This window comes from Eumetopias jubatus, unplaced genomic scaffold (genome assembly GCF_037043125.1).
Source record: "Eumetopias jubatus isolate StellerSeaLion01/CBP00866 unplaced genomic scaffold, mEumJub1_p1.0 scaffold_7, whole genome shotgun sequence".
Taxonomy (NCBI): Eukaryota; Metazoa; Chordata; class Mammalia; order Carnivora; family Otariidae; genus Eumetopias; species Eumetopias jubatus.
This window is the reverse complement of record NW_028274813.1, coordinates 6,866,598-6,938,686: the sequence shown is the minus strand read 5'-3', so window position 1 is coordinate 6,938,686 and position 72,089 is coordinate 6,866,598. Positions and strand designations below refer to the sequence as shown.

The 72,089-nt window shown below is 45.1% G+C and overlaps 2 long non-coding RNA genes across 7 annotated transcripts in view; one reads left to right on the top strand and one right to left on the bottom strand.

The window, feature by feature from the left end:
* Positions 1-1,465, bottom strand: part of LOC114207271 (uncharacterized) — a 4,032-nt gene extending 2,567 nt beyond the window's left edge. The window contains exons 1-2 of the long non-coding RNA XR_003608820.1: positions 1,363-1,465; positions 1,008-1,130 (exon numbers count right to left, since the gene is read on the bottom strand). This is a non-coding gene — a long non-coding RNA (uncharacterized LOC114207271). The remainder of the gene's footprint in view (positions 1-1,007; positions 1,131-1,362) is intronic.
* A 41,307-nt stretch (positions 1,466-42,772) lies between these two features.
* LOC114204680 (uncharacterized) lies at positions 42,773-54,542 on the top strand. Of its 6 annotated transcripts, none has more exons than XR_015768458.1 (5): positions 42,773-42,917; positions 48,545-49,909; positions 50,360-53,681; positions 53,792-53,996; positions 54,293-54,542. It is a non-coding gene; the product is annotated as an uncharacterized LOC114204680 (long non-coding RNA). The 6 variants fall into 6 exon arrangements; XR_003608224.2 differs by lacking the exon at positions 42,773-42,917 and having other exon boundaries at positions 47,837-49,909; positions 50,360-51,064; positions 51,727-53,681; XR_003608229.2 differs by lacking the exon at positions 42,773-42,917 and having other exon boundaries at positions 47,837-49,909; positions 50,360-51,865; positions 53,604-53,681.
* Positions 54,543-72,089: the final 17,547 nt, after the last annotated feature.

The window sequence follows — 72,089 nt, the reverse complement described above, 5'->3', positions numbered from 1 at the left end:
TAGGAGAATGGCTGTGAGCATGGAGGGACAGTTGGTGGTGGCTCAAGGCACCCATGCAGGCAAGGCATCTGGAGCAGCCCTGGGGGACCCACCGCCCTACCTCTAGGCTCGAGTCCAACGCCTGGCACACAGTAGGCCCTCAGTGACCAGTGCATCAGAAAGCAGGCCTAATCCAAGATACTCTAAGTGTCAACGGGATCAGCACTAAGCAGGGCCAGGACCTTGTCAGGCCACCGTCCCCAGGGCTGGAGGCCAGGGTGGGCACCACTACGGAGGCCGGGTCATGCTGGGTGGCTGTTTATCTCTGGGCCCAGGGCTGCCCGCTGGGCGTATTAGAGGCCATGAAATAATGATGAGGCCTAGGAGGGGTAATTAAAAGCCACGGTGACATTGATCTGTTGAGATTTCCAAGAGAGCCCAGGGCACACGGGGCGACTCTCCGTCTTACCTCATGCAGGCCCAGCCTGATTGGCCCCCTGGGCATTGCTGGGGCCGTGGAACCTCACCTGTGGCCAAGAGACTCCCAGGGCAGCAACCAGCCTGGCTTCAGAGGCTGTGCAAAACAGGCTGCCTGGGCCTGAGGGGGCAGCCCTGGAAAGGCAGGAGCCAGCGACTCTGTTAAAGACACAGGTGCCCATTCTGCAAGGTCTCAGAGGTCAGCCTTCTCCCCTCCAGGCCCCAGGGATACACCGGATGGAGAATCGGAGATGCTGTGGGGCTATGCTGCCTGTCTTGGCTCAGGGCATGTCTGTTTTTGCACTTCAGGCCTCCACTGCCCACCAGAAAGGTTTCGATCCGGATGCACACCAAGCCGACAATTATTTCTTGATTGTCTACCTTGGGCTGGAAACTATGCCTGCTTTAAATAAATATGAACATCTAATATTTACCTATACCACTCTTTGCAAAGCTGAACATTTCGATCTGAAGAATAGCTATTTTCTTGATGCTCTTACTAGGTATCAGTGATTGGCTTATTTGTCGTTGCTTTAGTTTTTAAAACTCACCGGTGAAGGGAATTAATGTGAGTGTAGAGTCAGACAGCCCTGAGACTTGGCCTTACTTCCACCACTTGCTACTCCTATGATCTTGGGCAAACCACTTCTTCAAGACGCCGTGTCCCAGTCTCCCTGTTGGTACAAGAAGGTAAAAGTAATCGATGCCACAGTGGGAAAGGGTTGTAACATCGTGAGCACTCAGGAACTGTCCGTTCATTAGTCCCATTGTTATAAGTTAGATTCCTTCCATGCCTGAGTTCCTGACATCGTCAAGGCTCTGTGATGTAGCCCACTTTACAGATGAGCAAACTAAGACAGCAAATCCTTTCTGAGCAGGGATTCTACAGGGAGACTCCACACTCACCCCATCTCAGAAAGGGCTACTGGGTTCTCACTCTGCAGGAAGTTTGGCTTCCAGCAGCTGGACTCAGACTCACAGAAGGCAGAGCCCTGCTTCGATGCTCTGGGATGGCCTTCGTTCCCACCCGCCTGCGAGCAGGAACCGGTGTGCAGCGCGCCTGGTTACGTAATCACAGCCTTGGTATTCCTCTGCGAAAACCCAGCCTATTTCTTTGCTCTTCACCTTGGCCACATGGCCGGGGGGGATGGGAGCCACACCTCTGCTCTTCACACTGTAAAGGAAGTAGCAACTGTATCAGAGAGGAGGAAGAAGTTTTCTTGGGGCTTTGACAAAATAGCCTGTCTCCCACGCGAGCGCAGACCTGCGGTAAGATCGCTGGTCTAAATATGGGGAGGCGCTTACTCCTTTCTTGTAAGCTGCCTTGCGTCGGGTAACAGATTCTTCCGGAATTTGGAGAGGATGCTCTGAATTAAAGACTCAGAAAAAGCACCATGTCCTTGTGATCTCTGCCTCACTCCACCCTCCATGTTTGTAACAAGGGTGGTACATAAGTCTTGATGATAGACAGCCATGCACATCTGCAAACCGCTCCAAATTAAATGCACCGTGTGGCCAAGACCCTGATTGGAGAAAGGCTTGGAGAAATGGATGACCATTCACTGAATGCCCAGGGTACAGGCAGCTACTCATTTAATAGAGATTTGGTTTGAGTGTCCCTAGGCTCTTCCAGGTTATGACAGTCAGAGGCACCATGTGCAGAACATTTACTGAGCCTCAGACCCTGTGCTTGGACCCTTGTTGGGTCCAAGCTGTGTCTCTGGGAGGAGGTCAAGGTGAATCCCCATGCACCTTAAGGTTGGGTGATGTGCCCACGAGAGTATCACCCGAACCCGGCCAGGCTGATGGCAGCCTGACTTCCACTGCTCTGTTAGAGAAACTTCTCTGCTCTGCACGTGTGTTCTACTTCCAAATGACATTTCGTTGATAGACTGAAACTGTGTATGGTCTTCAGGTTGCCATGCGTGCCATCTGTCATGTAGGGAAAAAAAAAGAAATACTTTCTCCTGCCTCCTAGACTGTACCAGCCCATAATGTTATAGTCACAATTCCAAAAAAGCCTTATAAACCAGAAATCATTTTCATTATTTATCAGGTGGCAAAAACCTGACCTGACCTGACAGAATGAATATAAGGCTGCTTATAGTCTTTCTTTTTCCCAGGTAGTGTGACTAGTCATACATTTTGCTGCAGAAACATTAATGTGTTCTATCACGAGGTGCTGCCCCGGAATCCTAAGGGGTACGTTACATGGTATACAAATATATATGTTAATATGTTAACATATATAGTTAATATGAATATATATGAGACATATTAACTTCCTAAAATATACCAAATTCTGATTTCTGAAATACATCTGGCCTCATGAGTTTCAGTAAAGGGATGGTTGGGCCTGTAGATCAAATGCAGCATCCCGCTTCAGAGTTCTGTCCTGAGGACAGTGTTGGGTAGTGGCAGGTGTGGGCATTTGAGATCAGATCAACCTCAACCCCGATTCTGGTTTTTGCAGCTGCCTGTGGCATCCTCTGAACGTGTTGCTCGTGGGAGCCTCGGTTTCCCCAGTTTCAAGAGGAGTTCGAAGAAGCACCTCCCTTGCAGGACAGCTGTGAGGTTGATATGGGCTTATGCGTGTAGGGATTCCATGCTCAAGGGCTATTTGGGCACCAGAGGGAAGTCCCTATTCTTGCCTGCTCTTTGTCATGACTTCCAGACCTGATGCAAAGATGTGGTGAACCTTTCACTTTGGTGTTCACTGACCTCCGCTTGGAGGAGGATGTGGCCCCTGGGAGCTCGGGCTGGGGAGAGGTGACAGCACACTAAGACCTTCAGAGGCCATGGCAATTAGCAGAAGCCACTAAGACCTTTCCAATATTAATTAGCTTGTCCCTAGCCTGATACTGCCAGGACTCCCAGCCTCTGGGGGAGCACTCAAGGATGCTGTGCTCACAAAGGAGCTCAGACCTGACCAGGAGAGTTGAGTAAATAGGACAGAGTTTGGCTCCCCAAGCACCAAGGGTGATGATGCAAAGCTCTCCCTGCACTCAGGTGCAAGACAGGCTCTGGATGGATGGACGAGGGATGGTGAGAGGGAGAGCCCTCCCAGCTCAGTCTCCTGCTGCTCCCACGTGTGATTTCCCCTCCCTTCCTCTGCTCCCTCTTCATCTCTGCTCCGTCGCTCTGGTTTTTCTCTTGCTTGGGGTCTCCCTAGCTCTATCTCCCTCTCTGTGACTCTCTCTGCCCCATGATTCCATCCCCTTGCTCTCTCTCTCTGGGCATCTCCTTGTCTCTCGGGGTGCCGTCTCTTCAAACATGCACACCCCATGGCACTTAGCTGCTCTCCAAGAACAGGCTCAGTGGACTTGATGGCGAAGGGCCCATTCTCTTCTGCTTCTCTCCAAAAAGAAGATTCATAGAATGCAAGATGGCTTGCATTTTCTGGGTGAATTGTCTACTTTATTTCACACAGAGGTATTCATTCACCAGATATTTACTGAGCACCTACTACTCGCTAGGCACTTTTTTGTCTCACATCCTGGGGATACAGTAGCGAAGTAAGGAGAAAGTCCTTGCTCTCATGGTGGGCTGAGGGGAAGCGAATAGAGAAATAAGGAAGTAAAACCTGGTATTTCAGAGAGTAAGTACTATGAAGAAAAATAAAAGTGGATACTGGGATAGAAAATGCTGGTGGCAGGAGAGAATGATCAGGGACTCTCTGACAAAGGACTGAGGTCATCTGAGCCAAGTGACAAAGAAAAGCATGTGGCTAACTGAGGGAAGGGCATCCGAGGTAGACGGAACAGAAAGTATAATGGCCCTGAGGCAGAAGCCTGCCTGGAATATTTAAGGACTATCAAGGAGTGGGCAAGACAGGCAATGATAGAATATAGGGTCAGAGAAGCCAAGTATCTTCTCGCTGAATCTTTGCAAACTTTTTTCTACACAGAGGGCATTAACCTCAATTTGCATGTGAGGAAATCTTGGATCAGAAAATTTTAAAGATTTTCCCAATATCACAGAAACTAAGTTACAAAGCCAGATTCTAACTCAAGCCCAGGAAGCACAAATAGTTCTCCATGGTGCCTTTCCAGAGCTGGAGATTTTAGAATGATGTTCCAAGTCCCAGACACCCAGTAGTACCTTATCTATTACGAGCTTGTAGGGACTCAGCAAATGTCCCAAGGAGCAAGTGATGATCACGAAAATTCAGGCTCCTTCTCCTAGGAGAAGGCAGAGAGCCTGCGGAAAGGCTGAAATCTGACACCAAAAATAATCAGTCACTCACAATGAGGGAAACTGAGGCTCAGGGAGGTCAGGCACCTTGTCTGGGGCCCGTTCCTTTCCATTAGCTGTGTTGTCTGGTACTAGTGTACAGTTAAAGTAAGAAGTAAAAGCCAGAGCGGACCAGAAGAAAGTGTAGTATTGTCATCATCATCTTTGAAACATACCTGGTCTTGGATTGATTGGATTTCTGAGAAATCAACAACAGCGTTTAACTGATAAAGACCATTTTCCAACAAGAAAAAAAAAGTTATTTTAAACTCCCACCTGATTCTTTTTTTTTTTTAAGAGTAAAACGTGATTTTGAAAGAGTAATTGCATATATTTATATCACAAGAGTGGGAGGCAAGACCCGTCAGTGAATCACCTGCTTCCTACAACTCTGAAATCAATCTAGACACACATGTGAGATGCACCTAGGATGGAGGTCCATGCGGTGGGATCCTTGCTCTGACTGGATAGTCACTTCAGGTAGGTGGGGCTGGAGACAGAGGAGAGCGTCCTGCCTGCCTCTTCATCCTGATTCACAATGAACCTTCTCTATAAACTCAGCAGTGGAAACATTCATTCGCTGATCAATTCATTCTTTCTCTCCCTCCCTGTCTTCTTCATTGCACAAATATTTACTGGGTACCTCCTGGGTTTTGAGCCTCATGTTAGTCTGAAAACCCGAAAACCAAAAAGACACAGCCTCTCATTCTTTTTTCAAATAAGTTTATTTATGAGCGACAAGCCTGCATTCCTTCCCTGCAGACACATTCCAGCTCTGCATCTACAGCTAATGACACCTGAGTTCAGTCTGCAGCACGGGTCCAGCCGAAGGTAGGGTGGAAGGAGCCAAGGGTCTCTGTACTGTGAAGGTGCGCGTGGCAAAGAGGTTCTGCTTGTCCTGGGGCAGAAGGCTACAGCCTCAGACTGAGGTTTCACGTAGGTCAGAGCAGGACAGAAGGGCCTGAGGACATCCCTGGGAGCGGCAGTGTTTGTCAGAGTGGATGCACGGAAGGATACACATGGTTATCTTTACATGGAAATATTGATTATTTGAGACTCTGAAACCCAGACTGAGTCACATCCTCTGGTAGGAAACCCCCCACCCCAGTCCTTTTCTGGGGTACAGCCAAATCACTGGAAACAGACGAGGGCCCCAGCACAGTAATAGCACCACCAGGATTTACGTGTGGACCAGTGTGCCCCAAATGGGCCTTTGCAATTATATTCTGACTCGGGGCTCTCTGAGGCCTTGAAAACCAAATTTTCCCAGAGGCGAGGCTGCCACCCCGCCGGAGTGGACAGCAGCTGTGGGCATACCGGGAGAATGGGCAGATTCTAGTCCCCAGTGACCTGTTAGATACGAGGCTTTGGGAAAATCGTACAACCTCTGTGAACCCATCTCATCCATGAATCAAGGACTATTACCCACTTCATCTGAGTATTATGAAAAATGAGTCCATGTAACACACAAACTCTGTCCTACATATTACAAATATGAAAAATTAGCATTGTCTTAAGAAGGTTTGGTATAATCATACCTAATATATGTGCATGAGTATAAATAATAAACGGATCTATCTAAGCAATATTCTATGTACCAATATATGCAATTTGATTTAAAGTGGGTCTTGAAGTACTATTTTAACTCCAACGGCCCCGGAATCAAATTAGTCAATGGCTATGATTGCCATGGGGAAAGATAATTCCAGGAATGATAAGAATTGCAATATCAGTTAGTACCAGCTTGTTAATGAAACTTCAAAGTTGAAACCAAAGTAGGAGTCTGTAGATGGCTCCAGAGAAAAAGTCCCGTGTTTCCACAAATCTTCTTTCTGTCTTTAATGAATGCTTAACCTCCCTGCACTTGAACTTGGGCATCATGGCCAGTAGTCAATTTTCACTTTAGTTCATGTATTTTTTTTCCCTTTTAATCCTGAAAATCTGTAGCCATGTCATCAGCTCCTTCTTAATTATACCATATTCTTTACATCTGTCCTGCTAAATAACTCTAATTGAAATAGCACCGGCGTGAATTTTTGTAATGTTCCCCCCAAGACATCCCGAAAGTGACTCACGAGAAAACAGACTGAAGTCACAGCTGGAAGCACGTCAAGGATCATTTCCATTTTTACATGATTAATTTGAATTTAATATCTTAAATCAAAACCTGATTAATTTAAATAAAATTTTGATGGTGCCCTGCTTCTAATATACATTGCAGTAATTAGATTCGGCTTAATGTGATTTTTTTTTTACATAATTAAAAAAAAGGGGGGAAGTCAAGTGTAACAATGCAATGTTGATACAAATCTGTCTAAATATATATAGGGTACTGAGGTTTTGGACATTACTCAGGTGGTGCAAGGATGGTTAATGAAAGGGACATTAGTGTGCCGAGCACAGATACGAATATTCCTTGTTCATCCTGTATCTATAGCAAAACCACTAAATCTAATACTGAAAATGGAGAAAGTTGCTATTGTTAATAAGTTAAAATCTCAGCGGGCCACATCACCAAGAAGCCATTCATGGACCGTATGAATCTCACAAATGTCAGATTCATTTCTTCACTTTTAGACATTGAGGAGACACCTCCTATATCCCAAAGGCAGGGCAGTCTCCCATGCTACAGACAGATGTGCTCAAGGCCCCAGGCAAGCAGGAGCCGCGGGGGCTGGTTCCAGCCCGTCTTTGGAAACGTGGCCTCTGGGCTATCCTCTGAGGACCTTGCTTTGCATGACCTTCCCCTCTTGGGAAAAGGGAAAGAGTCTGGAGGTTGTTACAAGCTTTTCATGAGATCCAGACTTCCATTCCCCACAATTCCAATTGGCCTAGATTCATACACCATGAAGGCCCCTAGAAATAAAGAAACGTCCATATCTGGACATTGAGACAAAAACGATCATGTTCTAGAGAGATCTAGTTCATACCCAAAAGGAAGCAATCTCATTAAAAAAAAAAAAAAAGCAATCTCATAAAAAAAAAAAAAACCCTCCTATGCAAGGCTTCTGAAAAATGTGTTTTCTATCCTCCCTCTTTCTCCTGATTGGGTAAGTGATTCTAGGCTGGTCACTTGTCTTCTCGGACTTGTCTTGTGAAGACAAGCCTCTGAGACCCTCTGTGAGCCAGAGGGCTGAGATGGTTGCTCTGTGTCCCATGCCAGGGTTCCTGGTTGGGCTCATTTGAGGTCAAACACCACTGTTTTAGTGAATTCCGTTCCCCTCGCCCCATAGATGTTTATGGACCATGGGATACTCAGATCCGGGGATGGTGAAGGAGGCACAGGCTGAGGAGGGCAGAGGAGAAGGCAGGCTCAGAGTCCATGGGTTAGCTCTACCTGTTCTTTACGAAATTTTAACTAGGGAATCTTTGGGAAATGCCTGAGGAAAAGATTAGATAACCCTGCATATATGTTAGACAGAATAAAAGCTGCTTGTAGTTATAAAAACTATTATTGTTACCCAAACTGAAATTTAAAGTACCCTAATCGATGATACGTATTAGGGACCTGCTATGTGCACAGCGCTATTGTGCGTGGAGTCGTGAGAGCCCTGTTCTCTATGATTTAGAAACTGCAAAACAAAGCTGTATGCTTATAAAATGCCTCATACTCTAAAGACTTACTGCACCACCTCCCGGCCCACTTTTCTCCTCCTTCATTCCTTTCTTCCTCCCTCGCATTCATTGCTACTTCTTGTAGCAATGCAATTCTGTGAGTGATCCACCCTAAAGTTTTGTCCAGACACCATATTCTCCACATGGCTCAGAGAAGAGAGAAATTATCACGGGGGTGTGCCTGCGTCAGAGACGGGGAGGGAACACGGCATGCAGAGACTCATGAGAAAGCGTCTGCCCAATAATCAGTGGCCAAGGCTAACACGTAGTGTAATTGCAAGCATTTAATCATTCCTCGAAGGTCTTGATTTCACTCTTTCTTTGTGACTTTGAGCTGTGACGATGACGTTTGAGAATTATTTAGAGCGCAGCTGTGCCTCATATCACCGAAGTGAGCGAAACCTGCAGCTTGGACAGCATCATGTATGGAAAGAGAAGTCCATCCAGGCATTGACTTTGATCCAAACCAGACAGAACATGCTTGAACGTCATTGTCAGACTTCTGAAGCTTCCCTGTGGGTTGGGTAATACCGAGTTACTGTAGCTCTCTACACTAGCACCGGTGATGATTATAATTATGGTAGCTGCTTCCACGTCCTGGACACCCATGTATGCAGCACAGCGTGCTCACAATTGTTGGACATTATCCCTAATCCTCTGGCATCTCCGTAGAATGTCTTATTCTAACCATTTTACAGACTTGAAAACTGAGGCTCAAAGAAACAAACACAAACAAACAAACAAAAACTTATTCCGACCAAACAATCAGGATTCATTCACATCAGCCCTGTTGGCCCATGCTACTCTATATGCATACCCAGCATGCAGACAACTGGCCAGTCCTTCCCAGGTCCCAGGCTGTACAGAGCAGACCCCCTGCAAATCAGTAGCCATACCTCTCTAAAAGCTTCTAGTGCCTGAGTAACCAGCACATCTTCTGATGGTTCCAGTTGACAGGAAAGAACTCAAATAAGAATTTCAAGGAAATCGCTGATTTATTATTCATCACAAAGGGTCTAACACGATGACTTTTTAATCTGACAGCCAGGACTTTTGATGACAATCAACAATTTAATTTCTTTCTAAATTTGGATTTTTTTTCCTTTTCTGCATCAAACACCGAAGCCAGCTAAAAATAGCTGAACATTGAATGTTAGAGGGGAGAACTATACTGATTACAGCTTTTTTTTTTAATGTCAAAGTTAAAGTCAAAACAAAATTAATCAGGAGGGGTTATCTATAATGAATCACTATTCAGCTCAGAAGGAAGGAATGGGGTAGATATCTCTGCCAGCAGCTGAAAGAATGTTCTTTCAAAGAGCTACATTAGACTATGGACTCCAAGAGAAAGATTGTGGATCTTCCATATTCAGCAGCATAAATCAAAATTCTCCCACTCTGGTCTAACTTTCTTTATTATTACAAGGCAGCAGGGATTAGGGTTTGTATGGGCTGTGATTTAAATAGTTAATTGAAAGGAAGCCATGGTGAGCTGTTTCTGGCTACAATATTACTGGGACAATCTTATCTGAGTTTACAGAGTTATTTCCAATTTGTAAATGCTATATTTATGTCTACTAGATAAAACACTCAAAACCTCAGACCTGAGTAAAGCGACCTTGCTGATCTAGAGCCTTCTACACCTGCCCCCTTCTGCTTCTTCACCTCCCTCCGGTCCCTGCTCTCTCTAATGCCCTCCCCTCCTCCTGTTTCCTGTCTCTGCTAGGAAGTCATGCCACTACCCAAAGCCTCAACCTTAGGCAAATAAATTTAGTCATAGAGTCGTGGGATGAAATGAAGTCTTGCTTCTAAACCCCAAATGACAGAGGAAAAAACAGAGGGTCAGAGAGGGCCAGTGATTCATCAACGTCTTGCAGTGATAATAACATTGCTGGGACTAGCATCCAACCTCTGCTCTTCCTAAGTTCAGTGTGCTCTGGGTGGCTAGGAGGCCATTATGGGATCCAATATGAAGTGGTGACAGGAGATTAGCTGTGTGACAACTAAAATCATCCGTCCTATGCAGTTCTACTGACTACTTTAACGTGACTACTTTTCCAGGAGATCCCTGCCCAGAGAGAAAAAAGTCATAAATATATTCATTATGTATTCCAGGAACTTTCTGGAAAAGCCACATAAAAGAACATCAAATGATTCTACTCTTTAAAGAAAGCATCCAGCCACAGCTTACTCCACAAGACTCCAAGATCCTCATTATGCTGTATCCACCAATTCTAAACTACATCTGGACCCTTTCCTTCTCCAGTCCTAATCAAGGCAGTACACTGTAAGATCTGCCTGACACCAGACTCCAAAATCCCATAAATATCTTGACATCTCCCCTCTCTCCCTCCACCTACCCTAGTCACCACTGAGAGTATGTCAAGGAAGTGATCTCAGTAAGAATGAACTCAGCATCATCAGATCAACAGGTCATGCTTGGAGAGCCAGCATCCAGCACTGGTAGGACACAGCATGGTGTGTGTGTGCTGCTGATATGGCAAGGGGTCTGGATAATGGGCTAAGGGAGTAATACTCTGATAACAGAGGGTAGAGGGGGAGCTGCACTCACACCAGAATCTCGACCAACAGCAGGCTTGGAACCCCTGATAGAAAGAGGTGATCTTTGCCTTCTAGGGACTCCCAGCTCGGTTGGTAGTGAGATTGGCCAACACTGTGCCACGTGCCATAAGGGGGTCTGGTGAAGGGTGAAATGGCAGACCCAGATGTGGGAGGGATAGATTCTCCCTGTTGGCTGGAAAGACTCTGAGACAAGGGGGCGTGACCTTGACATGGAGCATCCAGCCTGAGAAACTGGAAAAGGTCTTTCAGGGAAGTGGGCATGAACATGGCACAGGGGCCCCAGAGAGCCTGCTTCTGGGCTAAAGTGGCTGAGGTACCTCTAGGTGCCTGGTTCCGACTGTGTGACTTTGGGCAAATGCCTTAACCTCATGCAAGCCTATTTCTTCGTTAGTGAAATGTAGAAAATAATAATAGGACCCACCCCAGTGGGTAGTGACTTGCACATGGTAAGCACATGGTAAGCAAAAAGGCTAGATATATTAGCCTCTCTGACCCTCTGTCTTCTCTGCTCAATAGGGCTTAAGGATGAGTCTCCATTTTGTAAACAAACTGTTATTTTAGGCGTTGTAACATGATCCTGCCAAGCTTCTGATTAAAAAAACAAATCCAGTGGCCACCATCTTGTTAGACAGTCAAGTGTGGATTTAGGAAAGACCACATTCTTTCTGTTCCTATCCTGCTGGGGAGAAATGGCCCTGTCTCTCTCCTTTCCAAACTAGTCTCCTGGTCCATCAGGTGAGCAGGGGGATGGTTTCCACAGGGCAGGTGGGCTCAGTGCTGCCCCTCCGCCCCCACCTCTGCAGCCCATCACCCTCTCATCTTCTGGGAACTTCACCTTTGCAAACTCATCTCTTGCCTGAGATGCGAGGGAAGAATATCTCCAGCTTTGTTTCTCTATTATAATAGATGTAAATTAATGTTTTGCCTTTGTTTGCCACGGTAATCATAGAGGCAAGTATATATTCCTAACAGCTATCTTATTTTCAATTTGCAAAGCGTACTGTGCTTAATCCCATGAGGCAGCCCATGGCTCCAGATATGAATTTTAAAAGATAATTAGCCCAGTGCAGGAGGTGATCTCCGCGACATGGAGCACACACTGAAGCCTGGTCAGAGGGGTCCTCTGGGGGACCCGTCAGGTCACAGTTCCCCACCACCCCCCGTGGTTTATTACTTTCGTTCATCGCCACTGCCTTTGTGCGAACCAGCTGATTTGTTCATGAAAATTTAAATCATGTCCATACTAGAACTGGAATTTCTTTTTGGGGCTGTTATTTGAGGATTCCCACCCCTGCACCCCACCAGCATTTCTTATGATGATATTCATGGCAGGTGACAATTTATTTATTTTTTCTTTTTTCTCTTTCTTTGTACTCTAACTGAAAGAAAGCTCTGGGCCCGGGCTGGTTATTTGTAATGTCTGATGCCCATGGCAGGTTAAGTGACCATCTATTAGCAAGAGCCTCAGAAGGTCCCAGGTCAAAAAGATGAATGTCGCACCCAGCTTCAGTCATAGATTGTTCCTGTGCGAACTTTACCACCAGCGGGAAATCAGTTATGAACACAAGGGCACAGTTGGACAGGCTGAAGAATCATGCCGGTTTGCCTGCATGGGATTTTAGTCTACAATGCATCACACCCAGGCAGGGCTTTGCCTTTACTTACCCATGTGCTTGACACATGGGAGTGTAGCTGGCCCTGAGCAGGGCAAAAGAGGGCTGAGCAGATTCCTTTTCTCTGAGATAGTCTGGGGTGCCTGCCTGGAGGAAGTGCCACTTTGAGCAGGAGACATATTTTAATCAAATCAGGTAATTTACCTTTTGTTATGATTTTCCCAGGCAAATGAAAACCGGAGAATGGCAATAGCACACATACATGGAATGTCAACCGTGTACCGGGCACTTTCTTCATTGTAATTCCTATGTGTCACCTCACTTAATCTCCATGACCTGGGAGTGGTTCTTATTTACAGATGAGAACACTGAGGCACAGAGACACACCCAAGGATTCTCAAGGTCAGGATTTGAACCCTGGCAGTTTTGCTGCAGAAACTTTGCTCTGCTAGGTAACTAGGGGGTTCTGGCCGCGTGTTGGCACTCCAACCCTGACAGGTGGTGGTTGGAGAAATACAGTCCAAAGCTTCACCTAACCTCAGGAGCTGATTGCATCCCACCCTACCCCCCCGCGGACTCTGCTGAGAAAGAGCATCTTTCACAACAGTTCACAGTCAACCTTGGTTTGCCTCATACAATCAAAGAGCGGAGCACAAGTTTAATTATTTCCTTTAATTTAAATCAGGTTAGTAAAAAAAAAAAGGAAAGACAAAAAAACTCTTAATGTAGTTTAAGGGCTTTTTTCCCCCTTTATCACATAAGCTAGGGGACTTCCCTTCTAATGAGGGAAATGTCATTTCATTTTTAATCCTTAAAGTTCCCGGAACCCTGTGCTGCTGGAAAAGTGTGTAATTGTGTGTGTGTTTATGTATGTATGTGTGTGAATATGTGTTGTGCATGTAAGTGTGTGTACACACACACACTCTTCCAGCAGCACAAGGAGAGTGTGTGTGTATGTGTGTGTGTGTGTGTATGTGTGTGTGTGTGTGTGTGTATGTGTTTGACAGAGAGAAAGAGAGAGAAAGAGAGAACCAGACTGAGGTTTCGGAACGACTTCAGAAGGATTGAGCAGGTTTTGAAATTTGTTCTGACTTGTCCCTGGCATTTGCCATATTGTCACGTGCTTGGAGATTTCCTCCTGGGCATTTCTGATTTTCTATCTAATGTGGTTGCACAGGGTGCTTTGTATTCAATAGCTGTATGAACATATTTAATATGAACCACTTCCTGAAGCTCTCTGGAAGGGAGAGAAAAGAGAGTTCTAGAGTGCTCCTGGGTTCCAGCTAGATCCAGAAAGGCCAGTAGCCTTGGTGGACACATTTCCTCAGAATAAAAATGATGGCTTCAAGTTAGGACCATTTCATACACAAAATTTGAACTATTCATCAGAAGTCTCATGCAGAATCTTGTGCTCTTATATGTAAACGCACCTTATGATTTCAGGGAAAAACAACACAGAGATCTTATGAGAGGGTAACACAGAATCCCACAGAAAAACCAGCTCACAAAATAAAGAACCAGTCTCCAACTGGTGAAATCCTGTCTTGGCGTGACAAAAAAAAAAAAAAAAAAAAAAACAAAAACACATGCCTCCAGTTAATGGAGTTTTGTGGTGAGTAACAAAGTAACCCAGTAAGACAAGGTGGAGGTTTCATCAGTCATAACCTTGTAGCAGAGAGCTTGGTTATCAAGTTCATTTCTTGTACTAAGGGTTAATTTTTCAAACAATGTTGGCTCCCTTGTATATCCTGGTGCTTAAACAGAGCAGCAGTTTATGTAGACATGAGCTCTTTGAAAAGGAGCTCTGTGTGCGGGACATGTGGGGCCAAGGGATGGAGCAGGGACCATGAAATAATGTTCAACAATCTCTCCTGGAAAAAAAGACTGAACAACCAGCTCTGATACATGTGGATACTTAATAAATTCTCACAACAATGCCTCCTTTCTGCCTCTCTAACCTGGCCTGGGAAGCATGGCCAAGAAAAAGTTCATTCAAAATATTTCCTTTGCTCATTTGTTTTGTTTCTTAAATTCCACATAGGAGTCAGATAATACGGAATCTGTCTTTCTCTGACTGGCTGATCGTGCTGAGTGTGATGCTGTCTAGCTCCATCCGTGTTGCAAATGGCAAGCTTTCATTCTTTTTTATGGCTGAGTAATATTCCATTGCATATATACCACATCTTCTTTATCCATTCATTTATCAATGGGCGCTGGGGCTGCTTCCATAATCTGGCTCTTGTAGATAATGCTGCTAAACACATAGGGGTGCATGTATCCCTGTGTTTGTTTGTTTGTTTGTTTTGGGGGGGTAAGTACGCAGTTGTGCCCATACTGAATTGCAGGGTCGTTCTACTTTTAATTTTTTGAGGTTACAAGAGGGGGGGGAGGTGAGTGTGAGGACAGGTGAAACAGGATGTGGGAATTAAGGAGGGCCCTTGTCATGCGGAGCACTGGGTGTTGTGTGAAAATGTTCAATCACTATATTGTGCACCTGAAACTAATACAACACTGTATGTTAACTGTCCTGGAATTAAAAGGAAAAAAATACTTTCAAAAGATCTACCCTCACAATAAAACACTGTGGTCTGTGACAAAGAGCAGGGGTCCCACCCGTCTTCAGGAAAGGATGCTGTCCAGTTCCTGGGAAGATTTCTTTTAGGACGGTCTCCTACAAACTCACAACATATTAGAGCATGTTGTGCGTGTCTGTGACTTTCCCCACCCATTTCATAGGAAGGTGAGTGAAGCTTAAAGCCAGGTGTGGTCACAAAACCAGACCTGTTTCCTGCCACTGTTCCTCCCCTCCGCCACCTCGGATGGATTTGCACCCAACTTTGATGAAAATAACGAGGAAGACCTAAAGCTCTCACTGGAATACCCTCCTTAGAAGTTCCAAAATTTCCTGTCCAGCTAAGGATCCCAGAATTCTTGGGGGGAACACCTACCCACAAGTCACTGCAGAGGAAATGCTATGGGAGTCCTGGGTGTGTCGTGAGGATGAATGCACTAAGACACCGAGGTGCTCTCAGAAAGGTCTGAGTACAGCGAAAAACGTGCACCGAGCGTCACCGTCGTTATTATTTGAAAGGATTCAAAGATCAGTTGTCATTCTGCATTAGCATGCACCTTTCTTTTATATCTCCGTTACCACAAAAAGTGTTCTCTTCCTTCGAAAATATATATATATATATATTTGTTAACATGCCTTGAAGTCAAATCATAGCAAACCAAAGCAGTTGTTACTCACTGCTACACAAACACTAGATAACAGATTAACTCCCCTGACCCCTTTTCTTCCAGAAGGAGACTGGCTACTGACATCTAGACCCTGATTTTTTCTTTTCTTTTTTTTCTTTTTCTTTTTTAACCTATACGTGTTCAGTGAGCAAAGGGAGAATAAAAGAGTCTATGAAACCAAGCTTGTCTCTTCTTGGGTTTTCAGCCTTTTGCTCTGGTTTTTCAACCAATAAAACAAAATAACTTACTGAATATTTTAAAGGGTTTCTTTCTTTCCTTCTTTCTTTTATTTTGTTTCTATTTTTTAGGATGGAAACAGTGTCACACCAGTGAAAAAGTCTGCTTTTGTCCATAATAATGTTGGGAAGTCCAACACAGCAGTCTGGAAGTTCTTTGTACTAGTCCTCAAGCACCGTGAAAGCAGGGAATCCATCTTCTTCATCAGTGGGCACCGGCACCTGGCAGTGGGAAGTTTCAGCTGTCGATAAAAGTAGCCTCATAGGCGGGGAGGTATAAATGGTTGCTTAAAAGGAAAAATGATTTCAAGAGCAAGACCTCGTCCCCAGATTACTTTTAATTTTTAGCAGTGTTTCCTAAGGGCCAAGCCACTGTTGACCCTTCTTGGAAATTGTCACCAATCTTGAAAGTGCAATGTTGAGGAATTTCTCAGAAGACTGAATTTGCTAATTGTAAGGTTTGGTCTTCTTTCTGACATTATTTCCTTCGCACTTAGGATCAGTGGATTCCTATAGCCCTGATCATCACCATCATAGAACTCATCGCTCCTTGCTTTGTTGTTTGTTTATGTTGATTCTTACCCCTGTAGTCATAATGACAGGGAACCATGTTCTTCCCATCCATATCGTAGGTCTGGTGCTTAGTTCAAGGGCTTATATTTATTGATAGAAGGAGGAAGGGAGGCAAAACATATGGATGGAAGGAAACAGGGAATCTTAAATTTGTGTCAGGAGTGAACTTCTGAGCAATTTCTCCGATGATAGGCAGAACAGCCCTGCCTAGTGATGCGGATTGAGGAGCATTGGTTAGTGTGTGAATACATGGGTTTCAGTCTACAGTTCTGAAAATTCCCAACAAACTTTTATTTGGGGGCTGTAACCTCAACCATTATGCCGAGTGCTGGAGAAATGGCGTGCATTACTACCCTTGACCTTAGGGCCTAGTGTTGGGGTGCAGTTTGCATATGCCTCCCCCATAGTCCATCCCACTGAGGAGCAGCCTGGGTGAGTGAGGGAACATCGGTGTTCATGTTGGGAAGATGGAGATACCAGATGACTGACCTTAAGCAAGGCCCAGAAGCTCTAACACCATGTGCAAAGATGTGAGAGCACCTGTTGAAGTGCTCAGTCTTATACACTTAAGAGGAATTATTACGTAAAGTATGTTAGGATCACATTTATTAACGTTATATGTATTATAGGTTCTTAAATCTACATTTTCACCCCAGCAAGAGATTTTCTCTTGAAATGCGAGAGAAAATGTTCCCTAGGCTTGTTCGAATGTCTCCAGACAGCTTGCCAACTTTGGGGGCAGTCTTAGAGAGGGATGGACAGCTCTAGAGGCAAATTCTTTCTTGTGTTATGCTTGTCATTCTTCTCCTGCTCCACATGACACAGGGGCCACACATTCTAGATCTCTGCATCTTTTACAAGAGGCTGGAGAGTCTGGTCTCCCCGATGGACCAGTTATGGGTCACCTTTCCCATTGATCTTGACCAAGGAGGTGGGGTTAACAAGTTAAGGGTGCTCTGGGTGAGGGGAAGCAGGGAGGGGACACTGCTTCTGACTTCAGTTTTATGGGTACTGTAGGTTATGAGTCTGTAAGGGTTGGGGGCCTGGATAGAGTTTGGAATTGGTGTCCACTTCTTGAGTATAGCTCAGTAACACTGCCCAGCCTATGAAGGTGGGGAGGCAGCAGTCAGGAAAATCTCCAGTCACATCCTGCTTCCACCAGTTAGGACCCATGCTCCTCATCAGTGTAACTACACCTCCGAAAGGAAGAGAGTAGTGACCCCTTTTCATGACGTAGGAAGATCCTTAAAACAACACAAAATAAATGAGGTAAGGTATGTGGAAATGTGGCAGATGAAGCCAACATTTAACACTTAGCTACTCACGAGTGTCAGCTCACTCCTCGTCCTTTCCCGACCCCAGACCACACGTATCCCAAGCCTGTGTGTATGGCAGTGTGGACAGTGAGTGGGAGCAGCTCTTTGCTGGTTGCAAGATGCCAGGTCCTTCAGGAGAGCAGCACCTCACTGCTCACAAAGCAGCTTCGTACAAATGACCGTGTCACACCGTAGCCTTAGGGCTGCTTCAGGAGTGGTGAGTGGGCACGGAAAAGAGGAAAGGGAGTCTCAGGAGAATTAGGGACTTCTGCCAGGCTACACTGCTGGGAAAGTGTACCTAGATCTCCAGCGTCTTCATTTTTCATCGGAAAAATATCTTCTCTGCAGCTGGACCAGCCAGGCACACACTCCTTCCCTGTTATGGGTAGAGAGTCTCACTGCCTCCTGACCCTACGGGGGGCGGGGGGAATGAGCAATCTCTGATTCTTTGTCCACCCTCCTGGCCCCCCCAATTTGGACATCCAACTTCGCTCTGGCCACACTCTGGAGTTTAAACTTGGTCTCCTTGTCTGAAGGCTCAGTGGAGCTATGGTGTGTTCCCAGCCGAACTCCCAGGATCCTTCCCTCATTCTGCTCTAGGGTCACTCTTCAAAATAGGTTGTCCTATTCCTTGAATATCCTCCTTGGCCTGCATCCCAGGAGATTCAGTACTGTGGCCACCACCTGTATGGAAAGACTCTCCGTGCACACAGTCTTTCCTCTCCTTACTGACCCTTGAACACAAGCCAGTAGGCTCTCATTTAAATGCTCACTTACCAAGGACTGCATTGACCAAGGCATAGTGTAGACAAATACACAGAGGGCACTGACAAAGTTCTATCCATGCTTCATGGCTCCTGTCTTTCTTAAATAATTCCTTGATGACATCTAACAATCCTGCCTATCTGTCTGATTCCTGAGCCTGTGGTTCATAAATTAGTCTCTTGTTCTTTCAGGTAGGACTGTGCTTTCAAAGGGTGCAGAATTCTGGAGTCCTCCTGACCTTGGGGGGTCATTTGTCTTGTTAGGAACCCCTTGTCTTGGAAGCTCAGTCACAAGAATCTGTGTCAATAAGTCTCTTCACGAGAAGACCCCTTCTTGGCCACACCCTGGCACCTTTGATCTGTTGAACCATTTCTTGTGACCTCTCACTCACTGTACTTCTGGACCTGCTCCTGGTTTTAGAACCTCAACCCATAATTACTGCAAGCTGACAATTTGGGGATAGAAGAGGAATAAGTCATGGCACCTACCATGGAAGGGTGTGAGGGAACATCTACTAGGCAGCTTTAAACCTCTTTTGGTAAATAGCCACAGGAATATTTGCCACTTCTCCTGTGAGACAGGCATCTTGCACTTAAGAAGACCCAGGCTTTGGAGTAATCTGGGGGAAAAATAGCTCCAAGTATATATATTTTCTTTTAAGGGTGTCTTAACAAAAATACCGTCACTCATAAAAGGAAGAAGACAAAAATGAAAACAAGCAGTGAAAGACAACATCCGCTCTCATTTCAGTTTCCTGGAAGTGTAATGTGGTTGGGCAGATGGTGCTCTTTTGTTTCACTAGAAGAAACGATAAGATGTAAATATGCACGGCCATATTCAGCAGTGCCGGATGGAGAAGGGGTGCATCGTACATGTGCTTGCTTATTTCTAGGCTGGTTGGAGGGTTTCGTCTTTGAGTTGAGTTTCTTCTTTGAGTTGAGTTGGCCAGCCTTCTGAATTCCCAGACACTGCTTTAGATGGACAGCCCCCAACAGGGGCTCAAGAGTTCTCCAGTGTTCTTTCACTGGGCAACCGGGCAGTCTGTGAACTCCCTTACATTTTTGGAAAAATGTCCTAGGTTTTGTGCATTTCCCAGAGTGACTTTTATGTCTTTTAAGAGATTGGATGAAAGATTCAATACCCATTGCCTTCTTGTCTCCTCACTCCATGCCTCCAGGTCGCTTCAGGTTCCAGGTGGCTGGCTGCACAGAGTTGTTTAAAACCATTGCCCCATATTTGTGTTCCATTAGAGAATTTTCAAAGCTCTTTCACATTAAAAAAAAAAAAAACTTGTTTGACTCAGTGACAGGAGCAATTACCAGTAGCCCCATTTCACAGCTGAGAAAATGAAACTCAGAGTCGCAACTTGGCTCGTTTGTGGACATGTGTGTCTTGGGCGGAAGTAGAACAAGCACTCCTCGTTGCTCTCATGTGTCCTGGTCTGGGATTCTTCTACCCACTGCTTTTGTCCTCCTGTTGGAAGCTAGGACAAAAACAAAATCTCCATTGGTATTTGATATCATTGAGGACTGAGGGCGTTAGAGTCCAAGACCCGTATGGAATGAAAAGGGGAACATAGGACTAGACGTCACTGTGCTTTTCATTCTAGTTAATTATATGCATGCTTGACTGCCCCACAAGTTTATTTTGAAGCAAAAATAGTTTATCTATCTCTGAATATTCAGTGCCCAAACAGTACCTTCTGGTACATAGTAGATGCTCAAATATTTGAGTTATGCATGAGGGATTGAATGTGTGAATGAAGTACTAGGCATACAAGGAATAAATGGCCTGATTCCCTGGAGACCTACCATAGTTCTGCCATGCGTCCCTGGATCCCTGGATGGGCCTTTGCTGAAGCCCTTGCGATAATCATACGTAATCACAGGTGGAGGGCAAAGCTTACTAGAAGATGTGTGGTCAATGAATTATAAAGCTCATTCATAGAGAGGTTTCCATCTCCCATGACCCTCTGTTAGTGGTTCCCACACCATCCCATTCCTATAGCACTATTCAACTAGCTGTCTAGGTTGTTAAGCCTAGTGAACTGTGTTCTTCATCAAATAAGCTGTTCTTAAGACAGCCAAATGACCCAGGTGTAAGAGAGAGAAGAATCTTTTCCCTTAAATAGAAATTAAAAGCCAACTACCAAATTCCAACAATGAAAGGATGGATGAGATGGGGCTGGGAAGGCATGCCCCAGAGAGCTCTCTGGAGAGTAAGACATGGGCAAATGGGGGAATGCTTCATGCAGTGTGGTGAGTCTGGATTCCAAAGGAAACATGAGTCAGGTAAATGATACCTGAGAGTTCCCAGGAGTGGCACGCTAACCCAGTCTGACGCCCTCCAGTTGAGCTCCCATTTTCCCCCTCAGAGATGAAAGGGTCAGTTTTATACATTTAAGATGTATTGGTAAAAAAAAAAAATTATGATTTTTTTTTGGTATTATACGTTATGAAATAAATTTCTAAAAATAGGACCCCAACCTAGAATCTTCTACATTTTAAAAGTTAAAAATGGTTTCTTCTACAATTGATCAGAACAGATCTTTCATCCTGGCACTAAATACTTTGTGAGGATGGGGTCACCTATGTTAACTTAGGGCCAAGAAACCGTGGGATTGGGACATACTGTTTTAAATCTCTACATGTGGGAAGTTGACTAGAAGGCATGGATGGTTAGGAAAAGTGAGTTTTGTTGAAGAGAATTTGCATTACAAAAGGGAAACTTCCAGGGTCGTAGGTCTCCCCTCCATCACCTCAGAGGTGCTGCATCTGAAGGTAGCAAGTGAGTGGATCTAAATAGTTATTTGACACCAATATGCATCGACATTAGCACAATATACACACCCCGACATTAGCACAACATACACACCCCAACATTCTTCTCTTTCTGAGGGACAACTTTTTTTCCCTGACAAATTGATTGCCAGGATAATTCCGAAGACAAATCTAATGCACTTTGCCCACATTCTAGTCCATAAATTTATAAGGACAGAGCCTGGCACCCTATCAAGATGAGCCTTTTGAAAGAGAATTTTCAGAGATCTAGCAGTCTGGAAAGTAGAGGACATCATGGCCGGGGGGCTTAGACTGGAGCTTTTGAACCATTTCTGCCAGGGAAATAATATTGGAAAAGCAGAAGTCTTAGAAAGCATCTTATCTAAAACATTTGCTGCTGAGCTTTTAGTCAATTTCCAGCGATTTACCAAAGCTACAGCAAAGGGGCCCCAAAAAGGAAGATGTCATAGAAATAAACCTCCACCACTGTGACAGAGACAGGCTCTCAAAATGGAGATGTCATGGAGATAAATCCCATCATCTGATGCAGAGACTAGCTCCCAAAATGTTATAACCTTGACACTGTATTTGTTCCTGAGAACTACACAGTGAACTAGCACATCACATTTCCCTCAAAAACATGCAGAAGGGAAATTGAGGGACTGCCATCCCTTCTTGTTGATGACCTATATTCTCCAAACCACCTTAGTAAACAATGGCTTATTTTCCTAAAATCATTATTTAAACTGATCCTTAATGACCACCCAGTTTTCATTCTATGGACAATGACTTCCAAACAATTCTCTTCCCCAAGATTGCACATAATTTTTTTTGGAAAATATTGATAATTATAACACATACGTTCTAGAACTTTGGCTTGATCTCAGTCACCAGCCCAGAACCTGTTTCCTCATCTGTATACTTGGGTAATAAGGTCCATTTTGCCTAACTTAAAAGGTCTTTGTGGTCATCAGATAAAATACTGAATCCTGTTTCAACTATATAAATAACATATTAAACACCTACTCTGAGCTGAGAACTGCACTAGGCTCTGGAAAGACAATGGTGAACAAGACTCCCTCCTACTCCTAACAAAGCTTACAGGCTAGTAGTGGTGGACACAGACATTAAACACATACCCACATGCTTAGAGCATTCAATAGAAGGGTAAGTTTGGGATGCTACGGGGTCACGATAGGAAGTAGAAAGGGCACCAACAACACTGGGAAGAGGAAGCTGGGAAGCTTTCCAAGAGGAAACGGAAGACAGTGAAGTCAGTGCTGAAACATTCAAGCACAGGAACAGAGGGCTGTATTCTTAGTCTGTGCTACTATTAGTCTTAGAGTCAGTATCGGCATTCTGTTAGCATAAAGATCAGTATAATATCAGGAGCCTCTTCTGGCAATGTTCTGAGCATCTTCCAACATGGGCAAGGGAGCAAGCAGCATATTGTCTGATCTTCCCAACCCCACATCACCATAGATGTTTGAGATTTAGAGAACTCAGGGTGGCCGGTTGGATGGCTGTGGTTGGAACCACCCACTCCTCATTGGCATTTTCCCGACTGCACTTCTGGAAGGGAGGAAGAAAAGAAAATGTTGCAGGCACCCACACTTCCAAAAGGAAGAAACATGTCAGTTGTACCCACTCATGTCATCTCTGCTTAGTGACAGGCAGAAGAACTCCCACTCCTGGTGGCCCAAACTCCGCAAGGAAAGGCATGTTAGAGCTGCCCACACTACTCTCAAGGATGGCATGTGAAATCGGTCCGGAGGCTCCTCCCAATGTCTCAAAGAACTGAAGAAAAAGAGAGGCTCTAAGTCAGTCATAGTGAGACTATCAGTCTCTTCTGTTGGACTAGGAGATTCTTGAGCTCAGGAATCACCAGGACTTGGTCACCTCTGTAGGGCAGTGTGAGACATGGCATCTGGCCCAAAGCAGAGCTCTAATACAGGTACAAGAACAGCAACAAAATGTTGTGGCTATTGTTGAATTGAATTTGACACATGGTGAATAGAGAGATGGATTAGAAACCGATCCAGAAAGGATATTTTATTTTAGAAGAATAACTTTTTCAATAAAAATGATTCATATACATTATCAAAGTTCTAGTCAATGTCCAAAGTTCCTGGAACAAGGCAACCAACCAACAAAAGAAACCCAAAATTCAAATACATGAAGGCTCCCATCCCTTAGTGTTATTCACTGTTAATATTATGCGAGCAGGGACTGAGGACCTGGGGACAGGCTGCAGACAGTAGAACAGGCAGACATGGCTCCTAAGGCCATCCTGGCAATGCCAATGTGGCTATTCAAGGCTGTCAAAACCTTCTGAAGTTCCAAATAGGCTAAAAGTCTATGTCTGTCCTTTGGCCACTCAGGACACATTGAGGGTTAGGGTGTCTTCCTAATCAGAACTAAACCAAAAGCAAAAGGCAACACAAGATGTTAAGAAACCATTGGAGGAAGATATGTTTGTAGGACTCATTGGGAATAACTAGGAAAGCCCTCTGTGCTAGAAAGACTTCCTGTTGTATAAATTCCCCTGGACTGTGAAGCTGGCAGAAATGCCTGAAGACCCAACAGACAAGAGGAAAAGGGAAGTCTCTTTCCATGATTAAATCCAGTTTTGAAGCCTCTTGCTGACATGAAGAATCGCAGAAAGTCTGAGCTTTGCGTCATGAAAGGCCATTTTTTAACTGAAGGAGTGCAACTCTTCAACTCCTTCAATGAAAGATCAAATCGCTAGGAAATCCTTTATCTATGAGACAGAATCCAATGACAGGGCCATCGAAGTCTACTTGTAAACGTACCATACCTGACTGACCCACGCATGAGTGAATACAGACAACAAGGAATCCACTCACCTCAGGATGTCCCAGGTACCCCAGTGCCATGTTTGTGAGCATCCTGGGTATCTCCTAAGCTAGTAACTAAAGGCTAAGAACGTCTACAGAGCCATTGCCGATCCTGGCATATGTACAGTTGCTCTGAGAAAATTGACAGAGAGGAAAGGTGGTATTCAGAGTGACATAGAGCTAAAAGAGGTAAATTGTTTATCTTCTTTTTTATTTGTAAATGTTGAGGTTTTTAGAGCACAACCGAAAGGGGTAATGTATTATCTACAGATATACATAAGAACGAGAAGATAAATAGTTAACTTACAAGGAATCCTTTCAAATTGGGTTTCTTATTATCATGGACTAGGGAAAATATTTGAAAAGCAATATCCTAATATGAGGGCTATTATGTGAAAACCTCCTAGGTCAGGAGCCCATGAAAACAGGGAACTGAATTTACAACCCAAACATTCTAGAGCTGAATGTTGCTTTGTAGTGCATCATATTGAGTTCCACTCCTTCAATGTGACATTATACCAATATGCCAGATAATACAATAGGCAGTAATAATTTCATTAATAAAGTGGAGCCCAATTTGCCATCTTAAACAAAGTGGGACTAAAGGAATGGACTCACTAAAGAGGCATTTAAAACTGCTGGAAAAGAAGTAAAGGCAAGAACATGTGACTTGAGGATACACAGGCTTCCATCCATCTTGTGTGCCATAAGCGAGTCTGCTTTGGAAAAGTGACATTTGAGCTGGGTCTTAAAATCCAGGCAGATTTTGCTTAAAATTCAGGAGTGTGCCATTGAAAGTGAAGAAACAGAAGTCACAATAGAAGTTGGTGTGGGAAAATGGGGGCCTATCCAATGACATCACATGCTTTGGTTGACCTGTGGAGGCATGCCTTGCACGGGCACCCCCAGAGGTCAATGTGAAGCAGTTGAACTTTGATAGAGAGCAGGAACCCTTGAGTATTTTCAGCAGAGAAACACCATGTTTGGAGATATTATTTAGGAATAGAAATCTAACAGTGGTGTGAAGAATGTTGGAAGGAGCCAATCTGGAGACAGAGCAGTCAGGAGCTCTCACACTGGGAAGGGGAAAGGTAAGGAGGAGCCTACATGATCCTAGGACGTATAAAGTCCAGTTGAATTGGACCTGGGACTCCTGATTTCTTGACCCTCTAGGGGAGAAAGCTGTGCCTCTACATTTTACTCCTTTTCTCTTTTTCCTTCTGTTAACATTACCCTCTTTTATTGAATGGAAGGAGTAAGCTGCTTTCTGGGTCCCCGTGAACCACTTTGCTTCTCAAACCATGTCTCCAGCTCCAAGTCAACAGTCATAGGAGTGTGGTTTGATGTCTTGGTTCAGAAGGCAAGCTCTGGAATTTGGGAGGAAGACTAGAACTCACCATGCTAGTTTTTACCCTTATGATCCTCTCTAAGCCTCAGTTTCCCTGTTAGCGCATGGTGGTAGTAACAATGCCTATCTTGTGAGGCGGTGCCTGGGCACATGCTCAGCATGGCAGCTGGAGCGTGATAGATACCCAGTCAACGCTGTTTGTTGTCACATGTCCACACTTGCTTATCTATAATTCTAAAAGGCCAAACACGCTGCAAAACCTAAATTTTGTAACTTATTTGGCTGCAACAACTGACCTGTTCTGAACTCATTTGGCAGCAAAAGTTGACCTGAACTGACACGAGGCTATTTATAGCCTTTATTTATCCCACTTCGTGCTCATACCCATACGTTTTCCTGCAGAAATATTAATGTGCTTGATTGCAGGGTGCTGCCCCAGGCCCCAATGGGCACATTAAATGAGACCAAGCATCCAACATCTCACCATTCTAAATCTTAAACATTCTCCATGCCAAAGTGCTTGTGGCCCCAAAGTTTCAAATACGGGCTGTGAATTCATATCACAAAGCTCACTCCTTTTCAAGGAGTGGTTGGAGGCTTCTGTGTTTAGATGAAAAGAAGAAACTGTCAACGTTGATTTTTTTTTTTTTAATTCTTCAGATGCTTATGAGGGAAATAGAAGTGGGCTCCTAATGTGCTTATGGGTGGTGCTGGAAGCTGTGAGTGTGAAGCCCACCTCCCACCTGAGGAGTTTCAGTTTCAAAAACCTGTTCTCAGTGCTTACTCCTTCTATCTCCTCGGCGTGCTGTAGAGAGCATATGAATGGAGAGAACTCGAACACGGAAGAATATCATGAGAATGAAGTCAGAGAATGACTCAGGGGTGGCGTCCCTCAGGGTGGGGAGTGGCCCAGAACAGTCCTCATTGCTCTGGGGTCTTACACCTGAATAAAGGGTTATGAGGCCAGGACCACCTTGAGCTAGGCTCTGGTCCTTAGGCCCTCTTCCTTTATGCCCTGGGTTAGGCAGAGCACATAGTCGGTGCTCAATAAACTTACATGGGATTGGAATGACCTGTTTCTTTCTGCTGTTTTCCCCTCTGTCTCTCCTCCTCCCTCAGTCTCCACTCCCTTGGGCAGCAAGCCCAGGGCTGTTGAGCCCCACAGAGCAGCCCAGCACTCTTTCATCTCTTGGAAGCTTCCGGCTGAAGTCTGACAGCGGGGTGTGTCTGGTGCATCTGCATTTCAACCAAGTTTGCCTTTGCTGGCCATCCATCCCTCTTTGCTTCTGCCTCCTAAACAATTGTCCAAGATGCGGCTACCATGAGCTTTCCACCCTGGAAGATGGGCCTTCCAGAAAGCTCTTGGGGTTAGCCTTTGACTTGTAGGTTGGCATGTCACAACACAAAAGCTCTTAAGTGAATGTGTCTTCCAGTGAAGACAAGCAAAGCTTCCTGGGTGGGTGTTAACACAGAGGGGACTCGGCAAGGGTCTGGGCCTGTTTCCTTCAGCTTGAGCCTCAGCATGGACCTGGGAAATGGGGCGGGGCGGGGGGAGTGGTTTGGAACTGGTGTGCGTTCTGTAGTTCCTGGAATCTTCTTTCGTCTACCTACATAAGCTATGTTTGAGAATAAACTTGCTGCCATTATTCCAGGAACACCTCAGGTCCTACTTCTGCTGTAAGGCCCAGTCCCTTTTGATATTCATTATCTGGACTTGCCCATTTCCCCCTGCTCCTCTAACTCCCTGAACTACTGTCTGAGCCTCTGAAGTCACTGGTTTCTACAGCGGGAGCTCCTACAGTCCAGTCCTTTGCCAGACCTGCTTGGCATTTCCTACTTTTCCTGGGATGTCGCCACGTAGATGCCTGGCTGTCAACACACATGCCTGAGTCTCTACATGCTTAGACAGAACCCCTTATCTCCCCAACACACATGCCTGAGTCTCTACATGCTTAGACAGAACCCCTTGTCTCCCCAACACACATGCCTGAGTCTCTACATGCTTAGACAGAACCCCTTGTCTCCCCAACACACATGCCTGAGTCTCTACATGCTTAGACAGAACCCCTTGTCTCCCCAACACACATGCCTGAGTCTCTACATGCTTAGACAGAACCCCTTGTCTCCCCAACACACATGCCTGAGTCTCTACATGCTTAGACAGAACCCCTTGTCTCCCCAACAGCTTCCTTTTCCACCTTCACCCCCCAGGGCTGTGCACTGTTCTAGGAGTACAGGCCCCATACCTTGGAGGCACAACCGGACCCTCTGTCTTTCTACTTCCATGTTCTGGTTCTAAGTTGATTTTGGAGTCAGAGATCCCACCAGGATTCTATGACATTCATTTTAAAATGCACACAGGTGATAATATCTTTCTTTTTTCTTTAGTTTTTTTTTTCTTTTTAAACCACTTCCAGGGGCCACTAATCCTCTGATCTTCACCCATGGACTCCCCATTATAGGGGTTCTCAGTGTGGTTCTTGGACTGGTGTCAACATCCCCCCCAGGATGGTTGGTTGGTTTTAACGCAGATTCCCAGACCCCACCTCCAGACCTACTGAAACAGCATGGACAGTCAGGGAGGTCGGATGGGCTGCCTGAACCACATGGCCAGCATATGGTGACACTGGGATTCCAGCCCAGGATCTGGCTCCCAAGGCCCTGTTCTGATTCACTAAGCAATGTGAACTCTCTGGTTTATCAAAAAGAAGTGAACAGGATGGTTGAGGGACTGTGTGTGTGTGTGTGTGTGTGTGTGTGTGTGTAGGTCAGAGTGAGGTGACCTGAGATTTAGGGAGGAAACACGTGGTGCCAGTATATTCCAGGGCTCTGTCCCCAAATGTCCAAGCCCTACAGTGGTCAAGATATTGCTAAGACACCTCAGTAGGGGCTGCACTGCCGGCACATGGCTCCTCTCAGCTCCCCTCTGCCCTGTGAAGGCGGCCATTGTCTGTAAAGCCCATAACTTTTAAACCCAAAGTCACTGAGACTTCTTACAACATTAAGGATTCAAGGCCTACAGCCCCTGAGGGAATAGCCCAGGCCCAGGCAGAGAGGGGCAGAGAGCCAGAGTTCTCAGCCAGGTGGGACTTTTCAGGCAGGATTCTATAAGAAGCTGATAACCAGGCCAGCTGCCCCCGGGCCTACCACCCACCAGAGGCCAGGAACCCCAAAGTGCTGCATCATCCCTTTCTCCCGCGGTGCAAGTGGTATTGCTCGGCTCGGCTCCGCAGGAACTGGTGGTTAGTTCTGTGGTCGCCCAGCAGTTTTATGAAGGCCCTTGAGGTGCTTCAAGTACCAGGTGGCCCCAGCGTGGTTTAACTGTCTGGGGGCCTGAGCTCCCTCAGTGGCCACCTAAGTAACGTAGACAGCCTTGATGTGAGAAGTGTTCAGTTGGCCGTGACAATTACATAATGCACCAGAGGGGCAAGGTTCACCTTTGCTGTAAAGGAAGACATTAGAAATGCATGCATTATAAGTGAACAAATGAGACAGCACCTCCGTCGCACTTGGCAGTCTCTGAAGTACTTAGGGGTCATTCTCTCACTGGGAGTTACAACAACCTCCCCCCCCCCCCGCTCCTTTGGTGCCTCACTGGTCCCATTTTGCAGATGTGGAAACTGAGGGTCATTGAGTTTGAGGGCCCATCCCATGGACCCGATGACTGATCAAGAGCATTTCCTAGAGTATGTCAGATTGTTCTTTAATGGTCCCACCAGGCTAAGAGCACCCCCATTCTGCAGACAGTGGCACTTGCCGGCTTCCAGCCAAACCTCCTTCCCAGCCAGTGCCTCTTCATCCCTGGAAAGTTTCTGGGAGAGCTGAGGATCACAGCTCACAGCAGGTAGGAACAAGACAGCTATATTTTCTCTTGGTCATGTTCCCAGATGATCTGTCAGAGAGCACTTCTTAGAACAAATGCAGAAAGCAAAATAACTCATACCGTCTTTCTAAAGCCCTCAGGAAGCTTTGGGGTGACATTTCAACTGCCTCATCTCTTGATCTCGGCCCTTGTTTTTCTTTAAGCATCCATCGTTGGCCGGGCACCAAGGATACAACCAGGTATGGACCAGGAGCCCTAGGAATGCAGAAGATTAAAGATGAGAACACACATCCAACACATGCACACTCTGTCCAGCCCTGGAAACAGTGGTCTCCTGGGGAAGCCAAACTGACCTGGTCACTGAGAGTTTATGCACACACACACACACAGTGCAGTGTAAGGCACTTCACTTTTTTGCACACGTAACTTCATTTATCCTCATTATGGCAATTCCTCTTACCATTGTCTTTGTGAAATGGACCGTCCTGGTGTGTGTAGATTTGTGTATTCTTCCATTTTCCTCACCAGGTTGTGCACAAACTTTCGACAGAGGTGCCCTGTCTTATTAATCATGACGTTCTTGTTTATTGAATCACCCAACAAGTGGTCATCAAGCATCTAGGATCCACCAGGTTTATGCCAGGCACAGGAGAAGAACAGGCTTCAGAACACACTTCTGCAAAAATAAATAAGTGTATGAACAAGTGAATGGTTTGTTGCATGCTGGGCAGACTAGGGGAAGATGCCAGGGGTGGAGATGCCAGGGTGGAGCTCTTAGCCTGGCCAAGAGAGGAGGTAAAGAGACTGTGCTTGGCAGAGCCAGTGAGATGGGCACTGGAGGTGGTCAAATGTGTACGGGGTAGAAGCAGAGTCCAGATCTCCATGAGGAGCCACAGAAACATCAAAGACCCAGTCACCCCTCTTGCCACCAACATTCACAACTCTGAACCGATGGCTATAAGAGTCCATGACCCATGTAGGTCATTTGAACATTACATAAGCTCATGCGTGGAAAACACAGCCTGGTGCCTAGAAGGTTCCCACGAAAATCTAGCAATTATTAAGACTGTGAGTAGAGCCGCAACAAGGAGTCTGCTTGCTAGCTTAAGCAAGAATATGGAAATATGTGCATATACTTAAACACTTTGATAGTTGAACTAAAATGCAAAAAAAAAAAAAAAAACAAGATAGAATGATAATGACCAAATCTATCCTTTCATGATTGCCACTCTTTCCCATCTTCTGGGAAAAGTCTTTGTAAATTCTGCAAGAGGCCCCTAGCCTATTATGAGAAACCTTCCATGGTGGCTGAGGACTTTGGCCTGCCAGGCTTCCTGAATCACAGGGGTGTCCCTTGTGCTCCCCACTTCTGCCTGCAGCATCTTCTGTGGGGGCAGGTCTCCTCTCCTGCAGGGCTGATGGCCAGAGCCATACAGACCCAGTTCCCTTGAGCTGAAGAGTAATCCAGCCCACCAATTATTGGAAATTAAAGCCAGGTAATTTGAACCCATCTGCTGGGTGCCTGACCACAAACCACCTCTTAACTAACCCCGAGCTGGATCCTGTTACTCCCCCAGTGCCTGCCCAGCTTCATTACCACGGCCATGGGAAGGGAGGAAACCAAGAGGTTACCGGGTCTTCAGTTAGCGCTTTGTCATTAGCATGGTTATTACCCAGGTCCTCCCTCCCAGGAGACATCAAGATACAGGAGCCAGGAGAATGATTTGGTAACAGGACCAGAGGTTCCCAGATCTCACCAGATGGAGTGGGGACCTCATCAGACAGGCTAGCAAGGGGTGGGGGGAGATGCCTGGCAGGTGGGTGTGGGCGGATTCCAGGAGGCCAGCCTACAGCTTCTTGCTGCAACTCAGTGCTGCTAGCTCAGATGCTCCAGAGATGGCTGTCAGGGGCCATTACAGTGACTAGGCAAAGTGTGGACGTTGGTGTCAGGCAAGTTGGGTTTGAAAAAATAAATCTTACTGCTTACTGTATTTTAGGAACTTTCTTAAACACAGAAGTCTCAAGTTTCCTGACATTACAGTGAAGAGAGTCCTCCATTCCAGCGAGAGTTCATGATCAATAGATTAGACTCTCTTTCTAGGACAGAGCAGAATTGGAAGTCTCCATCAATGTTGAGTGGACCTAGACAGCATCATAGAAGCCAAAAGAGAGGGTTTCAGCCATCTAGGGTTTGTGGGGTCTCAGGGGCCATCAAGCCCATCCGTGGTCTTCCTATACTCCCACATCCTCTCTCTGAGGGTGGCAAGCAGCCGTGTCCCTGTTCCACAGATTGGAAATCAACTCTCACAGAGGTTGTTCCCTGTTCAAGGAAGCACACGTGCTGGATGGAAAATCCACTGCAGAGATGCAGGTGTATCCAGACTATCTGTCGGTGACAAGGGAGTAAATACACAGCAGAGTCTGGAATGCAGATAAGGATGATATGGTCCCTATCTGTTTGCATCCCATCCCATAGTGTTAGAGGGGTACATGGGTCCTCGACCCTGTAAACCTCCTCTGGGTAACATATTTGTTTCTTGGGGAAATCTTCAATACCAAGTGGCTATGAAGGGTCCTCTCCCAAATGTGATGACACTTTCAACCACCTTCTGCAATTTTTCCCTCTAGAAAACAGAGCATCTTATGCTGAAAAGATGACAAAAGTCCATTTGACTTCACCATGGCAGAACTACAAGAGTTTTTGAACTGAGATGGCATTGCTCGTGGTAATCTGACAGGGGGAGAATAGCCAAACAGCGACTCTGACTTCCAGCATCTTACCCACGTTCTGGTGTAGTGGAGAGGGCTTTTCAATGTATCAAAGGGGATGGTATATATTTACACTTACATCTTACGAGCTTAAAATAGTTTTTAAAGCTTATTTATTTATTTGACAGAGAGAAGTTGAGAGAGAGAGAGAGAGAGAGCACAAGCAGGGGGAGCGGCAGGCAGAGGGAGAAGCAGGCTCCCCACTGAGCAGGGAGCCGGATGCAGGGCCTCGATCCCAGGACCCTGGGACCATGACCTGAGCCAAAGGCAGACACCACCTAGGCACCCCCATGAGCTTAAAATAATGTCAAGTATAACATAAGATCTTTCTAGTTTCTTCCTTCCTTCCTTCTTTCTTTTTCTTTCTTTCTTTTTCTTTCTTTCTTTCTTTTTCTTCTTCCTTCCTTCCTTCCTTCCTTCCTTCCTTCCTTCCTTCCTTCCTACCTTCCTTCCTTCCTTCCTTCCTTCCTTCCTTCCTTCCTTCCTTTCTTTCTTTCTTTCTTTCTTTCTTTCTTTCTTTCTTTCTTTCTTTCTTTCTTTCTTTCTTTCTTCTTTCAATGATTTCAAGAGTCAGTGGGAAGAGGACTAGAGGTGCTGTTAGTGTCCAGCTTTAAATAAGCCACGGCCCTGGCTCTGCCAATGCCCATGCCAGCACCACATCTCCGGCCTCTCCTTGGTTGGCATCTGCTCTGCCCCCCTCCTTGGTGGTTGTTCCTCAATGTTGACAAAGTGTGTTCCATCAGCTCTCCTAGAAGGCAAAACCTCAGAGTGACCAAGCCCAGGAAAGTGAACATTTTGATATCAAATATGGACCAGGCTTTAAGCCATTCTTTTTAAATTCCTTCCTCAGTCTCCTGCATCTAATATTGAACTGTCTCTTGGAGTGCCTGACCAGTGGCCATTTTCTACTTGCAGGCCCCGATTGATGGGAAGCTCAGCACATCACCAGTGCATTAGATCCACTCTCCTGGTAAGTTTTGGAGCTACATGAGTTAGCTTTTGCCCATCTTTCTTTTTTTTATTATTTATTTTTTTGTTTTATTATTTACTTATTTATTTAAAAAATTTTATTTTATTATGTTATGTTAATCACCATACATTACATCATTAGTTTTTTTTTTACAGTTGAGATCTCTCTTTATTTTTTTTATTTTTTATTGTTGTGTTAATCACCATACATTACATCATTGGTTTTTGATGTAATGTTCCATGATTCATTGTTTGTGCATAACACCCAGTGGCCCATCTTTCTAACCTCACCTCACCTCACCTCACCTCTGTAAGCGCTTTGATCTCCAGCCACATTGGCATTGTCCTTAACAATGCTAGGGTTTGTCCAGCCTCAGTGCTGGTGAATGCGGGGCTCCCTGGCCCAAGGGGGAGCTCTTGGCATGGCTGCTTAGTCCTGCCTCTGGTCTCAGTTCAGGTGGCACTCTTCAGGGACACCTTCCCTGACCACCCAGCTGCAGTGGATCCTCACCTCACTGCCCCTGTCACCTCCAGTCACTCCCTATCCTGGGACCACATCTTATTCATTCCTTTCATGGCACTGACCACAGTATGAAATGATCTGATCGAAGAACACGTGTGTTTTACTTGTGTGTGATTATGTACTCCTTACATACATGTCTTTGTGTGTACCATCATGTACTCTTTATGTATATGTTTATCTGTATGCTCTCATGTACTATTTATGTGTATGTTTACCTGTGCACCATTATGTACATATATATGCATGTTTACATGTTTACCTGTTTGATTATGCACTATTACTGCATGCATTTTACCTTAGTATTATCATATACTTTTAGGTACATGCTTACCTGTATGTGATTATATACTGTTTATGAAGATGTTTACCAGTGTATACCATTTTGCACTATTTACGTATGCACTTACCTGTATGTGATTATACACCATTTACACACATTTACCTTTGTACTATTATGCACTATTTATGTACACACTTACCTGCGCATAATCATGTACTGTTAATGCGTGTGTTTACCTGCGTACCGTTATGTACCGTTCATGCACATCTACCTGTGTGACGATGTACTGCTTAAGTATGCATTTACCTGTGTCCCATTACATAACTCTTCTTCCAGAATGTAAGCTTGGGGGAGAAAATGTGTGCCCACCTTGGTCACTGCTGCTTCCTCGAGACCTGGCAGAGCACCTCCTGCAGGAACACTTGCCAAACGAAGGGATGGCAGATTTTGTGTGCTGTACAGTGACCACTACTGAGACCAAACATCTACCTCAAAGCAATACCCACTACTGTTCATGGCCATGACCTTGAGATCAAATCTGGTTTCTTCCGTCCTTGACAGCCCGCCGGATGTTGTAAGCTTGGGACTGTGACATTTGAAAGCAGAAATCTAGTGTCCCCAGTGCCTGCCGTGTTACAGCTGAAACATCTTCATTTTCCTCATAGGAAAATCCCCTTTCAGATTCAGCTCAGCTACCATTTCCTCTAGGAGGAAAGTCAACTCAAATTTAACTCCTCATTCCAGTTTCTTGGCATCTTTTTGAGGACTGTATCACAAGCTCTACCATCTTGTTCTCCCTCTGGGCTGTGCTCACGTTGGATAGGGCTGCCTCTGTGTTTCTCTAGGCCATTGATAAAACTTCGAGTGGAGGATTAATTCATAAAGATCCCACCAGGGTGATCTTAAAAGTCAGTCACTGGGTCTTGAACTCTTCTGAGATCACTAGAAGAAAAAAATGTCCCAACTATTCACAAAGAGGTAATCAGGGTGCTGCGGTGCCTGGGTAATCGGGGTGCGGTGGTTTTGGCTCAGATCGTGATCTCAGACGACCAGGCCCAACGCTGGGCTCCGTGCTCAGTGTGCAGTCCACTGGAGATTCTCTCTCCCTCTCCCTCGGCCCCTCCCACTGGTGCTCTCACTCTCTAAAATAAATAAATAAATTTTTAAAAAGTAAGAAATAAAAAGTGGTAATAGAAGTGGGAGAGATCCTCACACGCGTATGGTTCAGCCACATCATTCTTCAAATGAGAAAACTATGGTCCAGAGAGAAGCCAGTCGCATGTGGAGGGTAAGGTGAGGGGCAGGTGACTGGTGAGGGGGGCGTCACATTGGAAGCCTGGGGTCATGCCCCACAGCAGGGGGGAGTGACCCTGCCTTTCTGGTCCCAAAAGGACCAGGGTGGAGGTGGGAGCAGGTTTCCTCTCTTGCTGCAGGCCTAGAGAGGCACACCCAGCCAGAGCACCACAGCACCCACAGCTGCCTGGAGGGAGGGTATTAGGAGCCAAAGATCAGAGGTCAGAGGGTCTGGGTGAATGAGGGGCCAGCACTTTAGAGTGAACGACAGAGACAGAGGCTGTAGCTAACAGAGGCCAGTGCCAGAAGAGGCCAAATGGCTGACTCTCTACCACCTAGGAGATGCTGGTGGGCCTCTTGCAGAGCCCTGGAGAGAGTGTAGGAAAGAGAGAGTCAGGAACTGGAATTCATTAAATCCCTAGCCTCATCTTAGAGGTGGGGAGCAGGAAATGTGGGTGTGGAACGGTTGGTGAACTCAGCAAAGGGGCAGTTCTGGGGGATGCTTGAAGGGGAAGAGGTTGAGGCCAGCAACAGAGTACAAGAGAGAGCCCATCAAGTCAGAGGGCCAGCAAAAGCAAAGACGCAGCTGTGGGTGGGCTGAGGAGGCCTGAGGGACAGCGTGGAATATGGCCGGGAGGCTAGAATCTTCGTCCTTTACCACACCTGCTGCTCAGAGGCAGAAAGCTCACAAATTCTACCCTTCCCTGCAGTGATCACAGCTTGAAATTTCAGCCAAGACTTGAAGAAAGAATTTAGAAGAGGAAGACATTCATTCTTCAAGATGCTGAGGGAAAGGTTATTGGATTTTGTTTTTTCATCTTTAGAAAGCAACCTGTAAAAAGAGAGGATTGCTGGTCAGCCCCCACTCCAGCCCCACTCCCGATTATCCAAGCACAGCCCGTTCCTAGACAGGGCATGTTCTCCACGTCTGTGGCCCTGGCTCTGAATCCCCAGAACCCCAGCTGGACCTCTCCAACAAGGTGGGACGTCCGTGAGCAGCGGCGTGGCCAGGGACCCATTGTGACCCACTGTGGTCACTGAAGCCAACCTAGCCTCAGTTTCTAGATCTGCAAAGTGGGTGTGATAGTTCCCTCCTGAGATTATGTTTCTTAAAGGGCTCTCTGAACTAGGAAATGCTCCATGAGTGAGAGGCCAGGTTCCCCACCTTCTCTCCCTGCCTGCCTCTCCATCACCACTGTTGAAACACCAGTTCTGGGAAGAACAAGAGAGAATAAACATTGTTCTAAAGCAAAGGTGCTAGACCTTGGGAAGAAGTAGTAGCTCATTTAATTCTCACCATTATCCTGAGAGGCAGGTATTACTCTCTCTGGAGATGAGAAAACCCAAGTTCTAGGATATTCTGAACCTTGCCCTGTTTCTGCCCTTCTGCTTGCAGAACAGAGAGCTGGAGCCACATCTGCCTGCCTATGTCCACCCCGTCTCCAGTCTGTTCTACACTGGAAGATGTTTGACAGAGCATCTTCCTTGTGTGTTCATGAACAAAGTCTGCACCCAGGAGGGGGAGGCCCCTTCTCCTGTTAGCACTGGGACCTGTGTAGGCACCATCCACGCAATGTGTCCTAGAGCTCCGAGGTAAGCTGTTGATGTCCGTGGGGCAGAGGAGAAAACCCAGGGGCAGGAAGGCCCCCTGGCTTCTGCTATGTCACTTAGCTAGAACACAGCAGAGCCAGGATTTGGTCCAAACCCATATGCTCTGTCTCCTCTCCCAGCACTCTGCCTGACTTGGAACTTGGAGACAGTTGGGGAAAACAGTAGTGACAGAGGCAGCCAGTCTGAGTCCAGCCAGTGATGAGACACCATTTGCATCCAGGGAGGGAGAAGTGGTGCTGAGCCTAGGGATGGCTTTTCAGAGTAGGCGGGGAGGGGACTGACTCAGGAAAGACAGGTCATCCTTAGAAGGGAGGCCGGGAGCCGCAGAGTAACTTGGTGGTATCTACTTGATAAGTGAAATATGGACACACATAAAAATAACACATTTTAAGATACAACATACAAATTTGTGTGAACGCAAGACTTGAGATAGACCAGTGTTACATCAACACACCTAGCCTCAAACCCTAGCAGACCCCAGCTAGTAAGCTGGGCCTAAAATTGACCAGAGAGGCACAGTGCACTGTCATCAGGATTATCAATAGTGATAAAAGTGGCACCACTAATTGCTGATAGAATTAATATTAACATTTTAGTGTTAATATTAATTGTTGGTCGTCATAGTCTTAATAAAAACGTCTTTGAGGAGATCTCTGGAGGTGGTAATCGTCTGGATATGTTCCCTTTCTTCTGTGTCTTGCTCCCGGTGTTTCCAGGTGCTGAGGGCTGGACCTCACCCAGATCCCACCAGCCAGCCTGTTGGGGCCTGGGTGATGCCCCCAGAGAGGACCGCTGCCCCGGGGCAGCCAAGCCCGACACCATACTTCACAGTAAGGGCGGCGGGTGATGTGCAGCGTTTCCCTGCAGGCACAGTTCTATTTGCCCTTCAAATGAACCCAGTGGACATATTTTCCAAACTTCTCCTTTAAGAAATGAAGACTAGACCCTGAGGCACTGGGAAGGTTGCTTTTACTGATTATCAGTCACTGGGAAATGCAGGATCCGGGATGTCAACCCCGGGCATAGGTCTTCCCATTCTGCGCTTCCCTTACCGACCTAGTGATGCATGGACAGAGTGAGCAAGGCCTCACATGGTGCCATTGTGTTGTCTAAACGCCTACAATTAGCAGGTTTGTCTCAACTCACTCCCTCCCCTGAAACTCCCCTGAAACCCGGAGCTCAGCCACTCTGCCTCCCCAGGCAGGTCTGCACGTGAGTGTCTCCTCATCGAAATTGTCCAATTGCTCAGCTACCCCACTGGGAGCCTCGTACTGGCCATGCTCCCTCTCGAACCTGCGGCCTCCCGTTGTGTGCAGGCGTGCCCCGTTGCCTGACACAGTCATCAAGTGCGGGATGGGGCCCACATGTCAAGCAGTGGGGGTGAGAACAAGCAGGAGCTTTGGCTTTCCTAGAGTATGAAAGGACACTGAGATTGATTTGGACGGGATGCATTATAAATCTGGGTGTGCATGGGAGGGGGCTCAATGAAAAAAGAAGGAGGCAAGGACAGAAGAGAAGAGAGAGGGAGGGAGGGAGGGAGGGAGGAGGGGGAAAGACAGAAGAGAGAGAAAGGAGGGAGACAGGGAGGGAAGAAGAAAGGAACTCAGAAGGAAGGGGAGGGGGAGTGGTAAGGACGTGAGGGAGAAAGAAGAGAAGGAGAAGAAGGGCAGCGGGGAGGAGGGGGGGAGGACAGGTCTCCGGTCCCCACTCTAGACTGTGGCCTCCAGTCCATTTAGAGGGTGGAAGAAGAGAGCCCAAGACCAGAGAGAAACAAGGCAGTGGGGCACTTCCTCCGCAGGTCACATTGGAGTGTGTGGGTGTGTGCGCGCATGCATGTCTCCGTCGGAATGTGCCTGCGATAGGTGTGTGAGAAATGATGTATCGGTCATCTCCAGACCACCTGCTTCCCTAGCCCTGCACATCTGCGCTCAGCAGTAGCCTGAGGGTGAACTCAGTCGCTCCACCTGCTGCTGGGGGCCCAGGCCAGACCTCCTCGTCCTTTCTATAGGATTGAAGGAACAAAACTGCCTCCAAAGGTTCACTTCTTTTGCCATCCAATTGGTCCATCGTGCTTCTCTTTACTCTTCTGTTGAGGTCCGGGGACAGGGCATGAAGACCATTTCACATCAGACCTTGTGAAGGCTGAAAATTCCCAGCTCAAATTTCCTTTGGTTGTTACAAACGAAGCAGAACAAGGTTCAGCCCACTCCTTCTGAGCCCTGTCCCGTGCCTTAGAGCTTTTCTCAAATGCTCCAAGTTCAATAAAACCCCATTCCCCGATTTTAAAAGTCATGTGCGTTTTAATGGAAATTTAATCCACGTTCCTGATTTATTTACAATTAAATTATCAAAATATTATTTTAACAGTTGTTTGATATCTAGGAAAACTTTTGAGGTCTTATTAATATGATTTTTAAAAAGCCAGAAACTTTGTTTGGTTGCATGTAAATAAGCCCAGTGGAGATGAGTGACTTTAGTCTAGAAATGTCGAGGCATCTGACAGGGGTTTGGAAACAGCCGAAGTTCTCACTGCTTTCCATAAGAACTACAATCAGACCCACAGAATTTTCCTTTGTAATGTTCCCAGCAGCCCTTAGTCAGGCATTCAAAGGCCACCATTCATCCTCAATGTGTCATCAAAATCAATGGTTGTTTTCTGTGGGGAGGAACAGCGACTGACATTCAGTGGGTACCTTGGGCACTGTGTTTGGCACTTCAAACACTAGACCTCCTATCATTGCTTCTGACAGCCTGATACCATGAGCATCACGAGTCTATTTCACTGATAGGGAGGCAGCAGCTCCAGGAGGTTAAGTAACCTGCCCATGGTCATCTGAATCTACGGGATTGAAACTCAGGGCATTTAGATACCGAAGGGCTCCCCTGCCCACGTCACTGTACCGCTTCTCCAGGGGCAGCCAAAGCGTGGTAATGAGTAATAGGACATCCATAGTCCCAGTGAGACTTGCATTTGTTTGGAGCTTTACAAGTGTGCAAATGTCTTAAATAGTCATTGTGGGGCTTCCAGGGGAGAAGTGTGTACATAGAACCCAGAGCAACCGAGTCCTGACAAAGCGGTGATATTTATTTTAAAGCTGATAACTGCTATTATCAATTATTTCACTGAATATCGCTGTGACTGACAATTATTGCACTGGATTCCCCCCAACACCTTGTGATGATTAACCACACTTTGAAGCTAGGGAAACCAATGAATTGAGAGCAAGCAAGCCAATGACTCCTCCTAGCATTCGCAGGGTCCAAAAGGAGCGAGTTTATCAGCCCAAAGGGGTGCACCCTCCATGTGAGCTCCCAGCAGCAGGTTCTGAATCTGTGCCGTCTAATTTGGTAGCTACAAGCCACGTGTGGTTATTTAAATTTCATCTTTAATTAATTAAAATAAAGTTAAAAATTCCATTTCTCAGTTGCACTGGCCGCATTCCAAGTGCTCGGTATCCACCTGTGGCTGGTGGTTCCTGCAGTGGACTGCACAGAGAGGGAATGTTTCTGCCCTCACAGAAAGTGCCAGGGGACAGCACCAGGCTGAAGGATCCCCCGCTGCACCTGTGTGGTCACTCTGTGGTGTGGACAACTGCCCTCTTTAGCCTAAGTCCTTCAGGGAGTTGCTGTCCTGAGCATGGGAGTCCCTGGGGCCCCCCCACCCCCTCCTCATTGGCAGCCCGGCAGGAATCAGGATCTGAATAGCTGTGGGGAGGCCAGGAAGGGCAGCCTCTGGAGCGGCTTCAGTGCTGCCGGTGAAGCCCAGCAGCCCCTTGCTCTGCCCTGCTGTGTTTCAGCTAATCTTCTGCAAAATGGAGGAGGGGCCCTGAGGGGAGGAAGAGGAAGACTTCTGGAAGGTGAGGCCCAGCAGGGAGATGAAGCGGCTGCCACGGAGGCAGACATCTGTGCCCAGACAGATAGAGTTCCACAGATATGATCTTTGTTACTATCCCTGTGAGAGATAAACAACTTGCCAGAGCAGCGTGCAGGAGGAAGTGCCCCGCTGAGAAAGTGGTGCGCAGAGGCCAGACGCTCAGCCCCTGCGGTCAGAGACCCAGCCGAGGAAGGCGGGGGAGGGGAAGGAGGCAGCCCTGCACAGCACAGGTGACAGGAGTCACAGGACCCAATGCCACAGATGTCAATAGAGAGAAAAGTGTGAGCGTTGGCACATGAGGGGGCAGAGGATCTGCGAGAAAGAAAGAAAAAAAAACATCAGAAGGCGAGAAGGTGGTAATGTGCATGTTTAACTCCGTCTCTTGTTATATATCAAAATGAGGTATATCTTGAGGGTAAAGATTTATATCCCCAACCTGCTGCTTATCAACTCTACAGTGCTGAGTAACTTCTCTAAGACTCGGTTTTATCATCCATAAAATGGGAAATCTGTATTAAAGAAAATTGTAAGGGTGTGGCAAAATTCCTTCTTGAAGCAGCATCAATAACTTCTTCCATGAATCAGATTTAGATGGAGAATGGACAGAAGGAAGGAGAAATGAATGGATGGATGATGGATGGATGGAAGGAAGGGAGGGAGGGAGGAAGAAAGAAGGAAGGAAGGAAGGAAGGAAGGAAGGAAGGAAGGAAGGAAGGAAGGAAGGAAGGAAGGAAGGAAGGAAGGAAGGAAGGAAGACGGATGGATAACTGGATGGATGTATAAATGGAAGGATGGATGGATGGATGGAAGGAAGGATGGATGGATGGGTGGATAAAAATTCTATCAAAGTATTCCTTCTTGACCAATGGTATCTGCATGTCTTTCTCTTCCAGGAGGCTGGGAGCTTTTCCAGGAAAAGGGCTAGGTCTGATTCAGTTTTATACCCTCACGAGCAGCACGCAGACCCAGGCACATCTGCTCAGTCAAACTGGAAGGAAGGAAAATAAGGGGAAAGACAGAAAAGGAGCAAGGGGATGCAATGGGAACATATATTTTAAACCTAAGTTATTTATACGTGGCATTTTCATTAAGACTGTGGCCATGTGAAACAACTTCAGAAGATAAGGATATCTTGAGATTTGAGTTTAGGTTTAGGGTAGGGTTGCAAATTAAAATACAGGACACCCAGTTAAATTAGAATCTCAGAAAGCCCAGGAATTTTTTTTTTCTTAGTGTAAGTATGTTTCATACATTATTTGAGACCACATGCACTTAAAAATATATTGCTCATCTGAAATTCAAATGCAACTGGATAACTTGTATTTTATATAGCAGCCCTAACTTAGGAAAGAGGGAAAAAAAATAGGATTTGTGCTTGTTATTAATCCATGCATATTTGAGCACATTTTACCAAAAAGCTACAAAATGGGATTTGGAGCAAAACTTTGGTTAATAATAAAGGCCTACCCATTTCCCGTTTGCTCATCTTAAAGACATCTTCCCCAAGGACAGCCCAATCACTTAGTCAAATGCATGTAAATCATCCTAAACGCAGCCTGTGATTCCTCACACTGGTTAGGAACTTCTGGAGAGACTTGGAACTTTTCTTAAAAATGGGAATGTCAGAGCGAATCTGCATTTACAGAGTGAACGAAGGTGTTTAGCATGCAGTAGGATGGACAAAACGAATCAGGAGACAAAGCACTCGGTGGCTGACCATGTCTCAGCCACCCTGGTCCTCACCTTCAGTAGCACCCCCACCTAGAGGCAAAGCGGCTCAACAGATTTCTCTGAAACAGGACACAGTTCCAAAACCATCCGCTTTGATTTCGGCTCCAGCATGCCTTCACCCATCCGTCCTTTGTCCCGCATCACACTTGCTAGCATTATTCTCCTCTGACATTTTTACCTAGACTCTACATTTCTCTACCACATTCCCACCCAATACAGGCAGTTATTTTTGAGTTGGTCTTTTTTTTTTTCTCTGTTATTACACACTAAATACCTCCCTGTTGGCACTGATTCCCATTGTTCGTGATAATCCAGCCGATCTAAGAACCCCATTTTTTTTCCCGTTTATTCTAGGCTGTTTTCCCCACGTTGTCATTCATCAAGAGGGGTTCATCAGAGAATTCCTCCTATATGAGGAATAATTAAAGGTACATTTTCCTTTTGAAGAATTAGGAACAGTAAAGGCACGCGTTTTTTTACAATATAATGTATTTGTGTGGATGTATTCGTCTCCTCTACCAACTCCCTTATGTTATATTGCTTTTTCTGGCAATATTTGATCCCATAAAGCCCTTTATTCAAGACACCTCTCCTTCCCATTCTGAAATGATCTCTCTCGAGAGTGGCAGTGATGATACAATAGGATTGGAGTTGCTATTATTAAAAATTACTACTTTTTTTGACTATGTTGCTTCTGTTACCCAGTGGGATTTTGATTCCAGACATTCTTCTTGCTTGACATCCGCTGGGGAAGTGATGAAACCATTCATTATTTAAAAGTTTGGAAGCCACAAGAACTACAGTATCTAACCAGATTGGATTGACTTTTTAGCTCTTTTGATTAATAATTCATAAACCTGAGGATATGTGAATTGGGTGAGCACTAACCCGCTAACAAAAGGAGAGTAGGAGATGAATGTTAACATGGCTTCTGTGTTATTTTACTTAACACTTCAGACCAACAAAACAAACCCATGTGTCATGGAACCTGTTTCATAGTTTCAATCTACAATCAATATTTCATGATTAATGGGCCCATATGTTCACACCGGGCCCCTGCAGTACAAAATTTGCACACACATCTCTCATGTGATGATGTACAAAGTGCCATCTCCGAAAAGAAAGGGTTTTGCTTTCTCTACCAAGAGCTCATGTTCAACTCGCTTTCCAGATTATTTGGTTTTTAATTTTTCCTTTCTGGATTTTGTAAAAGGTAGGAGTCTTGATGGTACCAAATAAGCCTTTGGCCCTCAAAATGGCAATTTACTCTCCCAAACCATTGGAGTTTCTGCAAATGGCAGAGCGTGGAGGGTTATGCCACTTGCAAATGACACATATTTTTTTTTAAACCTGGCTAATACCATGCACTGTAAAAATTATTTCACTTGGCATCTGAGGACCTGGTTGTGCGCCTCTGCCTCTGTCATTTACTAGGTGTGTGACCTGGGTCAAGCAACTGCTTTCTCTCTCTGAGCTTCATTTTCTTAATCTAGTCCATGATGAATAAGACCAACCTTTTGGTAGTGCCGTGAATAATAGAACAAGATTACATAAGGCACCTACACAGCATCTGGTTTATAGCAGTGCTGTCCTCATTCATTACTTTAATATGTGTGAAATGTTAAATAGTATTAATATTATTAAAGATTAAATATTATTAGCATTATTTAAACATTTTATTAGTCAATAAAACAATATTAAGCCACCCTGTTCGTATGATGTACAGTGTATTAAAAGCACTTTACAAACTATAATGTTTTAAAGCAACTGTAATAAAGAATCATGGTTAGTTATTGCTCAGCATTTAAAGTGATAGTGACGGCACCACTTTCATGTAGAAATGATATAAGTGTCTTCCTTCTTGGAAAGTTCATCTTAAGAGAATTCGCTTAGTAATTTATCAATGCGGCATATTCCAAAAAAAAAAAAAAAGGCAGATGAAAGAAAATTCATCGTAGCAGTTTTCTCAGAAAACTCCCAACTTCTGATTGTTTGGGGTCGATTTTAGCTTTTACCACGAAGATTTCACATCCAAGTCCCTACTTAGGAGAATCTGATAAACGGACCTGAACATTTCACAAATTCCAGGTTCAAACAGATTTAAATTCCACAGATTGCAAACAGAACAAGGGCAACCTTTAAAACATCCTGAAGCCGGAAAGCTCACACCCCAATATGCCGTATAGAAGCCTCCGGCTTTCAAACCCAGGCGCTCCTGCCTGCCTTCTTCGAGGATGACCCCTCCAAGGCGTTGAGAGGCAGAGGGTTGGGTTTGGCCTATTTAGTTCGTCAGAACTAAAAACGGATTGTCTTTTTCTCTTAGGAAAAGCAACACCATACAGGAAGACAACTCAATTTTGAATTTAGTGTAATTATTTACAAGTGCATAAACTCAAGTCTGACTCTTCCTCCTCTATCAATCCTAAAAAGGAGTGATTGCCTTCTTTTACATTCTGGTCCCTGTGGCTAGTGAGCTAGAAGGGGAAGAAGGATTTCTAAGTCAACCTCCCTTGGTTTTCTAGGATATCCTATTCCTAAAATTTCTGCTCTTAGAGCTTTGAGGTGAGGAGTGGCTCCACAATAGTCTTTTGCCTGGATGATTATCTGAGCATCTTTAAAACCACAGGTTTTGTGTTCTGGAGGGAAGATGGGATTTCCAGACACATAACATTTTCTTGCCTATTCTTTTTTTTTTTTTTTAGGATTTTATTTATTTATTTGTCAGAGAAGGGGAGAGAGCAAAAGCTGGAGAAGTGGTAGAGGGAGAAGCAGGCTCCCTGCTGAGTGGGGAGCCCGACGCAGGACTCGATCCCAGGACCCTGGGATCATGACCTGAGCCGAAGGCAGACGCTTAACGACTGAGCCACCCAGGCCTTCCTATTCTTATACTCAATCTTTTCTCCTTTCCCTAAGATTAGAAGCACAGAAGCCAGGGCCATCCTACACTCTCACCAGTCTGACCTCTGGCGCACAGAATTAGAAAGAACGGTGGATGGAAAACTGTGAATCCAATTCCCGAAGAAGAGAAGGGGCTGGGTTTCCCTCTGTTTTATGCAATGGTGTTGATGGTATCTGTTGACGACAGCAGGGTAGCTGGCACCTTCTTCCCTCAATTGTCAGGTGCAGAGACAGAAGCCTGGAGGGGGACAGCATGTGATTTGCCAAAGTCACACTGTATCTGGAAGCACACCAGTGTCTGACCCTGGGCTTCCTCCTGCATCCCCAGGCCACTGGCCTCCAGGAGGAAAAGGAAGCAAGCATGTTTGGGGCCCCCTGCCAGGAGCCAGGTGATGCACCAGGGACATTCCTGCCGTTGTCTGATTTCACATTTTCTATAGGGGCCACTCTCTCAACTTTTGCTGGGCTAGGGTCCTTCCTCCTCTTCTGGACCTATTTTGGGAATTACCCCCCATACCTTATGCCCCAGCACTGGGAGCTGCCTGCAGGGGCAGAAGGCCATCTTCAACTCTCAAGCAGGATTCTGCCACTGCAAATACCAAGCAGCATTTAACAGAAATTACCGACATTTGTCTTGGTGCGAGTTTTTTTTTTTTTTTTTCCAACAGGGATTAGGAAGAGCAATCATCTCCTGCCTCTCATCAATTACTTTCTTCCATATCTTTTGCATTTTCCCGCAGAACCATTTTGCAGGTACAACAGAGCGATCTTTAGAGATAATCTGGTGATTATTACAAATTCAGCCTCTCACGCTACAGGCATTAAGAGATGAAAATTGCCTGAAGTCCACTGTTGTACACCCAGTCTGTACCTCTGGACTCCTGTCCCGAGGTGAAAATGCAAACAGAGGAGATATTTAGAATCATTTTGACAGTTCATAAAATTAAGCAGGGATTAGGGATTCGCTTTTTTAAATAATGCCAGAGGGTGCACACTATGGTAATCATATCATCCTGCAACAGGTCCAGTCAAAGTTGAACGGACTATCTAGGAAGAGAGACAGCAAAAAAATGTCAGGTTATTAAATCTGCCATGTATCAGCTGTTGAAAATCCATTTTTTAAACCTTAAATTAAACTGCCTGCCTAATGGAGACACTAGCCCCAGCCCCCAATACCAATTGTCCCTTCTCCCGCGTCTGTTCTGTTCAGACAATACATGCTGTAGCTTCAGTGTCCATGCGCGTGACTACATCTAGTCAGAGGGGATGATTGTATAAATATGCATGTAGTACAAATAGTTTAATTTTAATTGGGACAGAGTAGCTGATGTTGAAACCATTTGCGTAATTTTGAATATTGGATGTGATATCAAGCACGTGACTGGCTCTAGTAGATTAAAAAAAGAAAGAAAGAAAAGTTCTCATTTTAATTGCAGTATAGGACAGAAGCCTGAGGACTGGATCATATGCCAATCTTACCCTAAGCGCTGTATCATTTTGACCAATCGATTCCCTTCCCAGAGTGTTATTTTCTCTTAATGGGAGGATTTTAAACCAAATGAACTTTAAAGTACTGTTTTGAAAGATAAGTGATCAGATTGTGCTTCATGGGGCCAGAGAAGAGCTCTTGATTCTCAGCATCAGTCAGAAAAGTGTAGGTGAGGCTGCCCAGTAACAAATACTCCCCAATCTCGATGGCCTCACCTCATGACAGCTTATGTCTTGATCCAGCTTTATGGCCACAAAGCTCAGTATGGGATTTCATCCAGGGGTCTGGACCTACAGAGACCCCATCTTGTAGTTGCTTTATCTGGATTTGCCACGGTAGGGAAAGAGACTACTCTAGGAGGCTGAACATAGAATCTTCCACATTTTTTTCCAGAAGCATCAAATGCCAATTCTGCTCAATTCCATGTCCAGTTATAGCTGGATGGCCCTCCCTAAATGCAAGGGGGCTGTGACGTGTGGTGGAGAAAGGGGAATGTTTGTCACTTGCCATCATGCCTGCCATTATAAAATCATAAAATTTTCCTCTCTTTGATGAAAGAACAGGAAATTAACACTTTTAACCTTTAGCTAGGGACACAGCTAGACCTTGACAGAAGAGAAACATGTAAGCTCACGGCAGGTCAAGTCTGGCCCAGAGTCTTGGAAAAGTGGTCTTGAGTTTTTTTTCTCTTCTCAAGCTGGGTTCACATTCCCAGCACCAACTGTCTCTATCAGCACCCATTCCCCAGTGTCTGCTGGGATCTCAGAAGTCATGTCAATGTCCAAAAAAAGAGCTGGAATCACTTAAAAAATCAATTTGATATAGGAAAAAAGGCATCAGCCTTTGAGTATGACCTCTAACCTTGCAAATAAGCTTCAACTTGCTGTTTTAAATATACTAATGTACTTCTTGATTTTTTTTTAATTTATTTAAATTCAAGTTAGTTAACATAGAGTGTATTATTACTTTCAGGGGTAGAATTTAGTGATTCATCAGTTGCATAGAACACCCAGTGCTCGTTACATCATGTGCCCTCCTTAATTCTCATAACCCCATTTAAATATACTTCTAAGTGCACACATGCACACACACACATTACATAAACTCATAAACAATCAAAACTGAGAGTTGAGAGTATTCTGGGTCAAAATGTTACAAAAATTAAACTCTTTATTCCACACCTCTGACACCACCTCAGAATTCATGCCTTTCCCGCCAAGAATTGTGGAGAATGATGACCTGAGGTTTCCTCCCAGGGAGAGAACCTGGGCCCCATTAAGAACATTCCCTACATCTGGGTAGAGAGTCCTCATTGTATTTGCCCAGTGTAATTCCAAAATTGGTAAGGATTAATGTAATGGGTGCTTCTTAGTCTTCTCTTCTTCAACAGAAGTGAGATTGCTCCCCAGCTGCTCCTTTCCTTCTAATGTACTTGCATCATTGTGGAGGCAAGGTCACAACTAATTCATATCTTTATTGAGGAAGAGCTATCTTCAGACTTGATATATTGATGAATATGAGCTCCAAGATTTTGAGTCTGACAGGGGGACTTTAGAGCAAAAGTCGAGTACATTGTACAGGAGTCAAGGACGAAGGTTTATATTTGGGACCAATGTGGCAGATGGTGATAGACTATATTGTTGTGAAAGCGTTTTCTGTTCCTTCTAGCGAAACGGTGCCTGTGAAAAATATCATCCTTCCCACCAGAGTTGTGCCAGCCGTGGTCACATGGCTTGCTTTGGCCAAGAAAGCGTGTATGGAAGTGATGCATGCTGGTTCTGAGCAGAAGTTTCCAGAATCGCTGTATGTCTCTCCTCTCTTTCTCTTCTTTAAGAGTATCTGACCCAAATCTGAGGAGGGCATGCTGCACAGCCACAGAATCCCTAGGAATCCTGTGCTGAACATAAATATGAACTACAGATATATCTTTGTTGCCCTGAACCACTGTGGTTGGGGATTATTTGTTACTCTTAGCATAACCTAAACTGACTGATACAAATGGTTACTTTTTATGGAGACCACCACAGATTTCCCTGGATTCAAACCCTTCCCCTCCATCCAAACCACCGTTACTTTGGTTCAGGTCCCCATTATATTTCTTCTTGAGCTTTGCAAAAGTACATTATCTGGCCTTTCTTCCTCTGTTCTTGTTCCCCTCTGTTCTATTATCCACATGTACTCATAGTCATCTCTGCAAAATACAAAACTCGGGGCGCCTGAGTCGTTGGGTGTCTGCCTTCGGCTTGGGTCGTGGTCCCGGTGTCCTGGGATCGAGTCCCTCGTCAGGCTCCCTGCTCAGCAGGGGGCCTGCTTCTCCCTCTCCCTCTCCCCCTGCTTGTGTTCCCTCTCTCGCTGTGTCTCTCTCTCTGTCAAATAAATAAATAAAATCTTAAAAAAAAAATACAAAACTCATCTTCTCCCTTTCCTCCTTAAGACCCTTCAATGCCTCCCTGTTGGCTTCGGAATAGAACCCAAACTGCTCCCTGTTCTTCCAAAGCCCCTCCTTATGCAGCCCATGCCCCTGAGTCCTCGTCATTCTTTCCCTTTCACACGGTCTGCTCTAGCCCTCACCCACAAGCCACAGTCCTGCTCACCTGCCTCCACACATGCTTCTCGGTCTTCTTCACTGTCTCTCTTAGCTCAATTCTTTCTCACCCACCAAGTGGCGGCTCATGCTTTGCCTCCTCTGTATGTCTTTCTCTGTCCACCCTTCCCTCATGGGCAGTCTTTTTTTACCCCTTTCTGTGTTTCGGTGGCACTCTGTGCCTGCAGCTCTCCTGCCCTGCTTGCTTTTGGGTTTTGTTTTGTTTTGTTTTGTTTTTTGTTTGTTTGTTTTTTCTGTCTCTTCTAACCCTATTGCAGAGCCCAGAGCACAGGAGACCCTCCGTAAGGGAGAGGAATGAACGAATGAATGAAGTACAGGAATGAATAAACTAGTCATCATCTCTCCTGGTATACACAAAGGTTTTAGCATGCAGGCCATGCTGATGCCAGAGGGATGCGAAAGGAATGGCAACAGCCCTAATCAAAGAGGTGAGGAGGAAATCCCAGGTCTCTCCTGCACTGTCCTGTCTTTCAACTCACTCTCTGGCAACAATCTTAACTATGGATGTAGGGAGTACCCTGAAAGAATCCATTCCCCTCCCCCTTCCCTCCCTTCCCCCTCCTCCCCTGCAATAGCCCGCTGCCTTTTTTCTAGTTACTGTCCTTCTAAGAAAGAGGAGAAGGGTCAAGGAGTGACAGACAGGATAAAAGGGCTGGAAAGGGGCCCTCTGGGAATTCAGCACACTGGGGCCATGTGGTCCGAGGAGGGCAACTCCGGTGGGTGACTTAATGTGTTTTAAATTATATATAAGGTCACGTGGATGCTAATCAGCAAGCAGCTGTCCTCTCTCCTCAGAAGGTCAGGGCCTGAGAGAAAGGATTACCGTGCCTCACATGAGAGACAGACTGATCAAATGTTATTCCTTGAGATTCCACCAGGTATCTAAGAGAGCTGAGCCCTGAACGTGCTGAGGTTTCCTCTGGTCAGTGCCACAGAGCAGAGAGGAGCCGGGCAGAAGACGCCCTCCACACAGGACCTGAAAGACACAACCCACGTGCACATTTGGTCATCATCGTTGATGATTAACTGTGATGTATCTGCAGTCTGTACCTCCAGCTCGGGTCCCACCATGTCTGCCCTTTGGGGAACTGTGGCACTTTTCTGTGTCTCAGTCTCCATCACTGCAACACGAAGGTGCTAACAGTAATAAGCTGACACATTTAAGGAGCACATAGCGTGTGCCATGGTTCTACTCAGTTTATCTCCCCTGCACTCCATGAGGAAGCTACTTCCATTATCTTCAATTCATAGACAAGGAAACTCAGAGGGGTTATTACGAAAGCCAAGACTGGAAAATCGGAAACTGTCTGATCCTACCCCAAGCCCTAAACCACTGACAACCATCTGACTGTTTCTGTGAATCCTCCTTGGCTAAGCCCATTCACACCCATCCACACCATACCTGTAGCCCCCCGGGCCAGTGCCACCTCTACTATTTTACCACACCTGAACTGTATAATGTACCATGTTCTTGTGTTATTTCTTGTTTCTCTTTCTCTTCTCTAGAATGCAAGCTCCCCAAGGGCTGGGACCTGTTTTATTCCCAAATGTATTCCCAACACTGAAGAAGAGCCTGAGACTAAGTAGGTGTTCCATGACTGTTGAGTGAATGGAGGACACTGATGTCAAATTAGAAGTATGACCCAGCGTGAGGGACTCCATATAATCTCCCAGAACCCCAGGAGAGCCCTGGAGTGTTACCCATTCCCCAGCACCTGACACCAGAGCTCCCATCAGCGGTCACCAGCAGTCTTCAGCCTTGACGGTTTGCACCCTTCAGCACTTCACTCCAAGAGGCTGGGTGTGAAAACGCTTGAGGGCAAACAGCCAGCAAAAATGACTGCTATTATTATTTTCCTTGGGGCTGATTGGGGGAGGGGAGTATGTACGGCGTCTAAGCTCCAGACCTGAGCTTCCCTGAAACGACGGCTGAGTCTGAGCTCACTGACACTGCTGTAAGGTGTCAGAGGGAGAGACATCTCCCACACTGAGAAGATCAGACTCTCGGAGACCTTCCTTGGCCCACATGTGAAACCCAATACCACCAGCGACACAGGCACCCTCCTCTTGCTTGAGAACAAACAGCAGAATGTTCCATCGTATTTGATGGGAGGAGAGGGAGGAGGAGAGTGTAAATTTCACTATGAATTGATAACACTTAGTCAGCCTGCTTCTAAAGCAAGGGGTTTGCAAAATTTCCCTGAGGACAAGCCTAGGAAATGTGTTGACCTGGTTTCACACACAGGCAGATCTCCAGATCTGAAGGTGGGGTCATCAGCAGCCACTGAAGAGGACACAGCCCTGTGACTCTTGTCATCCCCAGGATGCTGACTGCGGGCACCAACTACACGTTGTAACGGCAGGCTCCCGGGGTCGTTGTCGGGGTCAGTAGAAGGTTTAAGTTAACTTTTGGAGAAGTGATCTGGAGGGACATACAGTCTGTTTTACACATTAGAGGTCACAAACCTCAATGCCTATCATACTCAGGTAATATTTAAAAAAAAAAAAAAAAAGGAGCGAACTGGAGTGATATGCAGACGCATATCCTGTCTAAATGGGGCGGAGGCTTCTCTGCTCCAGCCAGTCTTTGGTAGGAGAAGTAGGGAGAACTCTAGTTTTTGTCTTGTTTTTAATTATTATTACTTTTTATGAGACAGCTCCCAATCTTTAACGGCTGTCAACTAGAAAAATTTCAAGTCAAAGGAAGGAAAAGTCAGGGGACAGCAGGTGATGCTTTATTGTACTGCTAAGCTGTACTGACACTTCACACTGGTAAGCTCACATCATCCCGTGGAACTTTCTCAGAGCAATCTATCCATCGCCCCTTGCACAGCTGAAGAAGCTGTGGCCCCAGTGGGTAAAAATTACTTGCCAAAGCTTACCTGGTGAGTTAAGTGACTGAGATCATGAACACACAGGTTGCCCCAACCACAGTCATCCTCTTTCTCGTTCACAAGGGAACATTTTCTACTCTCGATGCCTAACAATGGACTGATGGTTTTTGTTAAGTAGTGAGCTCCCTGTTGCTCTGAGCAGTCAAGCAAGGTCTAGATAACCTTTTCCCAAAAATGTTAGAAAAGGCAAGTCTCACTTTGATAGTGAAATGAGACCAGATTATATGGAGGATCACTTTTGTCGCTCTGACTCAATATTTTTCAAAGCCCAGTAGGCTTTGGCAGAGTAATCCTTGTCCGATAGAGTTAGTTGGAGTGGAATTTAATATGAAGAGTCTACCTTGAATGCAGAATTTTTATAGCCAAGGACATGATAAAAGTTTCGGTGCAAAGGTAGTATATTAACTCCTAATGATTTGTTTTTGTTTTGTTTTTTTTAAATGGAGACTTCCTTGCTGTTCTCAGTCCTTTGAAGTATGAGTCTATGGATGCATAGAGAGTTCACCTTACCGTTTCCAGTCTTGTAAATTGATGTCAGTGGTACCAATTACACATACAAGTAGATGACAGCCTCTTAGAAGGAAACCAACAATACATGTATACTGTATTTTATATTGAAATCACTATAATTATTATTTCTAGAAAATAATGTGTCTGAATAAGGTTGACTAGAAAATGAATCATAAAACAAGATAATAATATTAAAGAGACCACATTAAATTATTTCTGGAACAAGGTGAGAGAGAGATAACTAGCTTGCTACACAGACAGAAATAGCTACGATAAAAAGTAAATATATGCAGCAATTTTCAATATGCATTGTTTTTTTTTTCCACATTTGCTAGTTAATTCAATCAATGCAACCAATCTGGGCTTTGCTTTGGCCTAATTCACAGAGAGCCCCGACATTGTGTTAAGGATTTTGATGCCAGGACCTTAGTTATTCCTCAAAACAATTATGTGAGAGAGGCATTATCACTATTTCTGTTGCTATTCATATTATTCCCTTTTGAGGGTGACAGTCCAGAACCTCAGAAAGGTCTTATCAAAGCCTTAATCAAAGGCACTTGGCTGGTTGGTTGTTGAACTGGCCCTAGGAACAGCATCTTTTAACAAGTCCTACCTCTCCTTTTTTGATAACATCACACTGTACCAGAAAAGAAGAAACATTCTTTTATTGAATTTGCTAGTAGTTATACATGGATTTTAAGGCCAAACCAATATACAGAATAACCAGGTTTAACGGGACGCTGAGACCATGATGAAAGCTGAACTGACTGATTCTCCGGAGCAATGCCATCTCCAGGTATGTATGGGATCAACTGTCTCAGATCCTGAAAAATGCTCAAACATCTCTTAAAACTACAAATTGATTATTTTAATTGACTCTAAGATGCAAAATTTTTGCGCTCTTAGGCATTCAAGGAATATTATTGAATGAAGCAAACAGATGGAAGACGATCATCATTCCCCAGTGAGCGTGTAGGAGAATCTATGTGATGGAAGGACAAACCCAGGCCTCATCCTTCTGTGCAGGTGCCGTGTGTGTCAGCCAGACAAGGAGACACAGAGAGCAACGCCTGGGAGGGCCCTGAGTGCAGGCGCTTCTGTCCCGGTGCAGGTGGGCTGGATCACAGTGTCCACCCACCTGGAAGCTCCCAGATACCCCTATGATGGGGATTTTCCTGAGGCCTCCTCACATGGACATAATCAATTATTAACTCTTTTTGCAACCCCTCTCCTGTCTCTGGGGGGATGGGGGTAGGGCTGAAAATTCCAAGCTTCTCAGCAGGTCTTGGTCCTTCTGGTGCCCAGCCCCCACCCAGGAGCCATCCCGGAGCCCCTCCCCCTGCTCACCCACAGAGTCACCTCATTAGAACAAAAGACATTCTGTTCACCCAGTTTTTGTTTTTACAGTAGGCCCCAACACTGGACTCGAACTCATGACCCTGAGATCAAGACCTGAGCTGAGATCAAGAGTGGGGCACTTAACCGACTGAGCCACCCAGGCGCCCCGAGAGATGGCATCTTAATTAAAGTATTCTCCTAAGCATCACTGAAGATCTTACATTTGGTTTTATTTTTACTTATTTTTAAAATTTTCCCTGTTCCTTTCCATTAAAAAAGTACATATAGTGTAAAATGAGGAATAAATATTGAAAACAAATAGTTTTTTTTAAAGATGATACCTCTTGATTCAAACAGTCGCTGGCACGATAAACATTTCTCCCTCCCTTCGTTTGTCAAGTCTGTTAGCAAAACATTTCATCACGATATTAAAAATATGTCTAGAAATAAAGATGAACGAAGTCTATCACCTCTCGCTTTCCTACTCACCACCCACCTGAAAACATAAGAGAAAGGAGAAAGGAAAATGCAACAATGGGATTCTTTCTTTTCTCCATGGTCCCTGATTACCTGGCCATCGGAAAGGAAGACGTGATACCTTAGCTTCAATCATCTGTGAATCTTTCCAAACTGCTGTCATTTGTTCAAGGCTCTGGAAACCATCCACATCCCTGTGCCTCACCCTGTACATTTTTAATTAGGCCTCAAAACTTTCGTACTCAGCTTACGTATCACTAAATATCTTTGGAGGCCCCATGTCATGTGGGTAACAGATTGTTGCCCAGTCTTTTTTGTGATGAGTATCAAACAAGGCTAAAAGAAACCCTACGTCCTTAGTGCCTGTGTGCCTCCCTGCTCTATACTCATTTCTAGGGAAAAGAGCTCTGAGAAGGGACTCTGAAAAGGAGAGTAAAGATTTTAAATTTGAGGGCTCCAGTCTTTCCAAATTGTGTGGTAATTCCTGATCACACCTTTTGGATATCATGGCTTCCTCTGCCATCTGCTACACAAAGTTACCAGACATGAAGAAAAATGTTATCTGGAAACATTAGTTTTCAAATCAGCTTGATCTAAAACCAACAGATGAGTCACCATCTGAACTTTGGCTAAAATGTGGGAGATTGGGGTCTCAATCATCTATAAACTTCTGTGGAAAAGTTGTGGGAGGGTTAGGGACAGAAAGGCACATGAGAACACAGGACACAGAGGGGCAGGGAAAGGCTGTCTTCTAGAGAACACTGCAGAGGATAAAAGCAAAATGGCAGCCACCAGCCAGAGGGAAGTCGCATCCCTCCCTGAGGACATAGAGCTGGTGACCGGTAGGACACACAGGCTCCCACTCTCACCCAGCTTAGGTCTGCCTGGAGGTTCAGATGTTTAAACAGGGAACTAGGAAAAGTGAGAAGACAGATGATGTTTTTACAGGAAGAGGTGAAATGGCTTTCATACTTCCCAGACAAGGATGGGTAAGAGTGCAGGCCTCCAAGATGACTAAACGGGTTTCTTTGGTCTCTGATGAGATTTGACCCTCCCATTCCCGTGCCAGGATAGCCTGGGAGAGCTGAAAGTGTCAAGGGTTGGAGTTTCAGAGCATGTTCCATAATACGCTGTACCTTATTTTAGTAACATTCGTCGCTGTAATTACTTCTTTAAGACCTACTTAAAGGGAGATCATTCCCACTCATATTGATTGAGCACATAATTGATTGGATAGGTATTAGTTCTGTCATTTTGCTAGAAGAAAAGAAAGAATGGGATATTAAAAAATATGAGAAGGAACTTTAGAGATCGTCACAACACACACTTTCGTTGGGAAAATGTTCCAACTTGTGGGGACACCCTTGCTCAAGCTTTATCTAAAACCCACTGGTTGGGGCGCCTGGGTGGCCCAGTCGTTAAGCGTCTGCCTTCGGCTCAGGTCATGATCCCAGGGTCCCGGGATCGAGCCCCACATCGGGCTCCCTGCTCCGCGGGAAGCCTGCTTCTCCCTCTCCCACTCCCCCTGCTTGTGTTCCCTCTCTCCTGTGTCTCTCTCTGTCAAATAAATAAATAAAATCTTTAAAAATAAAAAAAAGTAAAACCCACTTGTTGCCAGGCTTATCTGGTTAACACGCAAAGTCCTTAAACTGAGAGGATAAATGTTTATCTAAGAATTTAGTAAGACCAATTTTACTTCTTATATAAAAATATAAAAGAGCAGACCGGTGATTGCCAGGCTGGAAGGGAGTGAGGAAGGTCAGATGAAATGGGTGAAGGGTATCAAGAAGTACAGATTTCCAGAAATAAAATAAACAAGTGATGGTGGTGACTATAGTCTGTAATATTGCGTATTTGAAAGTTGCCAAGAGGGTAAATTTAAGTGTTCTCATTACAAGAAGGAAAAAAACGTAGCTTTGTGTGGTGATGAATGGTAACCAGACTTCTGTATGATTTCACAATATAACAAATACCAGATCATTACCTTGTACACCTAAAACTAATATAATGTTATATGTCAATTATACTTCAATAAAAATATATGTTTGATTTTATTCATTAATTTTATCTCTGCTAAAGATATTACTAGGTAAAGAAATATAACTAATGTCGCATGACATAGAATAATATAAAATTAATAAAATAGATAAACATCTATGAAAAAAGGATAGCAGTGCTCAACCACATTTCACTTCATAAATATTATGAAAAAGACTCAATTTTTTTAAAAAAGGTATTAGAAAACACTGTGGTTTGGTACTGTCCCATTATAGTTTAATAGTCATAAACATAAGGAAAATTCAATTAACTGAGAAAAAATATAAATAGTAATTATAACAATCACATTGAATAGTCTGGGGAATAACACCATAATATTATGAAGAATGACATTTTTGGAAGCTGCCTTTAGAGTTTACACAGGTAAATGGCCCATCCGTACCTCAAAATCAACCCTCGTGGCCAGATCATTTTGGTTCCAGTTATGCCACAAAAGAAATGGAGGCTTGATGAAGCTCCATGATTTTCCAAGAGTCTCTCAGCTAAAAGTAGTAATGCTATATATAAAACCTGAGCCCATAGACACAGAGAACAGACTGGTGGTGGCCAGAGGCTGGGGGCGAGAGGTTGCCGAAACTGGTAAAGGGAATCAAAAGGTACAAATTTCCACTTATAAAATAAATGTCATGCAGATGCGATGTACAGCATGGTCACTATAGGTAATATAAGAATGTGTTGCATAACTGAAATTGGCTAAGAGATTAAATCTTAAAAGCTCTCATCACAAGAAAAAAAAGAAAGCTTTGTAACGACGTATGGTGAGGGATGATAACTAGATTTACTGTAATCATTTTGTAATATATAGAAATATCGAATGGCTATGTTCTACACTTGAAACTAATACTATATTATATATAATTATATCTAAATTTAAGAAAAGTACCTCTGAGCCATATTTTTGGCTTCAGGTCTAGAATTTTCTTGGGTTCGCTGCTGTTATTTCTTTTTTAAACTGCAGAGTGGTTGATTAGTACTCGGGAAGCAAGATAAATTTGGGTCTGCAGGGGAGCTCTATTTATGTTGCATGGACTAGGTCTTAGAAAGCCAGGGTTTTCCCAGAAATCCCATTGGCCAGGATTGTGTCCCATGACCACACCCCCTGCAAAGGAGGCTGGCCAAGTGTGTCTGGCAAAGCAAAACCCATCGACCCAACTGGCCTGTTACACCACTGTGGCTTGTTTCAGCCCCTGAGACCGGGTGCACTGCTGGGGCAAACAAAACCGTAGTCTGTTAGTGCAAAAGAAGTGGCCAGGTGGCGTCAGCGTAGTGACTCCCAGTGACTTTCACAAGAGCCTTCCTGGCACAGGGCTTCCGGTGCGGCACATTCTCAGTATGTGGGAAGGGATTGCCTTTAAGCCATCGGAAAAAATGAAATCCGGGGGACCGCCGTGTTCAAGGACACCTGCTGCCCGATAGATAATTTGGCAATATTTGCTGCAAACATTAACCTTTTTGGAGGACTGTGGTGGCTGTTTCATGTGAGGTTTATCATTTCTGCAAATTCACTCACTGCATTTGGTCTAGTCGAGACCTGTCCCTTCTTAACTGGCTGACCCCTACCCTCATGTAGACTCAGCTCACTCATCCACCACTGAGCCTTCCTGGCCACCATCCAAGTCTCCCAGTGTCCGACGTTCCTCCTCTATTCCTTGTGGTTTCAAGTTTCTCTCCCCTCTCCCTACTCCTACCTCATTCCTTTAAAAATATCAAAGATCTTTTTTTTTTCTTTAAGGTCTGCCCTACTCCTCTTCCTGCCTAGCTAGATATTGCTCTGCTAGAAGAAAGGGACCCTGTCACCTCTGGTTCTGTCTCTTAGCAGGAAGCCTCCAGCATGGCACACAGTAGGGGCTCCTGTCTGCTGTGTGGGACAGAGCGATTTGCCTACCATTGTCATTAGGAAGTTTGAATCAGAACTGCATGCTAGGTCAGTCTGTCCCAATCAGACATGGCTGTATCTCTGCTAAGGTTGCCCCAGGCCAGAAGGAGATGAAGAAGCAACACGGGGTGCCTGGACATGAAGCAGACCCATTGAGCCGGGGCAGGAAGGACTCTGAGCACCTCAGCCTGTCTTAACCCCAAAGCCATCGTCATCACGATTGTCCCCATAGTCCTGCATGTGGAACTCCATCTCTCACCCCCTGCTCCCTGCCACCGGGCCCCTCTTCACAGATGCCATGTCATCTCCCTAGCCACAGTGGTGTGTTCTCCCCCTGTTCCTGATTTCCCATGCTCCACTGGCCTGGGATTGAGTGGCAGCTCAGCTCCAGAAAGCAGGTGTTGTGGAAGTGAAGCGAGCCTTGCAGACAGCGCATTAGGTAGCATCCGTCCCGGGGGAGCCCCAAGGCTCCAGGCTTTCATAGTCCCAACTGTTCCTCTGAGGGGTGGGAGGGCCAGGCCTGCCCAGCCCTGACCAGATGTTTGGGAAAGTTGCCAGGCTGCAGCAAAGAAAATTGCTGTTAACTTATCTAAAGTGTAATAAGTATTAATGAAGCCCCTTTCCTGTGTTTTTGTTTACAAAAAAGGCTCAAATCAAAGGTGACATGGGGCAGCAGTATGTACCGTGGGACGGACTCAGACACAGGGATGGGGCACTGCTCTGGGAACTCGCAGAGGTAGATCCTGTGCCCCGTTCTGCCACTAACTTCCTTGATAGCCTGCAACAGCCCCTTAGCATCTCTGAGTTTTTTTTTTTTTTCCTCCACCGTAAAACGTGAGAGGGAAACTAGAAAATCTCAAAAGTGTGCTTCAAATCTATAAAATGATGGAAAATGTGAGACCTTATATTTGCTGACTTCAAACAGGCCTGGTGGATTAGTCAAGCTCCTAGTGTAAGCCCTCACTTGACCAAGGGGCAGGCTGAGGCTTAGAGGGGCATCTGAGCTTCAGTAGGCTCTCAAAGATCATCGTCTGGGGGCAGAGAGCCCAACTCAGACCCCTAGCTCCTGGCCCACAGACCCAGGTCCGGTCCACTCTGCACCTTCCAGTTGGCAGCTCCACACCCAGGACCACTGATTTCTCAGACTGCATCTCACAGCCAAGACCAGCTCGCAGAAGAGAGGGAGATAAGGTTCTGTGTGAACTGCTCAAGAGCGAAACTTGAAAGGAGGTGAGCCGAAACTTGAAACAAAACGAGCTGACTGCGTTCTGGCCCAGAGGAAGCTGTGGGCTGGCCGGCCTGAGACCCGGGTCTGGGAGCCCCGGCCAGTGCCTTTGATGGGGCCTCGCAACGGCACCCCACTCAGCAGTTTCTGAAGGTTTCACCCCCCCGACCAAGCAAAAGTCAGGCCAGATTTCATGCAAAGTACAGAGCTCACATGAATACCCAGCTCAAAGTGAAACACAGGGCAGTGAGAATTCACACAGCCTGAAACCAACGGGGTGGGGTGGGGATAAAAGACATTACATGCATTCCCTTCAGCTTCACCAAAACGGCCTCCTCTCCCTAAGACTCACTTCCACCTTTCAGTCTATCTCCACTTTGCAGGTCACAGTGATCTCAAAGGCAGGCTCGTGCACAGAAAAAAGCTCTGGGGTCCCAAAGACCAAAACTAGAATCCTGGACCCATCATTTGGTGCTGTGCATCCTCGGGGTAGTGACTTAGCTTCTCTAAACCACAGTGTATGGATAAGTGAAGGATATAAGACTTGCTTTACATGCTGTTCATCATAGTAGAAGAGCAGACACTACGGATGTGCCTGGGTACCAATCTGCCAGGCAATTGTTCCTTACTATCTCTTTTATATCCTTTCCTAGAGCATGATCATGTCCACATCATTGACATCTTCATTATTTTCACAGCTTTACTGAGATGTAATTCACATGCCATAAAATTCACCTGTTCCTAGTTCTTTATTTTGTAGATGAGAAAAGCTGATACTCAAAGAATTTGAGTTCACCACAGGCCCCGTGGTGTAGACACTTTCCTGTATGCTTTTTCGGCAGAGGGGCAGATTGCAAGTATCTTCAGCTTTTTGTCAAAGCTACTCAACTCTGCTCTTGAGGCTACATGGCAGCAAAGACAATAGGCAAATAAATGGGTGTGGCTGTGTGCCCATAAAACTTTATTTACAAAAACAGGTGGTAGGGGCGCCTGGGTGGCTCAGATGGTTAAGCGTCTGCCTTCGGCTCAGGTCATGATCCCAGGGTCCTGGGATCAAGTCCCGCATCAAGTTCCCTGCTCAGTGCAGAGCCTGCTTCTCCCTCTGTCTCTGCCATTCCCTCTGCTTGTGCTCTTCTGTCTATCTCTCTGTCAAATAAATAAATAAAATCTTCAAAAAAAAAAAGATTAAAAAAAAGAAACAGGTGGTAGGTGGGATTTGCTGGTCCCTGGTGCATGGAGTCCCCCTGCTTAAAACACCACAATTGTTGCCCAGGTTGTACAAAGCCCCCCACAGCCCAGCCCCTGACTTTCCCCGGCCCCCTGACCTCCTTACTGTGTGGCTCAGTCCTTCTGTGCACGCACCTCTCCCTGCCCAGGTGCAGGCACGCTCTTTTCTTCCTGCGAAGTTCTCCTTCTTCTCCTATGGCTGGCCTCCTTTTTCCTTTTTGGTCTCAGATAAAATGCTGCTTCTTCAGAGAGCCCTTCCTGACTACTCCACAGAAGAAGCTCGCCTCACTGGCCTCGCTCGCCCCCTTCAAAGCACCCGACTCTTCAGGCAATCCTTTGATTAATGTGTGCCTTCAGTCCTTCAGGGCTGGGAAGGGGTCCGTGAAGACAGGGGATCAGGCGCACCTTGTTCCCTAGCCTCCAGTGACTGATACAGAGGGGAGCCCCATGCATGTCTGTGAAGTGAACAAAAGCAAGGCCCAGGCCCTCCTGGATCTCACGGTCCACACTCTGAGCCGTTTCCCTGCTACCCCATCCACAGTGTCCCGTGATCGGCAGAGCACCTGGGGCAAGGCAGGTGCCGAGAGCTAGCCTCTTAACTCTGGCCTCCTTTCTCCCCTGCCAACTCGTGGAAGGCTTGCTTGGCCGGTAAAGACCCACGTCTTCAAATGGTGTGAGTAGCTTAGAGGATGTGGGCCAAACGGTTTTAAAAGCACTGTGTTTTCATCCCTCATCCTTCCCGTCCAAGTTTTCTAGAGAGATGTTCTAAAATGTGGGATTGGAGCTCTGACGAGAGAAGGGGCTTCCAGAAGCCACGGCAGATGCAGCCCTTGCTCCTGTCACACCTGGGGGCCTGCAGAGGCAGTCCTGGTCCCCAGCACAACCTCCGGGTCCTTCTTTCCTCTGCAGGAAAAGAGCGAGGGCACGATTCCTGACGTTTTATTCATGGCTTTCCAGTTGTCAGAACTACCATTTTGTCCTGGAAACATTTAGAAATTGTGCCCGTGCTCATTGTTTTCAACGCTTCCTTTCCTTTCTTCCCACACTGAAACCTGCTTGAGAAACTAAAGGCAGGCTGCCAATTTCTCTAACTCTGAACAACAACAACAACAACAACAACAAAACCTAAACCAAACAAAAAGCAAACCCCAGACAAACGTTTTTCAAATGCAGTCATTCACTTCCACTTGAGTACCAGTCGGCAGAGATCTGACTCAAGCCCTGGCTCAGCAATTATGAGAGTCGCTTTGCTCGACATCAAAAAACAGATGCAGATCCTTCTCCAAGGATGGAAGTGGGGCTCTGGTCAAACTCCCCTCTCTGTGCTGGGCCCCCGCAGGTAGAGGAAGAGGAGTCTATGTGAGTGAATGAGTGAATGGCCCTGTCTCCTCAGGGATGCTCTGTTTCCCAGTTTGGAAACGGGGTGAAGGGAGGCAAGCGCTGGAGTCCTGTCTAGAATCACAGCTCCTCAGGTCTGAGTCCTGGTGTCAGCCGGCACAAGGGAGTTAAGTTTCTAAATCCCTTAGATCTTTAGTTCTTCTTTAAGCTACGTGGGAATCACAATACCGGTCCTGCTGGCTGACTTCAGTGAAGAGAGGCGTCGTACCTTTATGGAGTCAGTACATGCCAGCTCATATAAGGCCTTCAATAAAGGAAAGCAAGTGTTATTATTACAGCATTTTCTCTAGCATGTGGCCTTGGCTGTGTAGAGTTTGCCTGCACATCGTGCATACAAAATACCCCATATGTTTGATGTGAGCTCCGGGGTCTGCGACCAACCGTGATTTAAAAAGCAGATGTTATTAATCTTCTAAATACTGCACACCAGCCATGATGTCATTTAGGACTGACAATGGATGGGCTGCCTCGTTCCCTTTTGGAGATAATTATTTTGAAACGCTAGGAGAGGCTGTTTGTTTTTTAAGAGAGTTGGGGCCAATTTGCCTTATAAGAATCCAGTGGCAACCTGTAATGAAAACATGAAAATAAGCCCAGGCCCCAAAACTCAGTGCTGAACAGACATTCAAGATGGGAATGCTGCAAATCAGAACAAAGCTCACCGTGGACCCGAGAGTACCTGTCTGTAAACCACGGGGCATTGTGGGGAGAGGACAATGGAGAAACCAGGTCCCAGGACAGTCTCGAAGTTGGAGGGCAGGCTTACTAATGCCAGAGATCATGCCCCGCAGAATTCAGACTTTGCAATAAGGAGAGGGCTATTTCCAGGTTCAACTCATCTAGAAAGGAGTTCCTGTTATCAGCAAACAGGGCAGGATGCGTCCTGCTCTCAAAGCATCACAGAAACTTAACGCCGCTCAACAGATGTTAAGTATGCACCTGCCATGGGCCACATACTGGGGAGATACAGATGACCACACGTTCGTGTGTCTTACACGCAAGCTGCTCAGAAACAAGTATCAACTGATGCTTATATTACTTGTGTAAGGGGTGTGATAAGGGGGTCCGAGATGCCAGCTTCTCCCCATAACACCAAGCAGAGAATAAAACATACGTAAATCCACAAAGACAAGGATAACCAGGCAGGCAGGGACGACAGTCATTTCATAAAAGAATAGAGACAACGAACCAATAACCTCATGAAAAAGTGTTCATCATTGTTAGTTATCAGGAAAATAAAAGGAAAACTAGGAAAAGATACCACCATAAACTCATCAAAATGAAAAATAAAATGTTATTTCCCTGATATATAGTTCTAGAACAGGCTAAATGGGTGTGTGGTGGGAAAACCTGAACAATGGTTGCCATGGGGACAAAGGTAGGGAGTGATCTGCAAGGGGCATGAAGGAATGTCGTGGGCTGTGGGGAATGTTCTTTATCTTGATAGTGCTTTTGGTTACATGGGAGTAGGTATGGATTAAAACTCATGAGATGAGGCTCCATTGCTCAGGGGTTAGAGCACTGGTCTGGTAAAACTCATTAAATGGGACACTTCATATTTGTACATTTCACCGAACGTAGAGTTTACCTCAAGAGGAAAAAATAAGAGCCAAAAACAAACATAACACAAAATTATTATTATTTTTACAAAGCAAAGCTTTATGATATCATTACGATATCCCTTAAGAAAGAGACAGAGAACGTGTTAACAGTTCAGATTAATCTTAAAGGTGGGTGATACATGCATCTATCATATTGTGCACAGCACGAAAATTTTTGAAAAATATTAGGAAATATTTTTTAGTATTAAAGTGATGATTCTGTAAAGCATAGAAGTTACTCACATTCCTCAGGAATGAAAAATCATCAAAAACTAACAGAAATGGGAGGGGCAGAGCAAGATGGCGGAGTAGGAGACCTGGGTTTCGTCTGGTCTCAGGAATTCAGCTGCATAGGGATCAAACCATTCTGAACACCTACGAACTCAACAGGAGATCGAAGAAGAGAGTAGCAACAACTCTCTGAACAGAGAAGCGGCCACTTACTGGAAGGTAGGACATGCGGAGAAGTGAATCCGAGGCGATATTCGGGAGGATAGACGGCGGGGGAGGGGGCCTCCGACGGCCGCTTCTGGCAAGTGCTAGAGCCGCGGAGCACAAAATCGGACCTTTTAGAAGTCGGCTCCCCTGAGGGATGTCGCTCCAGTGGCTAAGCGGGGGGTGGAACCCTCGTGGGCCAGTGTGGTCTCAGGAAGAGAAAGGGGGTCACAGAAAGACCGGGGGTGCCTGAGTGCAGCAGGGCTCCCAGGTATCGGAGCGGGGAAGCCGGCTGCAGAGACAGAGCCTAGGTGCAGGCTCTCAGCTCGGGGTTGCCATAAACCGTGATCCGCGGCCCATTCGGGCCACTGCTCCTCCAGCAGGGACCCAACAAGCGGCAGAGCTGGGGAGACTCCCCTTCCTCCCCGGGGAGGAGCGGCGCGGGAGCGCACCGCAGGGATCTGCTGGGTTTGGAGACTCCACACGGGGTCGGGTGCCAGAGATAGAACCGCTCGGTCACAGGCCGGGTGAGCACGGAGTGCGGCCGGAGACCGGGGACACGGGAGTGATTGACTGCTTTTCTCTGGGGGTGCACTGAGGAGTGGGGCCCCGAGTTCTCAGCTCCTCCAAGTGGAGATTGGGAGGCCACCATTTTCACCCTGGTCCTCCAAAGCTGTACCGAGAGCTTGCAGGGACCCGAGCAGCTTGCTTAGCCCGGACTGAAAAGGGCGGGGCAATTCCGCGTCTGGCAAAGACATTTGGGAACCACGGCAACAGGCCCTTCCCCTAGAAGATCAGCACGAACAGCCAGCCAGCCAAGACCAAGTTTACCGATCAAGGAGAACGGGAGAACTCCAGCGCTAGAGGAATACTGCACATAGAATTCATGGCTTTTTTACCATGATTCATTAGTTTTTCAAAGTTGATTTTTTTAACTTTTTTCTTTTTTGAATTTTTCTTTTTCCCTTTTTCGACCAACATCTTATCAATCCCTTTTTAAAAAAAATTGTTTTCCATTTTTTAGAGTCATATTTCATCCCTTCATAGTAGTTACCCTTATTTTTGGCATATGTATATAAGTTGTTCTCTCTTTAAAATTTTGAGATACAGTTTCTTCTAACAGATCAAAATATACCCTAAATCTCTAGGGTATGGCTTTGTTCTAGTCTCCTGCCTGATCACATTCTCTCCCTTTTCTTTTTTCTTTTTCTTCTTTGTTTTTTAATCTTCTTCTTTCTTTTTTCAAACAACTTCTTATATTATCAATTCCTTTTATAAAATCTTTTATAATTTTCATCTTTACAGTCATCTTCCATCCCTTCATTATAACAATGCTTATTTTGTACATATATATATGAAAGACTTATAAGTCTTTCTTCCTTTAAAATATTAGGAGGCACTTTCTTCTAACAGACCAAAATATGCCCAAAATCTAGTGTGTGGTACTGATCTATACGCTAGTCTGATCATATTTGATTATATTCTGTTTTTTTGTTTTGTTTTGTTATGTTTTTGTTTGTTTTTATCTTTTTCTTTTTCTTTTTTCTTTTTTTTTTTCTCTTTCTTTTTTCTTTCTTTCCCTTTCTTTTCCCCTGGTTTCACATCTTTTCTGATTTGTATAGACTATATTTGCTGGGGACGTTGTTAACCTGTTAGCATTTTGTTCTCTCATTCATCTATTCTCCTCTGGACAAAATGACAAGACGAAAAAACTCACCTCAGCAAAAAGAACAAGTGGTAGTACCGTCTGTCAGGGACCTACTCAATATGGACATTAGTACGATGTCAGGCCTAGAGTTCAGAATCATGACTTTAAAGATACTAGCTGGGCTTGAAAAAAGCATGGAAGTTATTAGAGACACCCTTTCTGGAGAAATAAAAGAACTAAAATCTAACCAAGTCAAAATCAAAAAGGCTATTAATGAGGTGCAATCCAAAATGGGGGCACTAACTGCTAGGGTAAATGAGGCAGAAGAGAGAATCAGCGATACAGAAGACCAAATGATGGAAAATAAAGTGGCTGAGAAAAAGAGAGAGAAACAACTAGAGGATCACGACGGCAGAATTCGAGAGATAAGCGATATGATAAGATGAAACAACATTAGAATAATGGGGATCCCAGAAGAAGAAGAAAGAGAGAGAGAAGCAGAAGGTATATTGGAGCAAATTATAGCAGAGAACTCCCTAATGTGGGGAAGGAAACAGGCACCAAAATCCAGGAGGCACAGAGAACCCCTCTCAAAATCAATAAAAATAGGTCAACACCCCGACATCTACTAGTAAAACTTACGAGTCTCAGAGACAAAGAGAAAATCCTGAAAGCAGCTCGGGAGAAGAGATATGTAACCTACAATGGTAGAAACATTAAACTGGCAACAGACTTATCCACAGAGACCTGGCAGGCCAGAAATGACTGGCATGATATATTCAGAGCACTAAATGAGAAAAATATGCAGCCAAGAACACTATATCCAGCTAGGCTGTCATTGAAAATTGAAGGAGAGATCAAAAGCTTCCAGGACAAATAAAAACTAAAGGAATTTGCAAACACGAAAACAGCCCTACAAGAAATACTGAAAGGGGTCCTCTAAGGAAAGAGAGAGCCTAAAAGCAGCATAGACCAGAAAGGAACACAGACAATATACAGTCACAGTCACCTTACAGGCAATACAATGGCACTAAATTCATATTTTTCAATAGTTACCCTGAATTTAAATGGGCTCAATGCCCCAATCAAAAGACACAGGCTATCAGATTGGATTCAAAAACAAGACCCATCCATATGCTGTCTGCAAGAGACTCATTTTAGACCCAAAGACACCCCCACATTGAAAGTGAGGGGGTGGAAAACCATTTACCATGCTAATGGACACCAAAAGAAAGCTGGGGTGGCAATCCTTGTATCAGACAAATTAGATTTTAAAACAAAGACTGTAACAAGAGATGAAGAAGGACACTATATCCTACTTAAAGGGTCTATCCAACAAGAAGATCTAACAATTGTAAATATCTATGCCCCTAACATGGGAGCAGCCATTTATATAAGGCAATTAATAACAAAAGGAAAGAAACACATTGACAACAGTACAGTAATAGTGGGGGACTTTAACACCCCCCTGACTGAAATGGACAGATCATCTAAGCAAAAGATCAACAAGGAAATAAAGACTTTAAATGACACAGTGGACCAAATGGACTTCACAGACATATTCGGAACATTCCATCCCAAAGCAACGGAATACACATTCTTCTCTAGTGCCCATGGAACATTCTCCAGAATTGATCACATCCTAGGTCACAAATCAGGTCTCAACCGGTACCTAAAGATTGGGATTATTCCCTGCATATTTTCAGACCACACTGCTTTGAAACTAGAACTCAGTCACAAGAGGAAAGTCAGAAAGAACTCAAATACATGGAGGCTAAAGAGCATCCTACTAAAGAATGAATGGGTCTACCAGGAAATTAAAGAAGAATTAAAAAAAATTCATGGAAACCAATGAAAATGAAAACAAAACTGTTCAAAATCTTTGGGATACAGCAAAGGCAGTCCTGGGAGGAAAGTATAGAGCAATACAAGTCTTTCTCAAGAAACAAGAAAGGTCTCAAATACACAACCTAACCCTACACCTAAAGGAGCTAGAGAAAAAACAGCAAATAAAGCCTAAACCCAGCAGGAGAAGACAAATCATAAAGATCAGAGCAGAAATCAATGAACTAGAAACCAAAAGATCAGTAGAACAGATCAACGAAATTAGGAGCTGGTTCTTTGAAAGAATTAACAAGATTGATAAACCCCTGGCCAGACTTATCAAAAAGAAAAGAGAAATGACCCAAATCAACAAAATCATGAATGAAAGAGGAGAGATAACAACCAACACCAAAGAAATAGAAATAATTATAAGAACATATTATGAGGAACTCTATGCCAGCAAATTAGATAACCTGGAAGAAATGGGTGCATTCCTAGAGTTGTATCAACTACCAAAATTGAACCAGGAAGAAATAGAAAACCTGAACAGACCTATAACCACTAAGGAAATTGAAGCAGTCATCAAAAACCTCCCAAGAAACAAAAGGCTAGGGCCAGATGGCTTCCCAGGGGAATTCTACCAAACATTTAAAGAAGAATTAATACCTATTGTCCTGAAACTGTTCCAACAAATAGAAATGGAAGGAAAACTTCCAAACTCATTTTATGATGCAACCATTACTTTGAATCCAAAACCAGACAAAGACCCCATCAAAAAGGAGAATTACAGACCAATATCCTTGATGAACATGGATGAAAATCTTCTCACCAAAATCTTACTCAATAGGATCCAACAGTACATTAAAAGGATTATTCACCATGACCAAGTGGGATTTATCCCTGGGCTGCAAGGTTGGTTCAACAACCGCAAATCAATCAACGTGATACAATACATTAACAAAAGAAAGAACAAGAATCATATGATCCTCTCAATAGATGCAGAAAAAGCATTTGACAAAGTACAGCATCCTTTCTTGATCAAAACTCTTCAGAGTATAGGGATAGAGGGTACATACCTCAGTATCATAAACGCCATCCTTGAAAAACCTACAGCGAATTTCATTCTCAATGGTGAAAAACTGAGAGCTTTTCCCCTAAGGTCAGGAACGCGGCAGGGATGTCCACTCTCACCACTGCTATTCAACATAGTATTAGAAGTCCTAGCCACAGCAATGAGACAACAAAAAGAAATCAAAGGCATCCAAATCGGCAAAGAAGAAGTCAAACTCTCACTCTTTGCAGATGATATGATACTTTATGTGGAAAACCCAAAAGACTCTGCCTCGAAACTGCTAGAACTCATACAGGAATTCAGTAAAGTAGCAGGATATAGAGTCAATGCACAGAAATCAGTGACATTCCTATACACCAACAAGACAGAAGAGAGACAGATCAAAGAGTCGATCCCATTTACAATTGCACCCAAAACCATAAGATACCTAGGAATAAATTTAACCAAAGAGGCAAAGACGCTGTACTCAGAAAACTATAAAATACTCATGAAAGAAATTGAAGAAGACACAAAGAAATGGAAAAATGTTCCATGCTCATGGATTGGAAGAACAAACATTGTGAAGATGTCAATGCTACCTAGAGCAATCTACACATTCAATGCAATCCCCATCAAAATACCATCCACTTTTTTCAAAGAAATGGAACAAATAATCCTAAAATTTGTATGGAACCAGAAGAGACCCCGAATAGCCCGAGGAATATTAAAAAAGAAAAGCAAAGCTGGCGGCATCACAATTCCGGACTTCCAGCCCTATTACAAAGCTGTCATCATCAAGACAGTATGGTAGTGGCACAAAAACAGACACATAGATCAATGGAACAGAACAGAGAGCCCAGAAATGGACCCTCAACTCTATGGTCAACTCATCTTTGACAAAGCAGGAAAGAATGTCCAATGGCAAAAAGACAATCTCTTCAACAAATGGTGTTGAGAAAATTGGACAGCCACATGCAGAAGAATGAAACTGGACCATTTCCTTACACCACACACAAAAATAGACTCCAAATGGTTGAAAGACCTAAACGTGAGACAGGAGTCCATCAAAATCCTAAAGGAGAACACAGGCAGCAACCACTTCGACCCCAGCCGCAGCAACTTCTTCCTAGAAACATCGCCAAAGGCAAGGGAAACAAGGGCAAAAATGAACTACTCGGATTTCATCAAGATAAAAAACTTTTGCACAGCAAAAGAAACAGTCCACAAAACCAAAAGACAACTGACAGAATGGGAGAAAATATTTGCAAATGACATATCAGATAAAGGGCTAGTCTCCAAAATCTATAAAGAACTTATCAAACTCCACACCCAAAGAACAAATGATCCAGTCAAGAAATGGGCAGAAGACATGAACAGACATTTTTCCAAAGAAGACATCCAAATGGCCAACAGACACATGAAAAAGTACTCAACATCGCTCAGCATCAGGAAATCCAAATCAAAACCTCAATGAGATACCACCTCACACCAGTTAGAATGGCTAAAATTAACAAGTCAGGAAACGACAGATGTTGTTGGGGATGCGGAGAAAGAGGAACCCTCCTCCACTGTTGGTGGGAATGCAAGCTGGTGCGACCCACTCTGGAAAACAGTATGGAGGTTCCTTAAACAGTTGAAAATAGAGCTACCATACGATCCAGCAATTGCACTACTGGGTATTTACCCCAAAGATACAAATGTAGGGATCCGAAGGGGTACGTGCACCCCAATTTTTATAGCAGCAATGTCCACAATAGCCAGACTGTGGAAAGAGCCAAGATGTCCATCGACAGATGAATGGATAAAGGAGGTGTGGTATATATACACAATGGAATATTATGTAGCCATCAAAAGGAATGAGATCTTGCCATTTGCAATGACATGGATGGAACTGGAGGGTGTTATGCTGAGTGCAATAAGTCAATCAGAGAAAGACATGTATCATATGACCTCACTGATATGAGGAATTCTTAATCTCAGGAAACAAACTGAGGGTTGCTGGAGTGGTGGGGGGTGGGAGGGATGGGGTGGCTGGGTGACAGGCATTGGGGAGGGTATGTGCTATGGTGAGCACTGTGAATTGTGCAAGACTCTTGAATCACAGATCTGTACTTCTGAAACAAATAATGCAATATATGTTAAAAAAAAAAAAAGAAGAAGAAGAAGAAGATAGCAGGAAGGGAAGAATGAAGGGGAGTAAGTCGGAGGGGGAGACGAAGCATGAGAGACGATGGACTCTGAAAAACAAACTGAGGGTTCTAGAGGGGAGGGGGTGGGGGGATGGGTTAGCCTGGTGATGGGTATTAAAGAGGGCACAGTCTGCATGGAGCACTGGGTGTTATGCACAAACAATGAATCATGGAACACTACATCAAAAACTAATGATGTAATGTATGGTGATTAGCATAATAATAAAAAATGAAAAAAAAAACTAACAGAAACGCCCCCTCTGAGTGTCCTGTACAGTGGATGTAGAAAGCCTCCAGCAAGAACTATTACTTTCAGAACAATGGAGATAACTGGAAGATTCTTAAAGCTTCCAAAGAGCCAGAACAAGCAGGTGGCCGTCGCATCATGGTGGTACAGCCTTCTCAGCAGCTGCCCTGGGAGCTAGAAGATGGTAGATCAGCATCTTCAGAATTCCAGGGGAAGGGTCGCCTAACCTAGAATTCCACGCCTGGCTGCCAAACCACAAACCGAGTGGCAAGGTTGGAAAAGAACATTTAAGATAAGAAATGCCCACTGTTCCCTTTTTCTAGGAATGACTGGAGAGTGTGGACCCCAAAACAAGGCCAATAAAACCAAGCATCAGGGAAGCCTGGCATGCAGAGGAAGGGGACCCCAACACAGGAGAGCAGCACAGAGAACTCCCAGGGTCAGGGGGCAAGGAGGCTGCAGGATGACCTCGGTGTGGTTTACAGAAGAAAAGGTCCAGACCAATGCAGGAGCACAGAGAGTTGCAGAAACGATGTTTCCGAGAACGTAATAGAATGGAGAGATGCCCGCCTTGTCTGACTGCATCAGGGGGAGCGTGTTTGGGAAAGAC